Source organism: Furipterus horrens, unplaced genomic scaffold (genome assembly GCF_987537825.1).
Source record: "Furipterus horrens unplaced genomic scaffold, mFurHor1.1.pri manual_scaffold_13, whole genome shotgun sequence".
Taxonomy (NCBI): Eukaryota; Metazoa; Chordata; class Mammalia; order Chiroptera; family Furipteridae; genus Furipterus; species Furipterus horrens.
In genome coordinates, this window is record NW_028327183.1 from 58,327,171 (window position 1) to 58,398,855 (window position 71,685).

The 71,685-nt window shown below is 46.1% G+C and overlaps 2 protein-coding genes and 1 long non-coding RNA gene across 3 annotated transcripts in view; all 3 read left to right on the forward strand.

The window, feature by feature from the left end:
• The first annotated feature begins 15,061 nt into the window (after positions 1–15,061).
• Positions 15,062–27,568, forward strand: LOC149995631 (uncharacterized). Its single transcript, XM_090259275.1, is given in 5 exon segments — positions 15,062–15,160; positions 20,741–20,867; positions 25,063–27,268; positions 27,270–27,452; positions 27,454–27,568. Coding segments are annotated over 5 exon segments (2,730 nt in total).
• Positions 27,569–38,583: 11,015 nt separating this feature from the next.
• LOC149995632 (uncharacterized) lies at positions 38,584–49,786 on the forward strand. Its single transcript, XM_090260006.1, has 3 exons — positions 38,584–38,682; positions 43,268–43,394; positions 47,961–49,786. The coding sequence occupies exons 1-3, from the start codon at positions 38,584–38,586 to the stop codon at positions 49,781–49,783; spliced, it is 2,049 nt and encodes a 682-aa protein (XP_090116132.1). The 3' UTR covers positions 49,784–49,786.
• Positions 49,787–69,470: 19,684 nt separating this feature from the next.
• The window catches only part of LOC149995633 (uncharacterized), a 5,220-nt gene continuing 3,005 nt past the window's right edge, over positions 69,471–71,685 (forward strand). Inside the window, exon 1 of the long non-coding RNA XR_016507678.1 lies at positions 69,471–69,783. This is a non-coding gene — a long non-coding RNA (uncharacterized LOC149995633). The remainder of the gene's footprint in view (positions 69,784–71,685) is intronic.

Below are 71,685 nucleotides of genomic sequence, written 5' to 3' on the forward strand. Positions count from 1 at the left end.
AAACCACTGGGCCAACAACTCCTTTACAGAAGTAGGGAGGAGCCAGAGTTGATGGGGTGTAGAGGTTCGGAAGATCAGATGAGACAGAAACCTTTGGGACCCTTAGAGAGGAGTGAAAATTATTCTCCTAGGGGAAGTGAACCTGCCTCAAGTGTCTCTTGCAATATTCAGCACGAAGCGGGTGTTTTATGACGTCTGTGAAGCAGTGCGAGAGGGGGCCTTAGCGGACACACCTGGCACTCTCCGGAGGTCGTCGCCTGTTGAGTCCTGCGGAGGTCCAGCGGCGGCCAATGGGCGTGAGGAGTCCGGAGGGGGTGCAGGTCTGATTGGGGTCCTGCGGGTGAGTGTGCTGCCTGTGGCCCTATGTGTGTGCGTGTGTGTGCGCACATGTGTGCATTAGCGCGGGGCTCAGACCGCGCGGGCCGCCGCTGTGAGTGTATCTCCGTGTTTGTCTCCTCGTGTGTCCCGGTGGCCTCCTGGGTCTCCCTTTGCTCCTGTGTGTGTCCGCTCCTGTCTGGTCTCCCCGGGTCCCTCTGTGCCCGCGTCTGTGAGCGCGTCCGCCGTCGTGTCCGTCCGCGGGGACTGAGCCTGACGCCCCATCCAGGCGTCCACCGTGTCTGGTCTCCTCCTTGGCGCCTGTCTGCGCGTCTAGGGGTGAGTGTGTCTGTACGTGCGGGTGCGTCTCTCCTGTTCGAGGCTTCCCGTGCGTGTGCACCTGCGCCTCTGTCTGCGGGCATGGCTGCCGTGTGTGCGGTGAGTGTGGGGGACCCTCCCGAGAGCGTGGGGAAGGCTGCCCTCCTGCACAGGGGGCCTGGCGGAGCTGCCCGCCTGCCGGCCCGAGCCCACCTGCTTCCTGTCCTCGGAGCCTCACCTGGCCCTGGGGGGGCGGGGCTAAGAAAGAAGTCAGAGACCCCTTCCCCATGCTAACTGGGGTGGATTGTTCAGGGAGTGTGTGCTTGGTGTTCAGGTTTTGGTTCTGGGCATTTGATAGCACTCCCAGTAACTGTTAGGTAGGGACCATCACTATCCCCAATTTGTAGATGGATAAACTGAGAAACAGACTAAGTGAATCCTGCAACTCTACACCCAGCTATCTGGTTTCCTGGGCCCCCTGCATTATCCACCCCACAATTGGCAAATCCTTGTTTCCCTATAGAAACGAAAGAGGGAAGGAAATGTCAGAGAGCTTGGACAGAGGAGGAGCAGGAGCAGCTGCCACCCCAGGCTCTGAAACCACGTACTTGAGGCCACACTGGGTTCAGCCGTCATCAGACCTGTGCACATGTGACTTTCAGGGCCACTGTGCCTTCATGTCCTCCTTTTTATTTATAAAGTAAAACTTAGTTTGTGGTTATACTGCTGTAAGGACAAGTGTAGTCCTGGCTGGACTAGATTTCACTTTTTATCTTAAAATATGAAAACAAACGATGACATTTTGAAGGATGCCTACAAATGTCATGGTCCTGGGCCGACTGTGCCTCCTGGGTAAGTCGGCTCTGGTGGCTTCCTTGTCCTCCCCCAAGTGCCATGTTGTTGACCTCCTGGTGCAGGGATAGGAGTCAGAGACCACAAGTTCAGAAAGACGACATTTGTAAAAATCAAATTCTGTTTTAAGCCTTGGCTGGTGTGGCTTCATGGATTGGGCACCAACCTGTGAACCAGAAGGTCACTGGTTCAGTTCCCTGTTGGAACTTGTGCCTGAGGCATGGGCAGGGTCCAGGTTGGGGTTGTACAGGAGGCAACGGGTAGATGTGTCTCTACTTCATCAATGGTTCTCTGCCTCTCTTTCTCTGTTTCTTCCCCGATCATTAAAAATAAATACGTAAATTAAAAAATTTTTTTTCTATTTAAAAACTCGTGAAATCACTGCACCCGGGGACATAACATAACGCTTCTGGGAGGCGACCTGAAATTTCAGACTGGATGCCCACCTTGTATCTGTATATCCAGGATTGTTTGGTTGGTGTTTTTTCTAGCAACAGTGCTAAAATAAACATCATTTATATATTTCAGTGTTTATATGTATATTGATTTTAAAGAGAGAGGAAGAAACGGTGAAACATTGATCTGTTGCTTCCCACTGACACCCCGACCTCTGATCAATGGTGAAACGCATAACCTAAGCCTGAGCCACCACCAGGGACTGAACCAGATCCTTTGTGTTTGGGACGATGCTCCAACCAATGCAGTCAGAGCTCCAGACTTCCTACATGTATCTGATCATTGAGCCCCACAGTAACACCAGGGGAGCTACGGGTGATTCAGTGGGTAGGGGTGGTGCTGGTTGTGTATTCTGGTTCCTGGAGCCAGCAGTCACTCCCAGGGTGGAGGTACAGAGTCTTGATCCTCCCTCCAAAGTGTGGGACTGGCTGAGTGTGGATGCGTGTGTTTGGGGAGTGTCAGTATGTTTCTGAGAGATGAATACCAAGCACATGGACCTGGATGTTCAGCCCAATTCTAATCTCAGCTTTGTCTTTGGATACATGGCTTATCTTTTTGTCCTCAGTACTTCATCTGTTACAAGGGGTGAGTGGAAATAGCCCCCACCTTGTAGGGTGTCAGTTGGATTAAATCAGGGATTTTTGTTTAGTGCCTTGGATGCTATGGGCCCCCCGCACGTGTTCACTGTTAACGTGTGCGCCTGTCCGTGTCTCCATTTGGCTCGTGGCTGAATATGGTCTCTCACGGTGCCTTTCTCTTCCCCCCACTGCACACGCTTGCCCGTCCCCCAATCACCATGGACACTGGAAAGATGACCACCCAGCCACTGACCCAGAAGGCACTGGTGAATCATGTCAGTCTCTTGCACCGCCTTCCATAGGATCAGTTTCTGGGCAGGGATGATCATCTGAGACTTTTATTTTTTATAGTTTATTTTTTATTTTCACCCGGGATTTTTAAAAAAGAAATTATTGTCCTTCAGGTGTGTCACAGGTGGCTCGAGTATCATCCTGTGGGTTCATCCCTGGCTCACAATGTAAGATGAAATCTTATTATGTTTTAATTTGCAGCTCTTATGATTACTGATGTACATTATTTCATATGTCTCTTGGCCATGTTTATGTCCTGTTCGGAGAAGTGTCTGTTCAGACCCTTGGCCCATAGTTTAATTGGGTTTTTGTCTTCCTGGTGAACAGCCCCATAGTTTATTTTTCAGTCCGAGTCCATCCAGTGCACTTAGGTACCAAGGACATGGAATGGTCAGGCACTTCAGAGCTCTGCACTTCACAGACACCATGTCACATGCATCCTGTTTGTCTCCTTGATCCTCTCGTCCGTTCTGGCCCCGTCTCCTGACCCCTGTGAGGAGCTCATGCGAAGAGTCGTGTGCGCTTCCTCTCGCAGGGCTCAGTGGCGTTCAGTGATGTGACAGTGGACTTCACCCAGGACAAGTGGCAGCAGCTGAAGCCCGCGCAGTAGGACTGGTACAAAGACATGATGATGGAGACCTACTGGAACCTGGTCTCGCTGGGTAAGGGGCAGCTTGGCCACGTTACCACAAGCCAGTGATTCAGGATGACACAGAAATAGAAAAGATGGACAGATCTTACTAGGTAGAGTGTTAAAATTACTTGAAACTAAAGATAAACTTGAGCCCTGTCTAGTGTACTCAGTGGTGTGAGCACCAGGCTCCCAACCCACAGTTCATCAGTTCAATTCCAGATCAAGGCCCATGCCTGTGTTGCAGGTAGGTTCTCCAGTTAGGGGTGTGTGAGAGGCAACCAATAACACATCGATGTTTCCTTCCTCTTTCTTACTGCCTTCCCCTCTCTCTAAATATAAATTAATAAAATCTTTTTAAAAAGAAAATAAATATAAAAATAATGTTGCTGGGTGATGAAGTGGGGAAGAGTATTTACCACATGTATAACAGTCAGAGGATTATAAATATATAAAGAGCTGTTGGGGAAAAACGAGAGAAAAACCAAGTGAATGATAGAGAGATGGACCAACTGATCAGCATGCAGTACACACATGTTGAAATACATGGAGTTAAATTTACAAAAAGATTAGTAAACCATACTGATAGTCAAAAGAGTAGCAATTGAATCACAGAAATACAACTCTTGCCCATGAGGTACACACAGATGAAAAGGAATACCAGGCCTGGCTGGGTGTGACTGCACTGTATGGAGCGTCCTCCCTTACACCAAAAGTTTGCAAGTCCGATTTTCTGTCAGGCTACAAATCTACATAGCGAGTTTGATCCCTAATCAGTACCCATTACTGAGGCAACTGATTGATATTTCCTTCTCATCAATATTTCTATAATTTCTCACCCACCTCTAACTCCCCACCCACTTTCTCCCTCTCTTAAGCATATCTTGGCATGAGGTATAAAAACAGAGTAATAGCAGCATGTACTATTGTTGCAGCTACGTAGGCGAGATTGAACACTCTGAAGCAGTGTATAAAGTAAGCAAAGGATTTTAATAATTCCGACAGTTGGGCAGAGACCCTTAGCTGGTCTCTAACAAAGCTCTGACGTGGAATGGGGTTATAAGGCTGGGTTTATGTACAGGTTTTATTCCTTTTTTTCTTCTTTGGCAGGAAACAGCCTTAGGAAGTGGGTGTTGGGCAGGACTGCAGGAATGTCTTGGTTATCTTTAGCTTGCAGCTGCAGCCTTTTAGTTAGGTTGAATTGTTAACCAATTAATTTTGCAAAAGGCTAGACACTTTGTAAGACATAACTTTATGTGTTATAAAACGTTACAAGAAATGGGAGGAAATAAGGGCTAAGCAGGGATCTTTTAGCTTGTAAATCACCGAGTGGCTGTAACATTCTTCTTTTAAGGCTTATTAGCAGGCTTTTGCTAATTCTTACGAAGAACCTCTGAAGCCCCTACATATTTATATATTTAGCAGACCTCTGCAACTTTTTACAGGGAATATTTGGTGCCCCTACACTACGAAGTTGTAGAGAAAAGGCCTCTTCATTTTAGGAGCATGAGGTTGTGACAACTCTTTTGGAAGACAGTTTGGTGTTATCAACCAAATATCAAACAATTCCATTTCTAGAATAGGGCCTTTAAGTTTTGTTCTCTAAGGGAGCAGAGTTATTCAGGGGAAGAAAAATCAGCAGGAATGCCTAGATGTTCACCTACCAGACTGTCTTAACATGTCAAAGTGTGTCAACATAAAGGAAATCACAACGTTCTTCAAAGACGCGCACTGTTTTTAGTGACTGACACAGATATTTCTGGACAATATTGTTCTGGAAAAACTAACTTTCAGAATTAGTGTACGGTCCAATTTCATTAACAGCTTTTGTGGACCTTTAACTGCCCTATGATTAACTGCAAATAGTTAAAGCGAATGATTTGATGCACTTTGACACCATATTGGTACATCATTCATTGTGACGTAGACTACACACAGGCCAAAAGCCTGGGCCTAGACCTTCAGAAGCAGAGATTAGGGAAGGACCGCCTCCCAGCAGGGCTGTTTCAGTTACAGGAGGAAAATAATCTCTCACTTCACAGACTGTCCCCTGTCACCACACACCCCGTAAGGCCTGGAATTCCTGTGAAAATAAAGTGCCTTTGGTCAGGTGGACGCATTATCCATCTATGCCTCACCCAAAGTCTTAGTCATGTTATACTTAATATTGCATTATTGATGATGACAGCAGTCTAGTACCAAAAGTAAACAGCAAACAACATCAGAATGCTGCTCTATTAATAAATTTATAAAACATTTATTAATAAATGGGTAGTTACCACTTTGTGCAAGTTGTTCTTTTAAAGATTCTATTTATTTATTTTTAAAAAGAGAGGAAGGGAAGGAGAAACTTGAGTACGTGGTTGCCTCTAGCACACCTCTATCCTGAGACCTGGCTCACCATGCAGGCTTGTGCCCTGACTGGGAATCAAATGGGCAACTCTTTCGTTTGAAGGCCAGTACTCAATCCAGTGAGCTACACCAGGCACAGTAGTTGTTAATTCTTTGAGATGCTTCTGTGAACATTGTTAAGTGGCTGCTGAGGAAGGCCCCTGAATCCTCTGCCTTCGGCCCTGCTACCTTGCCCCCTCCTTGTACCACCAAATGGGAGTGAGCTGGAGGCCATTAATACCACTCTGGCTCCTGTGTCTGTACAGCTTCTACTTTCCTAATGTGCTCCAATGGGACAGATAAAGCATAGTGTACAGCTGGTGGTTCAGTTGGGTAACATTTCATGCATATGCCAAGGTTTTAGGGCGATCTATGATCAGGGCACAAACAAGTAAACCAACAAATCCTCAAGAGTATTTTAAATAATCAATGTCTCCCTCTCAAATGAGTAAGTCAATATTTTAAATAGTGAAGTAAATCTTCTCTTTTTGATGTCATTCTTGCTAGGAGTCTTCACTTGGTGTCACCTGGAGATCAGATGGACTTGATTCATATCACAAAATTTATTTATATTTGAGTTCTTCAATTTAAGTAATTGAAATACTTTACATTTACACCCGTCACACTTTACCCATTTAACCCTTCAGGAAAATAATTATAGAATATTTGGATATCCTGGGTGGTCTGTTCAGTGGATTGAGCGTCGGCCTGCAAACTGAAAGGTTGCGGGTTTGATTCCTGGTCGGGACACATACTTGGGTTGTGGGCCAGATCCACTCTTGCAGGTGTGTAAAAGAGAACCAACTGACGTTTCTCTCACAAGTCATTGTTTATCTCCTCTTTTTCTCTTACCCTCTGATTAAAACAAATAAAAAGTTGAAATCAAAAAAAGAATATCTGTTACGTGCCAAGAATATTTTTAAGGAGTGGAGGTTCAGGGTTGTATTATGGGGACTTCTGACCATGATGGAGGCATCGGTAAACCTGCCTCTCCCCCACCACAAAAGTAAGAGGAAATATAACTATCTCAAAAGTAAAAACAATCAGATCTACCAGAGAATTGAACTGAACCGAAGTTCAGGAAACGAAGATATAAAGAAGCAATTCTCATCCAGACTGGTAGGAAGGGCAGTTCAAGGGCAGAGAGGATGCCATGTGGCTCTGGTGGTGGTGCTGATGGTGTCGGAGGTGGTAGCGGCTGCTGGAAGGCCAGTGGAAAGCATTGTCACACATTATAAAAGTTGGGACAGACACCTGGGAAACAGCCCCAGGACCAGACCAGATGGCCGCGCTCACAGTTCCATCACTGGAGAAAACAAAGCCTTGTTGTTTCTGACTATGAAAACCAGTGGGTTTTGTAGCAGCCAAAGAAACTGCAGGTCTCACAGCAGAGTCTTTGTTTAGAGACTCCCACTGTCCTAAAACCCACCAATTCTGAAAACCACAAGCAGGGCTACAGCTAGAGGCCAGTCTCATACTGGAAGAGTGAGAAATGCCTGGAAAAGGGGCGAGTACTGAACACGCGATTTTACTTCTCAGACCATTCACCCCACATAAAGTGCCACAACATGTTGAAATGGGTTGCCCTGCAATGACAAATATGTAAGGCTCCTTCCCTTATGACATCACAGGTGCTATAGCTCTACCTAAGACACAGAGCCCAACACAGGAGTCAAGTTGAGGAGACAAAGATGTACACCCCAAAAGAGGGAGCAGATCAAGGTTCCAGTGGGAGAACTAGGCTACAAGGAGATAACCAACATAACAGAAGAGGAAATAACCCAAAAGACAGAGTTCAAAACACTTGGGATAACGATGCTCACAGACTAGACACAGATGGTTGAGTATGGCAAATGCATAAGAGAAGAAATGAAGACTATGCTAAGTGAAATGAAAGAACATCCACATGAAACCAATGGTGAAGGGAATGAAGCTGTTGTTCGTAACAAGGATTTGGAACATAAAGAAAAATAAACAGTCAACTAGTAGAGAATGAAATAACAAGAATTGAAGAATATTAAGAGAGGCTTAACAACCTCTGGGGCAACTTTAAACATGCAAAAATCCGCATAATAGAGGTTCTGGAAGGAGAAAAGAAGAACAAGAAATTTAAACTTATGGGAAAAGAGAATGAAGGAAAATTTCCTTAATTTGGCAAAAGAAATAGATAGACAAGTCCAGGAAGCACAGAGTCCCAAACAAGCTAGACCTAAAGGGGACCACCATCATTTTTTTCTTTTTTTAAGCAGAGAATTTTAAAAGCACCGAGAGAAGAGAGTTACCTACAAAGGGGTTCCTATAAGACTATCAGCTGATATCTCAAAAGAATCTTTGCAGGCAAGACAGGACTGGCAAGAAGAATTGAAGGGGATAAAAAGCAAGGACCTAGCACAAAGTCTACTCTATCCTGAAAATCTATCATATAGTTTGGAAGGGCAGATAAAGTGCTTCCTAGACAACGTAAATCATCACCAATCCCTTATTATATGAAATGTTTAAGGGACTTATTGAAGAAAAAGATCAAAACTATGAACACTAAAATAACAAACTGGCAACTATGAACAACATAGGCTCAAAAACAAAAACAAATGAAACAAACAACCAGAACAGGAACAAAATCATAGGTATGGGGATCATTTGGAGGGTTATCAGCCGGGTTGGAGAATGGGGAGAAATGGGGAAATGGTGCAGGGATTAATAAGCATAATTGTTAGGTTCAAAATAGACAAGGGGATGTTAAGAATAATACAGGAAAGGGTTAAGTCCAAGAACATACAAGCACAATTCATGGACATGAACAAAGGGGTGTGGGACATTTGGAGGGAAAAGGATTACTGGGTGGATAGGAACAAAAGGAAAAAATTGGGACAACTGTAAAAGTATAATCAATAAAATATAATTAAAAACAAAAGTACAGTCCTCATTTCCCATGGACATGAACAACAGTGTGGGGCTGACTGTGGGGAAGGACAATGGGGAAACATTAGGAGAAGTGTAATAGCATAAAGTTTTTTACTTAAATATTCATTAAAAAACAAAAAAGAAACATACATGTCCCTACCATTGTGGACACCAAATTACAGAAAGCAAGGGAGACACTATTAAAGAAAAAAATACCTTTTAAAGGTGATTTTTTATTTTTAGAGGGGATAGGAAAGAGATAGGGAGAGAAACAATAACGTGTGGTTGGCTCTCACACGCCCCCTAATGGGATCGGGCCCCCAAACCAGGCCTGAGCTGTGACTGGGAATCAAAGCAGTGACCCTGTGGTTCACAAGCTGGCACTCAATCCACTGGGCCACACCAGCCAGGAAAAGAAAGATTTTTATTATAATTTCAAGTTTCTTCAGAGAGTTTTGGAAAGTCAAAATCCACTGGGCTAACACCACCTTTAAAAAAGTAGGGAAGAGCCAGAGTTCCGTGGGTCTAGGTGATCGAAAGCTCAAATCAGCGACTCAGAGCTTCCTGTCCCTATGACAGGTGTGGAAATTATCTTAGGGGAAATGGACACACTTCTCGTGTATCTTGCAATATTCAGCACATAGTGGATGTTTATGTTGTCTGCATCTTGAGTGATGGGGGCAGCTGTGGCTTCCCTGGTGACCAGATATTTGGGAAGAACAAACATATCCATCTCTTCAGTAATTAGTTCTAGGGTTGCTGGAATTTAAAACAAGGGGCTCATTCAAAACCTGCACAATTCATGGCCAAATCTGATGACATGATTGGCATGTGTCCTTAACCACTAAAGTGATACCAAAATAGCACACACGGTGTACAATGTACACAATTGACCATATTAGAAAGTAAGAATTTTTAAGAAATTTTAAGCTGAAAGGCTTTTCATCATTAAAAAAAAAAAAAGTCACTCACATATCGTGATTTCCAGTATTTATCCTCCATTTTACCATAAAATATATCCATGCTCTATTCTTACGAACATACAATATCCTTCTTTGACTCCACCTCTCAACGTAAAAACGAGAATCTAGCCAATAACTTACATGTAACTATATAGCACTTGTGCAGTTTGCCTAAGGAAACCATCTCCAGAATCCTTGCATATATGTCTTTACATTTTGGGGGGTACAATTTTTGCCACAGAAATGGTTTTGAAACTGAGTTAACAATCTCCCTGAGGTTGTAGCCAGATCCTGCCACCCTAAAAGACAACGATGCCTCTTAAAAATGACTGTGCAGTTTTCCCCCTCATCTGCTTTCATCCCATGCTCCCCACAGCATAGAGAGCTATGTTTGCAGACACAGCAGGGCTCATTCCCAATGGATGGGTTCTTTGAGGAAGAGGTAGAAAGCTGTACATTCTACCTAGAGGTTTCGACAGGGATAGCTTGAATGGTCCGACTCAGCACCACGGAGAGGTGTCCTGATAACATTCCGTAAGATCATCTTCTCGAGGTGGAAAGGGTTCAGTAAGAGACAGCTCACCAAGCCTGGCTGGACAGTTTGAACAGATGTATCTGAAAGTGGATTCAGCCATGGCAGGGCTTAGATGAAGCAATGTCCGGGGACCAGAGGGTTGTGGGTCGCAAGAGACTGATGTTTCTCTCTCACATCGATTTCTCTCGCTTTCTTTTTCGTAAAATCAGTGAGTGTATCTTCCGGTGAGGATTAAAGAGAAAGAAGTCATTCTCACCACCGAAAGCGGCTGCAGTAGTATTTCTGTGGTCACTGAGACATTCAGAGTATGTTTTTTGCACTTGGCTTTGTGGGTCATTGTGTAAGAGGGCCGCAGCCTGGAGGCCTCTTTCCACCCCAACTCGCCCACTTTTCTCTCTCATGACCGCCCTTGTCTATATCACTGTGTTCATGTGGAAAGTAGCTTGTTTGTCAGGACTAAATCCGCTTGTACATTTTAAGGACACAGAGAGCGAGGCCGGACCACTGGGAGAAGGAAAGGGCAGGATCAGGAGAGTCCACCCGAGCAAATCTTCATCTGCCCTGAGCAATGGCCAAGGGGAGGGGGGGGCGGAGCTGAGTGCGTTGCCTTAGTAACCAAGGAGCGCCTCGATTTGCAGCTTCCTTTCCTGGAGGCCGATTCTGTGGATTCTGTGCGCCAGACAATGGGGTAGCAGGAGGAAGTACTTCAGTGAGTGGGAGCAGTGAAAGTAAAACGAATGGAGAAGGGAAAAGCCCCTTTCTGATCCTGATTGGGGCTGGGATCGGAGGAAGGAAAGGACTTGCACCAAAGACGTCAGAACGGGGACAACCAGAGGTGGTGGAAGGAAGACGAGCCAGTCAGTCTATCCTGAGGAAAATAAGCGATTGGTCGTGGGTTAACCGTCCCCCTATTCAGCAGGCGGAAATTTGGAAGGTAACTGGACGCTCAGGCCGTCCCACACCTGCAACTAATATAAACCCAGGTGAATGAAGGGCCATTTCTGGCCCACCTGGCTAACGTCCTGTTTGCGGAGTTGGCGGGACCCTGTGGCTCTGTGAGCGGCCTCGCGGACCTGGGCGACTGTGGGTTCCGGGAGGGAGCCTGAAACTGGACAGCGGCCGGTGCGAGCTGAGCGGTGAGTGCTCAGCAGCACCTGCGCCTCCAAATCACGGTGCTTTGAAGGGGAGCAGCAGCTCCGGAAACGGCCTCCTGCTGCGGTCCGGCTGCGGACGGCTGGGTTTTCCGGAGCGGGTGGGCTTTCAGACAAGAGCCTGCCGCTGTCTCGGACCCTACAGTTTACGTATGAAAAACCTATTTCCTTCCCACCAGCCTCTTCCTAATGGAGGCGGTGTTAGCGTAACCCTCACTTTGGTTCTGTAACAACGTGCACTGAAGAGGAGCCGGCACCTAACGGGACGGGATGTTACTTGATTTCTTGCGTCTCTCACGCTTTACAAGCTTTTTGCCTGTCAGCATGGCGATTAGGGTCGGTTCTGGACGCAGGACGTCTGCTGAGGGGATGTCGCGTCTTTTCCCGCCTCCACCGAGGCTCCGTCCGCCCTGGAATCCCCTCTCCTCCTCCCCCTCGCTCTGCTCGGGGCCGCCTTCGCTTCTCCCTGCACCGCCGTCTTCTTCTCCCCTTCCGTGGCCGCCACCCCCTCCGCCCTCCCCGCTGCTCTGTCGTCCTCCTCCCGCTCCGCTCCACTGCGCGACCTTCCCCCGATGCCGCTGAGCTCCCCACAACCGCGCCTCCCTCCCACGCTGACGTCGTTAGAGTTGCTCGCTCTGAGGGGAGGCTGGAATGAGGGTGATGGCGGCGCTGAGGCCTCTGGGAAGTGTAGTCGCCCGATTCGCGCAGGCGCATCTGCCAAAGGGTGGGGGCGTGACCTAGAGGACGCCGGGCAGTTTCGTAAGGGAGCCTCGTGGGGAGTCCGGCTGCGCTCACCGAGTGCGTGAAGAGAACTGGTGGGGCCCTGGGAGGGGGCGTGTGGATGCGGGTCGGAGCGCGGTGGTGCGAGTGACGGTGCTGGGTGTGTTTGTTCGCGTGTTTGTCCCTGCGCGTGTCCCGATGCCTCCTGGAACTCCCATTGCTCGTGTGTGTGTCCGCTCCTGTCTGGTCTCCCCGGTCCCTCTGTGCCCGCGTCTGTGAGCGCGTCCGCCGTCGTTTCCGTCCGCGGGGACTGAGCCTGAGGCCCTATCCAGGCGTCCGCAGTGTCTGGTCTCCTCCTCGGGGTCTGTCTGCGCGTCTGGGGGTGAGTGTGTCTGCGCGTGCGGGTGCGTCTGTCCTGTCCGAGGCGCCCCCCGCGTGTGCCCCGCGCCTCTGTCTGCGGGCGTGGCTGCCGTGTGTGCGGTGCGTGTGGGGGGCCCTCCCGAGAGCGTGGGGAAGGCTGCCCTCCTGCACAGAGGGCCTGGCGCAGCTGCCCGCCTGCCGGCCCGAGCCCACCTGCTTCCTGCCCTCGGAGCCTCACCGGGCCCTGGGGGGGCGGGGCGTGGGTGGTCGCAAGGGGCGGGGCTGAGGAAGAGGTCAGAGACCCCGCCCCATGCTGACCGGGTGGGTTGTTGAGGGCGTCTGTGGGGTGCTCAGGGCATGGCTCTGGGCATGTTATAGGCCTTCCAGTAACTGTGAGGTGGGGACCCTCACCGGCCTCAATATGCAGGTGGGGAAACTGAGGAACAGACTAAGTGAATCCCCCAACTCCTTGCACAGGCATCCAGGTTCCTGAGTCCCGCCCGACACCAACAACCGCACAAGTGGCAAATATTTGTTTCCCCTTAGAAACAAAGGAAGGAAGGGAATGTCAGAAAGCTTGGACAGAGGAGGAGGAGCATCAGCCACCCCAGGATCTTCACCACCTGGGGTCAGAGGTCACCGGCCCGATGCACATGTCTGTTCCAGGGCCACTGTGCCTTCATGGCCTCCTTTGTATTAATAAAGTAAAAATTAGAGTTGTTATTGACTGTTATAAGGATAAGTGTAGTCCAGGCTAGATTCAATTAATTCTTACTCTTATTAAAAAAAACGATATTTAAAGGGCGCCTGCAGGTATCAGGATCCTTTGCCCACTGTGCTTCCTGGGTAAGTTGGCTCTTTGTGGCTTTTTTATCCTGCACTGAGCAGCCATGTTTTTGACCTCGTGGTGCAGGAATAGGAGTCAAGAAGTAAAACTGCAGAAAGAGTACATCTGTAATAATTAAATTCTGTGCAAGCCCTTCCTCATGTGATTTTGTGGATTGGCTGCTGACCTGTGAATCACAAGGTCACTGGTTTGATTCCTGGCCAGTGCCTGGTTCCTGGGCTGTGAGGAGGATCCGTGGTTAATATGGTGCAAGAGGCAAGCGGTCGGTTTGTGTCTTGTGCATCAGTGTTTATGTCCCTCTCTTTTGCTCTCCCTTCCCTTCCCTCTAAAAATAAATAAGTCTTTTAAAAATCTTTCTAAAAACACATTAAGTCATTCCACCTGGGGATATGACATAACTCGTGTTTCTGGGAGAGTTCCTGGAATTTCAGATTTGACACTCAGAACTTAACACATATATCCAGAATTAGTTGTTTCTTTTGTTGGTTGGTGTTTGTTTCTAGCAACAGTGCTATAATACACATTGTTCAGATGTTTAGATGTTTATTGTTTATAGAGAGAGAGGACGAGAGAGAGAAACATGGATCAGTTGCTTCCCGCTGGCACCCCAACCTGGGATCAGTGCTGTAAGGGTCAGAGAAACTGGTGACTCTCAAGCCAGTAGAAAATAATTAGCAGCAAAGGACAAATGTAATCTTGAATCAGGGGGTCTCGGAGTCCGAGTCAACAGTATTAGCACAGTTACAATTCAGGAAATGACATTCCTCAGCTCATCACAAATGTCTCTGATATCAAAGGCTGGAAGATAATCATCACCAAACACAGGGAAATGGCAAACTCAACAAACAAGTTAGGGAATCTTCAAGGGAGAGCTGGAGACAGACCTATAACGATCACCCTTAAGTTAATTATCACCCTTAGTTAATTTCATTGATCATGTTAGATTGTAACACTGGAGAATCCAGCATGGAGAAACAGAGGAGAAGGAAGGGGAAGGGTGAAGGGCGGGCGGAGTACAGGAGTTAGGATAAAAAGCAGCCTGCTCCAGTTGTTGGAGCACACCTTTGATTTGGCTGTGACCGGACCTGCAGATCTGTGAATAAACAACTGCCTCGTCTACTGCTTAAGTCCTGTGCTCCTGTGTTTTTGTTGTCAGTATTTCTGACAGTGCTGAAACCCACATTCTAGATTTGGGTCAAGACCAGGGATCGAACTAGACCTTTTGTTTCAGGACAAAGCTTTAACTAGTGAAGTCACATGGCTCTAGTCTCCCTACGTGTATCTGATCAATGAGCCTCAACAGTAGCCCAGGAGATCTGGAGGAGACCCATTGGGTGGGGTCGTTCCTGGAGTGTCTTCTGGTGCTTTAGCCTTCAGTCAGTCTCTAGCTGGGGGCAGAGGGCCCTGTTACTCCCTCCAGTCTGTGGGACTGGTTGTGTGTGCATGTGTGTGTTGCATGTTGCCGGAGTGTCAGTGTGTGGCTGTGACTTGTGCACCAACCACATGGACCCGGATGTACTCAGCCAGTTCTAGTCCCAGCCTTGTGTTCTTGGGCTCATGGCTTATCTAATTACCTCATCTGTAACATGGGGTGAGTGGAAATAGCCCCCACCTTATAGGGGTGTGAGGAGAATTAAATCAGGGACATTTGTTGAATGCCTTAGATGCTATCGGACCCCTGCACATATTCATTGTTAACATGTGAGCGTGTCCCTGTCTGCATTTGGCTCTGTATTTGACATGGTCTCTCACGATGCTTTTATCTTTCTCCCCCTGTGCCCAACCTGCCTGTCCCCCAGTCACCATGGGCACTGGAAGGATGGACACGCAGCCGCGGACCAAGAAGGCCCTGGTGAGTCATGTCAGCCTCTCGCACCTTCTTCCTTAGGATCAGGCTTCTGAGCAGTGATGACCTACTGCCCCCTGCCCCGAAGTCCCTCAGGGCCAGGCCCCAGGTCCAGTCTCCTGGGGTTGTATTCCCCCAGATTGCTAGAGTACTGTCTTGACACTGACATTTTTCTACTACAGGGGACAGGATAGGTCAGCAGTGAGCTGCCATACCCTGGGGCTTTCAGAAAACACCGCTGTGCACTTGGGAAGTGGCGGCTTAAACATTTTTGATGAAGTATGACAGAGGCCCTGGGCAGGATGTGCTGGTTGAGGGCCTTCACAAGTAGGCAGACAGCACTAAATACCCAGAGGACTGATGGGGGATGGAAGGAGGCCGCTTGTCCAGACGGCCGTGTGGATGTCCCTGGCTGTGGCCTTGATGTTTTATGATGTGTTCGTAGGTGGCTATTTGTGGTATTTTTCTCCAAGTTTCCTTCTATGGATGAAATATTTTATAATAAAAAATATACAGGTGTATGTTGCGTGAAGTTGTGGAACAGGGATGCTGAGGCAATACAAGCAGGCAGAATGAGTGATCAACAACGAACGAAGGGCTGCAGCTCACTCAGGCTATCAGCAAATTCTAGCAGTCCAACCGTTCCTTTTATTGGGTTACAAAAGTTACTAGAAATAGAATCAATAGGATATATAGGTTTGGCTACAATGCTAAACTACATTTTATCTAAAAACTACAAAGCAAGGTAATAAGTGACAAGGGTCTGTTCCACCTCAGATGTTATCACTATGGGAAAGGAGACACTGTCCCTTAGAACTCCTTTGTTCCTAGGAGCCTGTGACCTGGCCGCCAGATACTGAAGGCAGCTGCTGGCCTCCGCAAGACTCGTTTGCAAGTCATTGCAGGCTGAGTTACCACCTGGGAGGTAGGGCTCATATGCAAGCCCCCTGCGGATGCCATTTGACTTTTCTCTTCAAGTGTAGCTCAGTTGTTTGGAGGACCATCTTGATATGCCAAAGTTGTGGGTTCGATCCCTGGTCAGGTCACATATGGGAACCAATCAGTGAATTCCTCAGTGAGTGGAACAGCCTCTCTTTCTCTGTCTCCTGAAACAATAAATTATACATACATATATATATATATATATATATATATATACACACATATATATATATAAACATATACATATAAATATCTGGGGGTAAATTTTCTTTTTATCATCATTAGAGGATGTTTTTTGAATTTTAGGGAAAGAAGAAAAAGAGAAATACAAATGTGAGAGAAACATCGATTTTTTGCCTCTCACCCATGCCCCTAACCGGAATCAAACCCGCAGCCTTTTAGTGTATGGGACATCGCTCCAACCAATTGAAGCACCCAGTCATGGCTGGGAAAAAATCTTTGTCATGCGTTTTGGTTTTTTTTGTTTTTTTTTTAATATTCCAAATGAGGAGCTACTGTGTAAAGATTTTATTCATTTTTTTAGAAGGAGGCGAACTGAGGGAGGAGATGGAGAGAAACATATTTGTGGGAGACAATGAGTTGCCTCCCGCATGCCCCCTACTGGAAACCTGGCTGACAACCTAGGCATGTGCCCTGACTGGGAATCAAATAGGGGACCTTTTGGTTCAAAGGCCAATGCTCAGAGCACTCAGCCACACCAGGCAGGGCTTTGTGTTGTCTTCACAGGCAATTCCTTGTAGAGGAAGCTTGGGGTGGGTATCTTAAGGCCTTTTTGAAATCTTCATAGTTACGAGTTGCGAAAGTTTATTCTCACCCCACAGTGCAGCGTGGGCTGCCATTGGTTCGCATTAGCGGTTGTTGGGTGCGTATTCTACTCATTGAATATAAATAACGGGTGGTATAAACTATCCTTGTGGGAAGTGATAACTGATATCACATGATTTCTTCCTCAGTTGCATAGTTTATGGTCTTAGTGAGGCCTGTTGTTTAGAAAATGTTTTTTCGCCACTTATGTAGGCAAGCAAATTATTTATCCTATGCTCTGCTGGTCCTTAGGAATCTCAGTATTCTTGAAGCATTATATTTTTATAAGATTGTATTTATTTATTTTTAAGGAGAAGGGAATGGAGGGAGAAAGAGAGGCAAGGAAAACCTCAATCAGCTGCTGCCTGTATCAGCCCCGTTGAGAGACCACACCTTCATCCTTCAGTTGGACAGATGATGCTCCAGCCAATTGAGTCACCCTACCAGGGTTGAACATTTCTTATCAATGTTATCACACAAGCTACGGTGTTTTAAATCTGGCTGCTTTGCCTGAGCATCACGTGTTTGATGTTCATCTGTGTGGTAGCAGGTGTTCTTCCTCACAGCTGTATACTATTTCATTATACAGTAGGCCCTATGTTTGTACATTTATCAGGTGGTGTACATTTGGGTTGTTTTTACTTTTTGGTGGTTATTAGTAATGCTGCTGTGAACATTCATGTACAGGTTTTTTTAGGTTCTCGTTTCTCTTGGGTGCAGAAGCGGCAATTAACGGGTCCTTTGATGGCAGTATATTCAACCATTTAAGAAACAATCCGAGTCTTCTCCAACACAGCTCCATCATGATGTCTCCACCTTTATCTTCTCTGTGATGGCTGCCTTGGTTTCTTTTTCTACCAACATTCTTTAGGATTTCCAACGGTTGTCATTTTTGTGTGGTTGAGATTGAGGGTTCAATTTATTTATAATAATTTCTTTTAGTGTAATTAATTACATTCTTTTAAAAAAAATTTTTTTTTAGGATGTGGTTGTCTCTTGTGCGCCCCCAACTGGGGACGTGGCCCGAAACACAGACTTTTGTGCTGACCAGGTATCGAACCAGAAACTCCTTATTTGTAGTCAGGCGCTCAATTCACTGAGCCACACGAGCCAGCGCCATTCTTATATTTTTTTAAATAGCAGAGCGTGACCTGGCTGGGTGCTCAGTTGGTTATAGCATCATCTTGTACACCAAATGGTGTGATTTTGATCCATGGTCTGCGTATGTGTATGAGCAAAATTGATGTTTCTCTCTCTCTGGCCCTGCATTCCTGTCCCTCTAAAGTCAATAAATATATCCTTGACTGAAGATTTTAAAAAATAGAGCCTCATTTCACTCTTGGAGCTGGGGGAGGTTTTTCCTGGGGTGAAGTTGTTTCTGCCATTAGCTACGCATCCAAACAGAAGATACCCTGGAATGAGTGGCTTCAGACACAATTGAACAGAGCACTCAGAGGGTTTCGGCATGTTTTTTAGGAAGCCCTTTGTCTAGGGGACTCTACAGACCCTTCTGAGGTGGGGGGCTGGGAGTCTCACTTCCACATAGTTCCTGTACAGTGTCGACTCCCAGATGCCCAGGACCTTCTCTGGTGTTCAGTACATCCCAGCCCAGGCTCGGTGAATGGAGCCTGCTCAGTACAAATTGCATTAAGTGAGTTCAATCAGGTGGGCAGACTCAGGAAAAATTTTTGGCAAGTGTTATGTTAAAAAGATTAAAATGAAATAAGCACAATAAAGGACACAAGAGGAAACCTGGTGAGGTGATAAGGGAAAAGACCCATTTTGCATTTTTACCAGTATATTTATTGATTAGGATATTTGGAGTATGTTGGCTGTTTCCGGCTAGTGGTTTCTACGGGGTAGAGACCAGGGGTGCTGCCTAACATCCTCTAATGCATACGACATGCCACAGTAAAGAATGATTTGGCCTAAATGTCAATAGTACGTAGAAACTTCGCAAACCACTTTTGATGTGCTCGATCAGTCAGAGCACCTTCCTCATACACTGCATGATTCTTCTTTTGCATTTCACTTGTGCATTTACCTCTCTTGAAATGGTAAAGCATAATAAACTGTAAATGTTCCATATTTTCTAATATCTTCATTATTAAAATTGAAGCACAAAATTTCACCAGGTTTGATAAGGTTTTTATAAAATTCATGCTGATATGACAGCTGTCACAATACCGTCTAACAAACTTGTTTCAAATGAAGATAAAGACAACTATGCGCTATTAGAGCCACGCTATGGAAAAAATGTAAGAGACATTTTGGCCAATGCAATACTTCCCAATTTATCAAATTGTATACCTGTAATATGTACAGTTTTTAGTATAGCAATCATACCTTAGTAAACCAGGGCTTTTTTTAGTTATAAGGTTTTAAAAATTATTTTTAAATGTAATTTTTTAATTAAGCTGTTACAGGTGTCCCAATTTTTTTCCTCTTCGCTCCCTTCCATCCTGTATCCCCCTTCTCTCCAGCAATCCCACCTCCCTTCCTTCATGTCCATGGGTCATGTTTGTTTGTAAGTTCTTTGGCTTCACCCTTTCCTATATTATTTTTACTCCCCCTTGTCTGTTTTGTACCAACCAATTGGCCTTCTTAATCTCTGCACCATTTCCCCATTTCTCCTTCTTTCCCCTCCCAGCTGTTCACCCTCCAAATGGTCCCCATACCTATGATTCTGTTCCTGTTGTTTGGTTAGGTTGTTTTTGTCTTTTTACTCAGTTGTTGATAGTGGTGAATTTGCTGTCCTTTTAATGTTTGTAGTTTTGATTTTCTTTTTCTTAAATAAGTCCCTCTATCATTTCATTTAAGTGTTTTTGTGATGATGAACTACATTCGCGTTGCCTTGTCTGGGAAGCACCGTATCGGCCCTTCCATTCTAAATGATAGCTTTGCTGGATAGAGTAATCTTGTTATAGGTCCTTGGTTTTTATCACTTTGCATATTTCTTGCCAGTCCCTTCTTGACTGCATAGTTTCCATTGAGGAATCAGATGATAGTCTTATGGGAACTCCTTTTTAGGTAACTACTTTTCTCCTGCTGCTTTTAGATTCTTTCTTTATCTTTAACCTTTGGCATTTTCATTATGATGTGTCTTGGTGTTGTCATCTTTGGATCTAGCTTGTTTGGGACTCTATGCTTCCTGGACTTGTATGTCTTACTTCCTTTGCCAAATGTGGTAAGTTTTCCTTCATTATATTTTCACACAAGTTTTCAATTTCTTGTTCTTCCTCTTCTTTTTGTGGCACCCATATGATTCAGATGTTCATATGTGAGTCATATCAGCATCTCATACCTCCTTCCTTAGGATCGAACTTCTGGGCATGGATGACCACCTGTTTTTTTTAAAGAAGAGCTTATTGCCCTGGGGTATGTAACCGGAGGCTGGAGTATTGTCTTATGCACCAAAAGTTTGCGGGTTCATCACGGGCTCATGATGTAAGATGATATCTCATTGTGGTTTAATTTGCAGCTTTCTCATAATTAGTGATTAAAATTTTTCATATGTCTGTTGGACGTGAGTATGTGCTCTTTGGAGAAGTGTCTATTCAGGCCCTTTGCCCATTGTTTATTGGATTGTTTGTTTTCCTGGTGAACAGCCCCATAGTGTTTTTTGTCAGTTGGAGGACCATACAATGCACTTAGGCACCGAGGACACAGCATGATCAGGCCCTTCAGAGCTCTGCACCCTGTTGACACCATGTCACATGCATCCTGTGCGCTTTCCTGATCCTCTCGATCCTTCTGTCTGCGTCTCCTGACCCCTGTGAGGAAGGCCTGGCAGTGAGTGGTGTGCACTTCCTTTCACAGGGCTCGGTCGCGTTCGGGGACGTGATGGTGGACTTCACCCGGGAGGAGTGGCAGCAGCTGAAGCCTGCGCAGAAGGAACTGTACCGAGAAGTGATGATGGAGACCTACTGGAACCTGGTCTCGCTGGGTAAGGGGCAGCTTCACTGCATTATTCACCACCTGCCTGTCACTTTAGGATGACATAGAAATACAAAAGATGGACAGATCTGACTAAGTAAAGTGTTAAAGTTATTTGAATCTAAAGATAAACATTAACCCTGGCTAGTGTACTCATGGTTTGAGCACCAGACTGCCAAACCATACATCAGCCGTTCAATTCTCGGTCAAGGCCCATGCCTCTGTTGCAGGTAAGTTCCCCATTTTGGGGTGCTCAAGAGGCAACCAATAGCACATCGATGTTTATCTTCTACACTTTGTTACTGCCTTTCCCTATCTCTACATGTAAATAAATGAAATATTTTAAAGAAAAGAAAATAAATATAAAAATAATGTTGATGGGTGATGAAGTGGGGAAGAGTATTTACTGCATGTAGAACAGAGGATTATAAATACATAAACAGCTGTTAGGGAAAAATGAGAAAAAGACCAAGCAAATGATAGAGAGATGGACCTGCTCATCAGCATACAATTCACAGATGTAGAAATACATGGAGTTAAAATTTACAAAGGATTTATAAACCATACTGATAGTCAACAGAGTAGCAACTGAGTCACTACTTTTCAAAATTAGTGTACGGTCCCATTTCATTAACGGCTTTTGTGGACCTTTTACCGTCCTACGGTTAACTGCAAATAGCTAAAGCGAATGATTTGATGCACTTTGACACCATATTACTTGGTACGTCATTCATTATGATGTAGACTGCACGCGTCCATTAGCACAAAATGTTTTTCTGTTTTTTCCCACCACCTTCCACCCTCCAGTGACCACTGTAGGTTACTGTGTCTTTTCTAAAATTTTATGTGTTTGGACTCATATGACATGTACTCCTTTTCTTTGATTATCTGACTTTTTAAAGTTTTTATTATAACTTTGTAGTTCATCCATGATGTCTAAACGATTCAGTGGTTCTCTTCTCTTACTCTTTCTTCTTCTTTTTTTTAACTTTAAAGAAGGATGTGCTTCCCAAGGATATGTTTATTAATTTGAAAGAGAAATAAAATGAGAAACCTCAATCTGTTGCTTCCTACAGAGGCCCCTAACCTGGGATCTGACCCGCTATCTTCTGATACTCACGACCATGTTCCCATCACTGGTGCTTCCTGGCTGGGCTGTAACTCACTTCTCATTGCAGAGTGATACTCTGCTTCATGAATTGACCACCATGTGCTTATCCCCTCACTTCATGATGAGCAGATGGGTTGTGTCCAATTCTGGATATTTTTTGTAGACACATGATGTACTTTCTCTTGTGCTTGGATTGGTGATACAATGGTGTGTATTTAACTTTTTCAGAAATGCCACCCTTTTTCCCAAAGCAGTTGCCTCATTTTTGCTTCCACCAGCAGGCACTCGGCATTGCATTGCTCCGTGTGCTTGTCAGAACTGATTACGCTCAGCCTTTCTCACTGCAGCCAAAACTTTGGTTGGTGAGTGGTCATATCACGGCCCAGCTGGCCGCTGGTGCTGAGGACCTTTCCAGGAGCTCATTTGCCATCGGTCTGTTCTCTCTGGTGAAGTGTATGGTTCAAGTCTGTTGCCTGTTATTTTCGTTATTTTCTTTGCTTCATTATCATTCACTTTTGAATGTTTTTAACATTTTCTTATGTTTTTAATTTTTGATTGAAGTCCTTTATGAGAAAGATGCTGTGTAACTATTTGTTTCATTCTGTGAGTCGTCTATTCTCTTTCTTGATGGCATCATTTCCAACACACACGTTTTTAGTGGTGATTGGGTCCAGATTATTTATTTTGTTTTTACCTGTGCTCTTGGTGACATATCACAAGAACAATCAGCTATTTAAAGGCCATGAAGATATTTACTCCTTTTTTGTCTACAAGTTTTAGAATTTTAGGTCTTTGTTCCATTTTGAGTTAATTGTTGTGAGTGATTTAAAAGGGCTGACATCACTTTTTTTAAGTGAAAATTATTGCTGGTACATTGGGTAATAGGAACCTATAGCTTTATGTGTACATTTGTATGGTAAATGATCTGTGTATCACATTCTTTGCCCTCCACCCAAAGTCACATCTCTTTGCATCACCATGTATCATCCCTCCTTTGAATGTGCATATCTGGATGCCAAGCCCCATTTCATGATGAGCAGAGATTTGTAATTTGAGGAAGTCCAGTTTTTCTATTACTTTCTTTGGGGATTGCACTTCAGACAATATTCACACCCACACTGTTCTCTGTCCCATCTTTGCAGCCATAGTCCAGTTACATCCCAGCATGTCTCACACCCGTGAGCTCGAAACACACCCACCTCACACTTCTCCTTTCTCTCCTCTGGAAAGTTACCCTCAGCCTCCATGTCACAGGCCTCCACCTGCTCTGACATTTGTCATCACTTCCAGACCTCAGGGTCACGAAACATTTTTCTACTTTATGTATTTGTCATACTTTTCCTCCTGGATAGAATAGTCACAGGAAGCCAGATACTGACTCAGGGATTGGATCACATGATGAAAGGTGCTAAATGATTGATGTGTGTTTCTCTGGAAACTTGATGTTTCTTTCCTTCTCTTTTTCCCTTTCCCTCTCTCTAAAAATAATAAAATTAAAATTTTTTATAAATTTATATTATTTCTTTTTCTGAATATTATTTATTTTTAGAGAGGGTAGTGTGAGAAAGAGGAAGGAAACATTGAGGTGCAAGAAAAACATCAGTAAGTTGCCTCTTACACAGCTCAGCACTGGGAACTTGATCTGCAACCCAGGCATGTGCTCTGACTGGAATTCGCACCTGCAATCTCTCCATGTACAGTCTGGCCCTCAATCTGCTGAGCCACACCAGCCAGTCCAAAATTTCTCCTCATGGTTGGAAAACATACATAACATAACATCAATGCTTAAACTCTTTTTTGATTGTTTAACTGTTTTTACGTGCACAGTTCTGTGGTATGAATGACAGTCACTTTATTGTTCAGCCATCACCACTATCCACCTCAGATTTCTTAATTGCCCCTAACTGACCATCTGTCACCCCTAGAGAAGTGCTCCCATCTCCCTCTCCTGCCCTGGCATTCAGGTTCTACTTTCTGTCTCTCATTGATGATTCTAGTTGCCTCATAGGAATGGAATTATATGCTATTCGTCATTGTGTGTGTGACTTAGTTTCCTAAGTCTCTTTGGTGGGTCTCTTCTTCCTCATATCCTTTGGGATGGGAGTTTCTTGATATCATAGTTACCACATCCAATGTGCTAGGTTGCATATTGGTCAGGGGTGCACAAAAGGCCTTCGATTATTCCTCAGCAGAGCTCAGGATGTGTGGGCGGGGATTCCATTTAGGAGGTATCAGCATAGAGAGGAAATTGAAATCCGGGCTCTCAGGACTCAGGGGAGGGGTCTCAAATTCAGATGTTGTGGGGCCAGTGGGAGATAAAATGCAGATGGAGACAGCTGTTTACCACTTCTACTTTCTTTGTCGCCTAGTAGGAAGGAGTGCTCTGTGGGGCTCGATCATTACTTTTGAAATGAGATTTTGGTGTGAGATTTCAGTATTTAAATGTTGGTAACAATCCTGATGTCCATGTACAGAGTCCAGAACTAAGGACAGCCCCCTAAGCTGGAAACAGATTCAGGAACCCAAGGGACACACACAGGCAGGGACTGGAGTGGCTGTAGTCAGTGGGGAGGGATAACTGTGCAAGAGGAGGGTGAGGAGCCAGCACCCAGGGCCAGGCCGCTCCTGAGCAGCATAGGAAGGTGGTAGCTTGGCTGGGCAGAAGGGAGACAGGGGACAACCAGCACAGCCACACGTGAGTCGGCTCTACTTCTTCATTACTGACTAGAGTAAATCCTTTGAGAAGCACAGCAGGCTGGGCATGTGTACAACATGGCCTGGAAGTGAGCAGCTTGGTGTCCTGAACACTCACTGGGTTTGTGGGAGCCTCGGGTCTACCGTCCTCGTTCTCTCCAGGGATCGTCCCCCAGCTCTGAGCTTCCCTGGCCGCCTTTACACCCACTGCCAAGGGGCCCTTTCTTGCTCTCTGCTCACCTCCCTGTACCTCACCATCTCAGCTCACTGCTTCCCTTCTCCCTGTGTCGCCAGAACAGGCTGTCCTCTGCTCTCAGGCTGTGTCGTGTGTCCTGGGAAAGTCTTCCCTCCCCATGTTGTTAATTACATGTATGTCGTCATCTATTCCCGCTTCCCTCAGACTTGGAGACTAGACCTGACCTGAAGGAATCGAATCCACAGAAAGAGTTTTGGGAAGACAGACCCTCTGTTGCGGTGGTGGTGGAAGGATCTACGACACATGGTTCCTGGTGTTGTGCCTATGAAGGTTCGGAGACACAGGCTGACCAGTCTGGATGGCAACAGGGGAGCCCAGGGACATATCTGTGGCATTTGGACACATCCGAAGTATTAGCCCCTGAACGTTGTGAATTTAAGGCATTTGCCCAGCAAAGTTCCATGTCAGACCCACCCAGCGTGGAAGGACGGAGAGGACCAGGGATACACCTGTTCACCATGTGTGGGAAGAAAGGTGTTTCAGGCCTTGGCACGCCCAGCAAACCCATTGCAGAGAAGAAGCCCTATAAGTGTGGGGATTGTGGCAAGCCGAGCCTCATTGTGCTTCAGAGGTCACACACTGGGGAGAAGCTTTATGTGTGCAGTGAGTGTGGCAAGGCCTCTACCCAGAAAGGGAACGTCAAACTGCACCAGTGGATACACACCGGGGAGAAAGCATACACGTGCATGGACTGCGGCAAGTCTTTCACCCAGAAAGGGAAGCTCAAAAGGCACCAGAGGACGCACACCGGGGAGAGGCCGTATGTGTGTGGGGAGTGTGGCAAGGCCTTCACCCAGAAAGGGCACCTCAAAGTGCACCAGAGGACGCACACCGGGGAGAGGCCGTACCCCTGCCAGGAATGTGGCAAGGCCTTCACCCAGAAAGGGTACCTCAAAGTGCATCAGAGGATGCACACCGGGGAGAGGCCGTATGCCTGTCAGGAATGTGGCATGACCTTCAGCCACAAGACGAGGCTCATTAAGCATCAGAGGTCACACACCGAGAAGCCGTATGTGTGTGGGGAGTGTGGCAAGGCTTACCACCAGAAGAAGAGCCTCATTTTTCATAGGAGGTCACACACTGGGGAAAAGCCATATGTGTGTGGTGACTGGGGTAAGGTCTTTACCCAGAAAGGGAACGTCAAACTGCACCAGTGGACACACACCAGGGAGAAAGCATACACGTGCAGGGACTGCGGCAAGTCTTTCAAGCAGAAAGGGAAGCTCAAAAGGCACCAGAGGACTCACACTATGGAGAGGCCGTATGTGTGTGGGGAGTGTGGCAAGGCCTTCACCCAGAAAGAGTACCTCAAAGTGCACCAGAGGATGCACACCGGGGAGAGGCCGTACACCTGTCAGGAATGTGGCAAGGCCTTCCTTAACAGAAGTGGTTTCATAGTGCATCAAAGGACACACACCGGGGAAAAGCCATATGTGTGTGTGGAGTGTGGCAAGGCCTTCAACCAAAAGATGAGGTTCATTGAGCATCAGAGGTCACACACTGGAGAAAAGCCGTATGTGTGTGGGGAGTGTGGCAAAGCCTTCACCCGGAAAGGGTACCTCAAAGTGCACCAGAGAATGCACACCGGGGAGAGGCCGTACCGCTGTCATGAATGTGGCAAGGCCTTCCTTTACAACAGTGGGCTCATAGTGCATAAAAGGACACACACCGGGGAAAAGCCATATGTGTGTGTGGAGTGTGGCAAGGCCTTCAGCCGCAAGACGAGGCTCAATGAGCATCAGAGGTCACACACCGGGGAAAAGCCATATGTGTGTGAGGAGTGTGGCAAGGCCTTCAGCCGCAAGATGAGGCTCCTTGGGCATCAGAGGTCACACACCGGGGAGAAGCCGTATGTGTGTGGGGAGTGTGGTAAGGCTTACCACCAGAAGAAGAGCCTCATTTTTCATAGGAGGTCACACACTGGGGAGAAGCCATATGTGTGTGGTGACTGTGGCAAAGCCTTTAGCCAGGAAGGGACCCTCAAAATTCACCAGAGGGCGAACACCGGGGAGAAGACTTATGTGTGCGGTGAGTGTAGCAAGTGTTTTACCCAGAAAGGGAAGCTCAACGCACAAAAGAGGACACATACCGGGGAGAATCCTTATGTGTGTGGCGAGTGTGGCAAGACTTTCAGCCACAAGACAGACCTCATTGTGCATCAGAGGTCACACACCACAGAGAAGCCGTGTGTGTGTAGGGAATGTGGCAAGCCCTACCACGAGAAGAGGGGCCTCATTTTTCATGAGGTTTCACACACTAGGGAGAAACCATATATTTGCAGTGACTGTGGGAAGACCTTCATCTGCAAATGGAACCTCAAAGTGCACCAGAGGATGCACATAGGGGAGTCTGTACATTTGCCATAAATGTGGCAAGGCCTGCCTTCGGAACAGTGATCTCATACTGCATCAAAGGACACACACTGGGGAAAAGCCGTATGTGTGTGGGGAATGTGGCAAGGCCTTCAGCCAGAAACGAAACCTCAAAATGCGCCAGAAGTCGCACACTGGGGAGAAGCCGTGTGTGTGCAGTGACTGGCAAGACCTTCAGCCAGAAAGGGGCCCTCAAAATGCACCAGAGGAGGAACACCAGGGAGAAGGCTATGAGTGCAGGGACTGTGGGAAGGTCTTTACCCAAAACAAGTGTCTGATCATACACTGGAGGAACAAACGGGAGAAGCTGTTTGGTTGTGGAAACGCCTTCAATCAGAAGTCACACCTCACGTATAGCTTATCCACAGGATGCACACTGGGGATAAGCTGTACGTGTGCCAGGACCGGCAAGGCCTTCACCCATAATGAGTACCTCATCACATATCAGAGGACGTACACTGGTGAAAAGTGTGCGTGTGTGGCCAGTGTAGGACAGCCTTCAGGAAAAATTACATGCTCAGGAAGCACAGGCATGTGCACAGTGGGGAGCGGCTGTACCAGTTCTCCATCTTTCAGAGGAGCTTCATGGCACACTTGTCACAGTTGTAGCACCTGACTGACCACATCGAGGAGAAGCCATGTAAGTGTAGCCAGTAGGGCAAAGTGTGCATCTGGAACTACTTCCCTGCTGTCCTCCGGAGGATACAAATGGGAGACTAGCCCTATGAGTGTGACAAGTGCACAGAAACCTTCAGCAGGATCTTCAACCTTATGTGACACCAGTGGAGGAGGCACACTTGGCACAGGGGCATGATTCTCATAATCCACACCTGACAAATGAGTTCTGAGCCATGCATCAGTGCCAGACTTGACCTGACAGCTCAACAGTAGGATGCTGCTGAACTCCTGCCAACACAGGTCTTAGGAATGTTAGTGATGGGGACAGGCCATGCAGTGTTCAGCATTAGCTTTTGCTGAATCTGCAGGGCTCTGTGGAAAGCAAGAACCCCGACAGATCTAGCATATGTGAACGTGTTACAGTAAAGTGGAGGAAAGGAAGTGAAAGGAAATGGGGAGGGGCGCTCCATGGGGACATTGTTACTTTGTGACACCAAATGGATGTAGTCCAGATGTCGTGTTGTCGCTATCTGTGGGTGTCCTTTTTTTCCCCATCTTTGGGTGTCCTTGTTTTCTCCATACCCAGCCCCCAGGTTCCCTGAAACAGTACAATTTGTTGAATCGTTAATGATGGAAAAACCTCTTATTTCAAGTATTAAACAGTAACAGTAATTGCATCTGTTGTCAGAGTTTCTCATAGTGATCTTTTTTTTTTATATATATATATATAAATTGTTTTTAAGGGAGACCAATGTCCTTTTAAACACTCCTCAGGTGCAAAAGACACATATACAGGTTTTCCTGTCAAAACAAGTGTCAATGCTTGGCTTGAAGGAGTACGAATCACCGACAGGAACCTAACAGGCCTGAAGAAGATTTGAGACTGCTTGCCCCTCCCAGCCCTGCATTCCGGACTTGGGAATGGTCAGGCCAAAAGGCTGGGCCTAGACTTTCAGCAGCAGAGATCAGGGAACAACAGCCTCCCAGCAGGGCTGTTTCAGTTACAGGAGGAAAATAACCTCTCACTTCACACACTGTCCCATGTCCCCATGCACCCTGTAAGGCATTGAATTCCTCTGATGATAAAACGTCTTCAATCACGTGGACGCATATTCCATCTATGGATCACCCAAAGCCTTAGTCATGTTTTACTTAATATTTCATTATTGATGAAGATAGAGATCTATTACCAATAATAAACAGCAAACAACATCAGAATATTGCTCTGTAACAAAAATTCATAAAACATTAATAAATGGGTAGTACCCACTTTGTACAAGTTCTTTTAAATATTTTATTTATTAATTTTTTTAAAGGAGAGAAGAAGAAACACAGGGAGCGAAACATTAATATGTGGTTGCCTCTAGCACACCCCTATCCTAGGACTTGGCTCACCACGCAGGCATGTGCCCTGACTGGGAATCAAACAGGACAGTGTTTCGTTTGCAAGCCGGTACTCAATCCAGTGAGCTACACCGGGCACACAGTTGTTAATTCTTTGAGATGCTTTGTGAACGTCGGTAAATGGCTGCTGACAGAGACCCATGAATCCTGTGCCTTCAGCCCGCCTGCCTTGCCCCCTCCTTGCACCACCAAGTGGGAGTGAGCTGGTGGCTATTATTACGACATTGGTTCCCACTTCTGTACAGCTGCTAATTTACCAGTGTCCTCCAATGGGACATAAAGCATAGTGTACAGCTGGTGCCTCAGTTGGGAAACACTTCTTCCATATGCCAAGGTTTCTGGTCAATCTCTGATCAGGGCACATACAAGGAAACCAACGAATCCTCAAGTGTGTTATAAAATAATCAATGTTCCCCTATCAGTAAGTAAATATCTTAAAAATTGAAATAGATCTCCTTTTGACGCCATCCTTTCTAAGAGTCTTCACTTGGAGCCACCTACAGAATAGATGGAATTCATTCACATAACAAATTTTATTTATATTTGAGTTCAATTTAAGTAATTGAAAAATACATTTAGAAGCATCACACTTTACTCATTTAACTCTTCAGGAAAGTAATTATAGAATATTTGGATATCCTGGGTGGTCTGTTCAGTGACTGAGCATCGGCCTGCAAACGGAAGGGTTGCTGGTTCAATTCCTGGTCAGGACACATACTTGGGTTGTAGGCCAGATCCACTATTGCAGGTGTGTAAAAGGCAAGCAATTGATGTTTCTCACAACTCATTGTTTCTCTCCTCTTTCTCTCTTACCCTCTTGATAAAAATAAAATGTTGAAATCAAAAAAAGAATATCTGTTTGTGCCAAGAATACTTTTAAGAGGTGGAGGTTCAGGGGTGTATTATAGGGACCTCCAGCCAGAATGGAGGGATAGGAAAACTCTCTCCACCCGCCACAACAGTGAGAGGAAATATAAATATCTCAAAAGTAAAAAAAACAGAACTGCCAGAGGATTAAACTGAATGGAAGTCCAGGAAACAAAGATATAAAAAAGCAATTCTTATCCAGACTGGAAGGAAGGGTAGTTAAGGCATGGAGAGGATGCCATGTGGCTGTGGTGGTGGTGGTGGTGGTGATGGTGTTGGCAGTGGCAGCGGTAGTAGGAAGGCCATGGCTGTGTTCAGCCAGCAGAAAACATAGTCACATTATAAAAGTCGTAAAGACCACGTTTGCAAACCTCGAGGCCAAGACCAGATGGCTCTGCTCACGGTTCCATCATTAGGGAAAACAAAGCCTTATTGTTCTGACTGGAAAACCAGTGGGGTTTGGAGAAGTGGAGGAAACTAACTGTCTCTCAGCAGAGTCTTTTTAGAGGCTCCAATGGTGCTAAAACCCACCCACTTTGAGAACCACAACCAGGGCAACAGCTAGAGGTTGGCCAGGAAGAGGGAGAAATGCCTGGAAAAGGGGTGAGTGCTGAGCAAGTTTTGTTACTCCTCAGACCATTTGCCCCACATACAGTGCCACAATGTGTTGAAACGGGTCACCCCACAATGACAAGTATGTAAGGCTCTGCCCCTTATGACATTACAGGTGCAACAACTCTCCCTAAGACACAGAGGGAAACACAGGAGTCAGTCAAGTTGAGGAGCCAAAGATGTATGGCCCAAAAGAGGGAGCGGATCAAGATACAAGTGGGAGAACTAAGCAACAAGGACATAGCCAATCTAACAGACGCAGAAATCAAAACATGAGTTAACGATGCTCACAGACTTGACACACATGGTTGAGTATGTCAGATGCATAAGGGAAGAAATGAAGGCTACGCTAACTGAAAGGAAAGAAAATGCACATGAAATCAATAGTGAAAGGAATAAAGCCGGTGTTCAGCCAAGGATTTGGAACATCAAGAAAAATAAACAGTGAACCAGTAGAGAATGAAGAAAGAAGAACTGAATAAAGTAGAGGCTTAACAACCTCTGGGACAGCTTTAAACATGCCAGTATCCTAATAGGGGTTTTAGAAGAAGAGGAAGAACAAGAAACTGAAACTTACAAGAAGAAAGAATGAAGGAAAACTTACTTCATTTGGCAAAAGAAATAGACATACAAGTACAGGAAGCACAGAGAATGCCAAACAAGTGAGACCCAAAAAAGACAACCCCAAAGCACATCATAATTAAAATGCTGAAGGTTAAAATAAGCACAGAATTTTAAAAGCACCAAGAGAAGAGAGTTAGCTACAAAGGGTTCCTATAAGAATATCAGCTGATTTCTCCAAAGAAACTATGCAGGCAAAATGGGACTGGCAAGAAGTATTTAAGGGGATGAAAAGCAAGGACCTACAACCAAGACTATCCTGCAAACTATCATTTAGAATGGAAGGGCAGATAAAGTGCTTCCTAGACAACGTAAAGCTAAAGGAGCTCATCATCACCAAGCCCTTATTATATGAAATGTTAAAGGGACTTATTGAAAAAAAAAAAGGTCAAAAGTATGAACATTAAAATAACTGGCAACTATCAAAAACAGAAGCTCAAAAACAAAAACCAAGCAAACAACCAGAACAGGAACATAATCATAGGTATGGGGATCATTTGGAGGGCTATCAGCTGGGAGGGAAAATGGGGTGAAATGGGGACATGGTGAAGAGATTAAGAAGCATAATTGTTAGGTACAAAATAGGGGAATGTTAAGAATAATATAGGAAAAGGTGAAGTCAAAGAACATACAAGAACGATCCTTGGATATGAACGAAGGGCTGCGTGTCTTTTGGAGAGAAAAGGGTTACTGGGTGGAGGGGAACAAAGGGAAAAAATTGGGACAACTGTAAAAGCATAATAAAATATCATTTAAAAAGAGTAAAAGAGTACAGTCCCCATTTCCCATGGACATGAACAAAAGTGTGGGGTTGACTGTGGGGAAGGGCGATGGGGAAATATAGGACAACTGTAATAGTATAAAATTTTTCTTAAATATACGTTAAAAAACAAAGAAGGAACATTGTGTTGCTACCATCATGGAGACCAAATTCCAGAAAGCAAGGGAGACACTATTAAAGAAAAAAAATTTTTAGAGGGGAAAGGAGAGGGAAAGGTTTTATTTATTGGGGGGGGGGTAGGAGGGAGAAAGAAAGGAGGGAAACATTAATGTGTGGTTGGCTCTCACACACCCCCAACTGGGACCTGGCCCACAACCCAGGCCTGAGCTCTGACGGGGAATCAAAGCAGTGATCCTGTGGCCCAAAGGCTAGCACTCAATCCACTGAGCCACACCAGCCAGGGAAAGAAAGATTTTCATTATAATTTCAAGTTTCTTCGGAGAGTTTAGAATATAAAAACCCACTGGGCCAACAAGAGTTTGGAATATAAAAACCCACTGGGCCAACACTAGAAATGTTGGGAATAGCCAGAGTTCCCATGGTTCTAGCTCATCAAAAGCTCAAATCAGCCACTGAGAGCTTCCTGCCCCTTAAACAGGTATGGAAATTATCTTAGGGGTAATTGACACACCACAAGTGTATCTTGCAATATTCAGCACATAGTGGGTGTTTATGATGTCTGCGTCTTGAGTAATGGGGGCAGCTGTGGCTTCCCTGGTTACAAGATCTTTGGGAGAACGAACATATCCATCTCTTCAGTCATCAGTTCTAGAGTGGCTGGATTTTTATACCAGGTGCTCATTTAAAACTTGAACAATGCATGGCCAAATCTGATGACATGATTGGCATGTGTCCTTAACCACTAAAGAGATACCAAAATAGCACAGTGTACAATATACACAATTGAAGTAAGAACTTTTAAGAAATTTTAAGCTGCAAGGCTCTTCATTCAAAAAAAAAAAAGGAAAAACTCCACTCGCATATCGTGATTGCCAGTGTTTATCATTCATGTTATCATAAAATATATCCATGCTCTATTTTTATGAATACACAATATCCTTCTTTGAGTACACCTTTCAATGTAAAAGCTATAACCTAGGGAATGACTCACATGTAACTATACAGCACTTCCCCAATTTGCCCAAGGAAACCATCTCCATAATCCTTGCACGTCTGTCTGCTTTTTCATTTTGGGGGGTACATTTTTTTTGCCACAGAAATGGTTTTGAATCTGAGTTAACAGTCTCCCTGAGGTCGTAGCCAGATCTTTCCACCATAAAAGAATGATGCCTCTTAACAATGTGCAGTTTTCCCCCTCATCTGCTTTCATCCCATGCACCCCACAGCACAGAGAGCTCTGTTTGGAGACAACAGTAGGGCTCACTTCCAGCTGGATGAGTTCTTTGAAGAAGAGGTAGAACTGTATATTGCATGTAGAGGTTTTGTCGGGGACAGCTCCTCTGGTCTGACTCAGCACCACGGAGAAGTGTCCTGATGACATTCAGTGAGATCGTCTTCACGAGGAGGATAGGGTTCAGTAAGACGGACAGCTCACCAGGCCTGGCTCAACAGTTTGAACAGATAGATGTTCTGAAAGTGGATTCAGCTGTGGCAGAGCTTAGATGAAGCTATGTCCTGGCACCAAAGTGTTGTAGGTCGCAAGAGATCGATGTTTCTCTCTCACATTGATTTCTCTCTCTGCCTTTCTCTGCCTATCTTCTGGTGAGGATTAAAGAAAAGAGAAGTCATTCTCACCACCTAAGGCAGCTACAGTAGCATTTCTGTGGCCACTGAGACATTCAGAGAATGCTTTTACACTTGGCTTTGTGGTTCATGGTGTAAGGTGGTCGCAACCTGGACGCCTCTTTCCACCCCAACTCGCCCACTTTTCTCTCGTGACCGCCCTCATCTGTATCACTGTGTTCCATCTGAAAAGTAGCTTGGTTGCCAGGACTAAATCCGTTTGTATTTCTTAGGGACACAGATAGCGAGGCTCGACCACTGGGAGAAGGAAAGGGCAGGATCAGGAGAGGCCACCTGAGCAGATCTCCATTTGCCCGAGCAATGGCTAAGTGTGTGTGTGTGTGTGGGGGGGTGTTGCCTTGGTAACCAAGTTGGTGCCTAGAACGTGAACCATCCGTTCCTGGAGGCAGATACTGTGACCCAGACAGGAGTGAAGGAGGAGGAAGCACTTCACAGAGTGGGCGCAGTGCAAGCCACAGGAATGGAGAAGGGAAGAGCCCTTCAACCCCTTCCTGATTCTGATTGGGGCAGGAACCAGGAAGGGAGGGACTTGCACCAAATACGTCAGAACGGGGGAGGGGGAGGTGCTCGAAGGAAGACGAGTCTGTCAGTCTAGCCTGAGAAAAGAACCGATTGGTCGTGGGTTAACCGTCCCCCTATTCAGCAGGCGGAAATTTAGAAGGTAATTGGACGTTCAGGCCGTCCCACACGTGTAACTAATATAAACCCAGGTGAAGGAAGAGCTATTTTTTGGCCAGCCTGGCAAACGTCCTGTTTGCGGAGTTGGCCGGACCTTGTGGCTCTGTAAGCGGCCTCACCGACCTGGGCGCCTGTGGGTCCCGGGTGGAAGCCAGAAACCGGACAGCGGCGGGTGCGAGCTGAGCTGCCCCGGTGAGTGCTCATCGGCACCCGAGCCTCCACATTACGGTGCTTTGAAGGGGAGCAGCAGCTCCGGAAACTGCCTCCTGCTGCGGTCCGGCTGGGTTTTTCCCTGGTTTTCCGGAGCGGGTGGGCTTTCCGACAAGAGGCTCCGTTGTCGCGGACCCTCAGCGTCGGAATGAAAAACCGATTTCCTTCCCACCGGCCTCTGCCTCTAAAGCTTCCTAATGCGGGCGGTGGGAGAGTAACTTTCTTTTAGGTTCTGTAACAATAACGTGCACTGAACAGGAGCCGGCACCTAACGGGAAGGACTGATAATACTTGTTTTCGTTCGTCTCTCACACTTAACAAGTTTTTTGCCTGTCAGCATGGCGACTACGGTCGGTGCTGGACGTAGGACGTCCGCTGAGGGGCTACCGGGTCTTTTCCAGCCCCCACCGAGGCCCCACCTCCTCTCCGATTCCCCTCCCTCCCCTCCCCCTCGCTGTGCTCCGGGCCGCCTTCGCTTCACCCTGCAGCGCCGTCTCCCTATCCCATTCCGTGACCGCCACCCCCTTCGCCCTCCCTGCTGCTCTGTCGACGTCCTCCCACTCCGCGACCTTCCCCCGATGTCGCTGAGCTCCCCAGAACCACGGCTTCTGGACGTGAGGGCCGCGCCCCCCTCTCACGCTCACGTCAGTTTACCGTCGCTCTGAGGGGAGGCTGGGAGGAGGGTGATGACCGCGCAGAGGCTTCTGGGAAGTGTAGTCGCTCGGTCTGCGCAGGCGCAACTGCGACAGGGTGGGGGCGTGGCCTAGAGGACGCCGGGCAGTTTCTTGAGGTAACCTCGTGGGGAGTCCGGCTGCGTCGGCCGAAGGCCTGAGGAGACCTGGTGGGGCCCTGGGAGGGGGCGTGTGGATGCCGGAGGGGTGCGGATGGTGCTGCGTGTATGCCCTCGTGGAGCTGAGACCCCGGCGGTCGCTGTGAGTGTGTCTCCGTGTTTGTCCCTGCGCGTGTCCGGGGGCCGCCTGGGTCTCCCTTTGCTCGTGTGTGTGTCCGCTCCTGTCTGGTCTCCCCGGTCCCTCTGTGCCCGCGTCTGTGAGCGCGTCCGCCGTCGTGTCCGTCCGCGGGGACTGAGCCTGAGGCCCCATCCAGGCGTCCGCAGTGTCTGGTCTCCTCCTCGGCGCCTGTCTGCGCGTCTGGGGGTGAGTGTGTCTGCGCGTGCGGGTGCGTCTGTCCTGTCCGAGGCTCCCCCGCGTGTGCCCCGCGCCTCTGTCTGCGGGGGTGGCTGCCGTGTGTGCGGTGCGTGTGGGGGGCCCCCCCGAGAGCGTGGGGAAGGCTGCCCTCCTGCACAGGGGGCCTGGCGGGGCTGCCCGCCTGCCGGCCCGAGCCCACCTGCTTCCTGCCCTCGGAGCCTCACCTGGCCCGGGGGGGGGGTGGGCGTGGGTGGTCGCAAGGGGCGGGGCTGAGGTCAGAGACCCCGCCCCATGCTGACGGGGTGGATTGTTCAGGGTGTGTGTGGGGTGCTCGGGGTGTGGCTCTGGGCACTTTATAGGCCTCCCAGTAACTGAGGTAGGGACCCTCACCAGCCTCAATATGCAGACAGGGAAACTGAGGAGGAGAGTAAGTGAATCCCCCAACTCCTCACCCAGGGATCCAGGTTCTTGAGCCCCCACACCAACCACCTCACAGGTGGCAAATACTTGTTTCTCCTTAGAAACCACGGAAGGAAGGAAATGTCAGAGAGCTTGGACAGAGGTGGAGGAGCAGGAGCAACTGCCACACCAGGCTCTCCAGCCACAACTCTGAGGCCACACTGAGTCAGAGTTCACAGACCCCATGCACATGTCAGTTACAGGGCCACTGTGCCTTCATGGCCTCCTTTGTATTAATAAAGTAAAGATAGAGTTGTGATTGACTGCTATAAGGACAAGTGTAGTCCTGGCTGGATTTGATTAATTCTTTCTCTTATAACATTAAAAGAAATGATGTTATTTTAAAGGGCGCCTGCAGGTATCAGGAGCCTTTGCCCAGTGTGCTTCCTGGGTAAGTCGTCTCTTTGTGACTTTTTTATCCTGCAGTGAGCAGCCATGTTTTTGACCTCGATGTGCAAGGACAGGAATCAGGAACTACAATTGCAGATAGAGTACATCTTTAAAAATTAAATTCTGGTTAAGCCTTCCCTCATTTGAATTTGTGGATTGGCTGCCTACCGGTGAATCAGGAGGTCACTGTTTTGATTCCTGGCCAGTGCCTGGTGCCTGGGTTGTGAGCAGGGTCCTTGGTTAACATGGTCCAATTGCAACCGGTCGGTGTGCGTCTTGCTCATCAATGTTTCTGTCCCTCTCTTTTTCCCTCCCATCCTTTCCTCTCCAAAAATAAATAAGTCTTTAAAAAAATCTATTTAAAAACACATGAAGTCACTGCACCCGGGGAAATGGCATAACTCGTGTTTCTGAATGGCATCCTGAAATTTCAGATTTCACACTCAGAACTTAACCCGTATAGCCAATGTTGGTTTTCTTTAGGTGGTTGGTTGATTGGTGTTTGTTTCTAGCAACAGTTTTATAATACACATTGTTTAGATGTTTATTGATTTCAGAGATAGAGGACGAGAGAGAGAAACATGGATCAGTTGCTTCCCGCTGGCACCCTAACCTGGGATCAGTGCTGTAAGGGGCAGAGAAACTGGTGACTCAACCCAGTAGAAAATAATTAGCAGAAAAGGACAAATGTAATTTTGAATTAGGGGATCTTCGAGTCCAAGTCAACAGTATTATTAGCACAGTTAAAAGTCAGGAAGTGACATTCCTCAGGTCATTACAAATGTGTCAGAGATAAAGGCTGGAAGGTATTCATCACCAAACACATGGAAATGAGAAACTCAGCAAACAAATTAGGGAATCTTCATGGGGGAGCTGGAGATAGACATATAACCAGATCACTCTTAGTTAATTTAGCTCATCACGTTAGATTGTAACACTGGAGTATCCAGCGTGGAGAAACAGAGGAGAAGAAAGGGGAAGGGTGAAGGGCGGGCAGAGTACAGGACTTAGGATAAAAAGCAGCCTTTCTGATTGTCAGCACACACATTTGATTTGGCTCTGACCAGACCTGCAGATCTTTGGGTAAACAACTGCCTCATCTACTGCTTAAGTCCTCTGTCCTGGTGTTTTTATTCTGAGTGTTTCTCACAGTGGTGAAACCCACATCGTAGGTTTGGGCCATGACCAGGGATTGAACCAGACCTTTTGTTTCAGGATGATGCTTTAACCAATGAAGTCACACGGCTCCAGTCTCCCTATGTGTTTCTGATCATTGAGCCTCAACAGTATCCCAGTAGATCTGGAGGAGACCAGTGGATGGGGCGGTGCTGGGGTATCATCTGGTGCTGTAGCCAGCGGTTAGTTTCTAGCTGGGGTCAGTGGGCCCTGTTACTCCCTCCAGGTTGTGGGACTGGCTGTGCGTGCATGCATGTGTTTCATGTTGCAGGAGTATAGGTGTGTAGCTGTGACTTGTGCACAACCACATGGACCCGGATGTACTCAGCTCATTTCTAATCCCAGCCTTGTGTTCTTGGGCTCATGGCTTATCTTTTGGTTCTCAATTACTACATCTGTGACATGGGGTGAGTGGAAGTAGCCCCCACCTTGTAGGGTGTGAGGAGGATTAAATCAGGGATGTTTGTTGAGTGCCTTAGATGCTATCGGACTCCTGCACGTATTCATTGTTAACGTGTGAGCGTGTCCCTGCCTGCATTTGGGTCTGTATTTGACATGGTCTCTCATGATGCTTTTCTCTTTCTCCCCCTGTGCCCAGCCTGCCTGTCCCCCAGTCACCATGGGCACTGGAAGGATGGACACCCAGCTGCTGACCAAGAAGGCTCTGGTGAGTCATGTCATCCTCTGGCACCTCCTTCCTTAGGATCAAGCTTCTGGGCAGGGATGACCTTCTGCCCACTGCCCCAAACTCCCTCAGGGCCAGGCCCCAGGTCTAGGCTCCTGGAGTTTTATCCCATTCACATAGGTAGAGTACTGTTTGGACACTGGCATTTTTCTACCACAGGGGACAGGATAGGTCAGCAGTGAGCTACCATACCCTGGGGCTTTCAGGAAACACCGCTGTGCACCTGGGAAGTGGCGGCCTAAACATGTTCGATGAAGTGTGACAGAGGCCCTGAGCAGGATGTGCTGGTCGAGGGCCTTCAGAAGTAGGCAGACGTCACTAAATTTCCAGGGGACTGATGGGGGATGGAAGGAGGCTGCTTGTCCGGATGGCCATGTGAATGTCCCCGACTTTGACCTTGATGTTTTACGATGTAGGTGGCTATTTGTGGTATTTTTCTCCAAGTTTCCTTCTATGGATGAAATGTTTACAATAAAAAATATACAAGTGTAGCTCAGTTGTTTAGAGGACCATCTTGATATTCCAAGGTTATGGGTTCCATTCCTGGTCAAGGCACATATGGAAAGCAATCACTGAATTCCTCAGTGAGTAGAACAGCCTCTCTTTCTCTGTCTCTCAAATCAATAAAATATACATATCTATATAGATATGAACATATAAATATAAATATCTGGAGGTAAGTTTTTTTATCATCACTAGTGCATGTTTAATGAGTTTTAGAAAAAGAAGAGAAAGAGAAATACAAATGTGAGAGAAACATCGATTTGTTGCCTCACACTCATGCCCCAAACTGGAATCAAACCCGCAGCCTTTCGGTGTTCGGCACATCGCTCCAACCAGTTGACTCACCCAGTCATGGCTAGAAGAAAATCTTTGCCTTGAGTTTTGATTCTTTTTTCCTTTCTTTTTTTTTTTTTTTTTTTTATTTTGGTTTTTCAATTACAGTTATCCCCTTTTCCCCCAATTTCTCTCCCCCACCCAGCCCACCCCCTTTCCTTTCTTTTTTTTTCTTTTTTTTTTTCTAATTCCGAACAGGGAGCTACTGTGAAAAGATATTACTCATTTTTTTTAGAAAGAGGCGAACTGAGGGAGGAGACGGAAAGAAACATGTTTGTGGAAGACAAACAATGAGTAGCCTCCCGCTCGCCCCCTACTGGGGACCTGGCTTGTAAGCCAGGCGTGTGCCCTGACTGGGAATCAAACAGGAGACCTTTTGGTTCACAGGCCAATGCTCAGACCACTGAGCCACACCAGGCAGGGCTTTATTCACAGGCGATTCCTTGTAGAGGAAGGTTCAGGTGGGTATCTTAAGGCCTATCCGAAGCCTTCATACTTACTAGTTGGGACAGTTTATTCTCACCCCACGGTGCAGCGTGGGCTGCCATTGATTGACATTAGTGGTTGTTGGGTACCTATTCTGCTCATTGAGTATAAATAACAGGTGGTATAAACTATCCTTGTGGGAAGTGACAACTGATATCACATGATTTCCTCCTAAGCAGCATCGTTTATGGTCTTAGTGAGGCTTGTTGTTTACAAAATGTTTTTTTGCCACTTATGTAGGCAAGCAAATTATTTATCCTATGCTCTGCTGGTCCTCAGGAATCTTAGAGTTCTTGAAGGATTATATTTTATAAGATTTTATTTATTTATTTATTTTTAAGGGTAAAAAGAGGAAAGGAAAACATCAATCATCTGCTGCCTGTATCAGCCCCATTTAGAGACCGCACCCTCACACTTTGGTTGGACAGATGATGCTCCAGCCAATTGAGTCATCCCACCAGGGCTGGACTTTTCTTATCAATGGGATCACTCAAGCTACAGTGTTTTAAATCTGGCTGCTTTCCCTGAGCATCACGTGTTTGATGTTCATCTGTGTGGTACCAGGTATTCTTCCTCGAGGCTGTATACTGTTTCATTATACAGTAGACCCTGTGTTTGTACATTTATCAGCTGGTGTATGTTGGGATTGTGTCCTCCAGCCAGGGCCATTCTTAATTTTTTTTAAATAGCAGAGCATGACTTGGCTGGGTGCTAAGTTGGTTATAGCATCATCTCGTACACCAAACGGTGTGTTTTTGATCCATGGTTTTGGTATTTCCATGAGGCAATCAGACTGATGATTCTCTCTTTGGGTCTGCATTTCTGTCCCTATAAAATCAGTAAATATATCCTTGACTGATGATTTTAAAATTAGAGACTCATTTCATTCTTGGAACTGGGGGAGGTTTTTCCTGGGGTGAAGTAGTTTCTGCCATTAGCCACGAATCGAAACAGAAGATACCCTGGAATGAGTGCCTCAGACAAGAATGCACAGAGCACTCAAAGGGTTTCAGCATATTTGGTGGGGAGCCCCATCTGTAGAAGAATCTCCAGACCCTTCTGAGGCAGGGGGCGTGGAGTCTCACTTCCACACCATTCCTGTACAGTGTCAACTTCCAGATGCCCAGGATTTTCTTTGGTGTTCAGTACGTCCCAGCCCAGGCTCGTGCATGGAGCCTGCTAAGTAAAAATTTCATTGAGTTCAATCAGGTAGGCAGACTTAGGAAACATTTTTGGCAAGTGTTATATTTAAAAAATTAAAATGAAATAAGTAGAATAAGGGGTGCAAAAGGAAATTTGATGAGGTAATAAAGGAAAAGACCCATTTTTCACTATCACCAGTACAGTTATTGATTTAGATAATTTGAGTCTGTCGGCTATTTCCTGGATTGTCTTCTAGGGGGTAGAGGTAGAGGCCAGTGGTGCTGTCTAACATCCTCCAATGCATAAGACACCCCACAGCAAAGAATGATTTGGCCAAAATGTCAATAGTTCGTAGAAACTTCACAAACCGCTTTTGATGTCTTAGATCAGTCAGAGCACCTTCCTCATACACTGCACGATTCTTCTTTTGCATTTCAGTTGTGCTTTTACGTCTTTTGAAATAAAATTCATGCCGATATAACAGCTGTCACAATACATGTTTCAAAAAAGGTAAAGACAACTATGCGCTATTAGAGCCACCCTAAGGATAAAATGTAAGGGACATTTTAGCCAACCCAATACTTCCTAATTTATCAAATTGTATACCTATAATATCTGGAGCTTTTAGTATACCAATCATACCTCAATAAAGTGGCCTTTTTTTTCAAATATAAATTTTGTTTATTATTTTTAACTATAATTTATTGATTAGAGTTGTCCCAAATTTTTTTCCTTTGCTCTCTTCCGTCCTGTACCCCACTTCTCTCCAGCAATCCCACTTTCCTTCCTTCATGTCCATGGGTCATCTTTGTAAGTTCTTTGGCTTCACCCTTTCCTATATTATTTTTACTCCCCTTGTCTGTTTTGTACCAACCAATTGGCCTTCTTAATCCCTGCACCATTTCCCCATTTCTCCTTCTTTCCCCTCCCAGCTATTCACCCTCCAGATGGACCCCATACCTATGATTCTGTTCCTGTTGTTTGGTTAGTTTGTTTTTGACTTTTTAATCAGTTGTTGATAGTGATGAGTTTGTTGTTCTTTTAATGTTTGTAGTTTTGATCATCTTTTTCTTAAATAAGTCCCTTTGTCATTTCATTTGATAGTGGTTTGGTGATGATGAACTACATTTGGATACCTTGTCTGGGAAGCTCTCTATCTGCCCTTCCATTCTAAATGATAGCTTTGCTGGATAGAGTAATCTTGTTTATAGGTCCTTAGTTTTTATCACTTTGCATCCTTCTTGCCAGTGGCTTTTTGCCTGCAAAGTTTCCAATGAGGAATCAGATGATAGTCTTATGGGAACTCCTTTTTAGGTAACTGCTTTTCTCCTGCTGCTTTTAGATTCTCTCTTTATCTTCAGCCTTTGGCATTTTCATTATGATGTGTCTTGGTGTGGTCCTCTTTGGTTCTAGCTTGTTTGGAACCCTCTGTGCTCCAGGACTTGTATGTCTTGCTTCCTTCACCAAATTTGGGAAGTTCTCCTTCATTTTTTTCTCATAAGTTTTCAATTTCTTGTTCTTCTTGTTCTCTTTGCGTCACCCCTATGATTCAGATGTTCGTATCTGAGTCATGTGACCATTCCATACCGCCTTCCTTAGGATCGAACTTCTGGGCAGGGATGACCCTTTCATTTTTTTAAAGGAGAGATTATTGTCCTAGGGTATGTCAACAGAGGCTGGAGTATTGTCTTATGCACCAAAACTTTGTGGGTTCATCCCCTACTCATGATGTAAGATGATATCTCATTATGGTTTAATTTGCAGCTCTATCATAATTAGTGATTAAAATTTTTATATGTTTATTGACCATGTGTATGTGTTCTTTGGAGAAGTGTCTATTCAGGCCTTTTACCCATTGTTTAATTGGGTTGTTTGTTTTCCTTGTGAACATCCCCATAGTTTTATTTGTCAGTCCGAGGACCATCCATTGCACTTAGGCACCAAGGACACAGCATGGTCAGGCCCTTCAGAGCTCTGCACCTTGTTGACACCACGTCACATGCATCCTGTGTGCCTTCCTGATCCTCTTGGCCCTTCTGTCCGCATCTCCTGACCCCTGTGAGGAGGCCCTGCGGTGAGTGGTGTGCGCATTCTCTCACAGGACTCAGTGGCGTTCAGCGATGTGATGGTAGACTTCACCCAGGAGGAGTGGCAGCAGCTGAAACCTGCGCAGAAGGACCTGTACCGAGACGTGATGATGGAGATATATTGGAACCTGGTCTCACTGGGTAAGGGGCAGCTTTGCTGCATTATTCAACACCTGCTTGTCACTTTAGGATGACATACAAGTACAAAAGATGGACATTTCTGACTAAGTAAAGTGTTAGTTATTTGAAACTAAAGATAAACGTGAGCCCTGGCTACTGTACTCATTGTTCGAGCACCAGGCTGCCAAACCTCACATCAGCCGTTCAATTCCTGGTCTAGGCCCATGCCTCTGTTGCAGGTAAGTTCTCAGTTTGGGGCGTGCAAGAGGTGACCAATAGCACATGGATGTTTGTCTCCTACACTTTGTTACTGCCTTTCCCTGTCTATACATGTAAATAAATAAAATAGTTTAAAGGAAATTAATTTAAAAATAATGTTGATGAATGATGAAGTGGGGAAGAGTATTTACTGCATGTAGAACATAGGATTATAAATACATAAAGAGCTGTTATGGAAAATAGAGAAAAAGACCAAGCAAATGATAGAGAGATGGACCCAGCTCATCAGCATGCACTTCACAGATGTAGAAATACGTCAAGTTAAACTTCACAAAGGACTTATAAACCATACTGATAGTCAAAAGAGTAGCATTTGAGTTACAGAAATATAAGTCTTGCCGTGAGGTACACAGAGATGAAAAGGAATTCCAGGCCCGGTCAGGTGTGTCTCAGTTGATTGGAGTGTCCTTCCTTACACGAAAGGGCTATGAGTCCAATTTCCTGTCAGGCCACATATCTAGGCAGCAACCTTGGTCCTCAGTCAGGGCACATTACGAAGACAACTGATTGATGTTTCTTTCTCATGAATGTTTCTCTCTTTTCTCTTTCCCTTTCTTAATCCCCACCCACTTTCTCCCTCTCTTAAGCATTTCTTGGCATGAGGTATAAAAAAATACTGTAACAGCAACATGTAGTATGAAGTTGTACAGAAAGAGCCTCTTCATTTTAGGAACATGAAGTTGTGACAGCTCTTTTGCAAGACAGTTTGGTGTTATCAACCAAATTTTAAACGATTCCATTTTAGAATAGATCATCCAATATTTTTCCTTTAAGTGAGGGAGCGGAGTTTTTATAGGAAGAAAACTCAGGAGAAATGCCCTATGCTCACCTACCAGACTGTCTTAACTTGTCACAGTGTGTCAACATGAGGGAAACACACAACGATATTTCTGGACAATATTGTTCTGGAAAAACTAACTTTCAGAATTAGTGTACAGTCCCATTTCATTAATGGCTTTTGTGGACCTTTAACTGCCCTACGATTAACGACAAATAGTGAAAGTGAGTGATTTGATTCACTTTGACATCATATTATTCGGTACATCATTTGTTGTGACGTAGACCACACGCGTCCATTTGCACAAACCGTTCTTTCTTTTCCTACCACCCTCCACGCTCCAGTGACCACTGTGGATTACTGTGTCTTTTCTAGAATTTTACATGTTTGGACTCATATGACATGTACTCCTTTTTTTGTTTATCTGATTTTTTACATTTGGCATCATAACTTTGAGGTTTACCCATCATGTCTAAAGGATTCAGTGGTTCCCTTCTTTTTTTTCTTTCTTCTTCTTCTTTTTTTTTTTTTAACTTTAAAAAAGGATGTGCTCCCCAAGGATATGTTTATTAATTTGAAAGAGAGAGGAAATGAGAAACAGCAATGTGTTGCATCCCATACAGGCCCCTACCTGGGATCTGACCTTCAGACCTTTGATACATATGACGATGTTCCCATCAATTGTGCTTCCTGGCTGGGCTGTAACTCACTTCTTCTCATTGTAGAGTGATCTTCAGCTTCATGGATAGACCACCATGTGTTTATCACTGCACTTTGATGATGAGCAAATGAGTTATGTCCAGCTCCAGATATTTTTCTGTAGACACAAGATGTCCTTTCTCTTGAGCATGGGTTGGTCTTACAATGGTGCATATTTAACTTTTTCAGAAATGCCAACTTTTTTTCCAAAGCACTTGTCTCATTTTTACTTCCACCAGCAGGCGCTGGGCATTGCACTGCTCCATGTGCTTGTCAGAACTGAATACACTCAGCCTTTCTCACTGCAGCCACTCTGGTTGGTGAGCGGTCTTACCACGGCCCAGCTGGGATCTGGTGCTGAGGGCTTTCCAGGTGTTCATTTGTCAGCCGTCTGTTCTCTCTGGTGAAGTGTCTGGTTCAAGTCTGATGCCTGTTTCATTTGTTGTGATGTTTGCTTCCCTATCATTTACTTTGGAATGTTCTTAACATTTTCTTTTTTGTTAATTTTTTATGTCAGTCTTTCATCAGAAATGTGCTCTGTAACTAAATTTTTCATTCAGTGGGTTGTCTTTTCCTAGATGGCATTATTTTCATCAAACACTTTTAATGCTGATCGGGTCCAGATTATTTGTTTTGATTTTGCTTGTGCTCTCGGTGGCAAATCACAGGGACAATTGCTATGTAAGAACATGAAGATTTTTACTCCTTTTTTGTCTACAAGTTCTAGAATTTTATGTTTTTGTTTAGGTCTTTTTTGCATTTTGAGTTCATTGTTGTGAATGATTTAAAAGGGGCTGACATCACTCTTTAAAGTGAAAATTATTGCCAGTACATTGGGTAATAGGAACCTATAGCTTTAAGTGTACATTTGTATGGTAAATGATCTGTGTATCACATTGTGTGCCCGCCATCCAGTCACATCTCTTTGCAAAACCACGTATCATCCCTCCTTTTAACATTTTTTGATGAGCAGAGTTTTGTAATTTGAGGAAGTCCAGTTTTTTACTTTCTTTGGAGATTATACCTAAGACCATACTCACAACCCACACTGTTCTATGTTTCATCTTTACAGCCATAGGCCAGTTATGTCCCCAGCGTCTCACACCCATGGTCCTGAAACACACCCATGTCACTCTTCTTCTTTTCTGTCCTCTGGTAAGTTTCCCTCAGCCTCTATGTGCCATGCCACCACCTGCTCTGACATCTGGCATCACTCCCAGACCTCAGTGTCATGAAACATTCTTCTAGTTTATATACTTGTCATACTTTTCCTCCTGCATAGAATATTCACAGGAGGCCAGATAGTGACTCAGGGATGGATCACGTGGTGAAAGGTGCTGAGTGATGTGTGTTTCTCTCACAACTTGATGTTTCTCTCCTACTCTTTCTCCCTTTCTCTCTCAAAAATAATAAAATAAAAATTTTAATAAATTTATATTATTTCTTTTTCTTATATTTGTTTATTTTTAGATAGGGTGGTGGGAGAAAGAGAGGAGAGAACCATTGAGGTGCAAGAGAAACATCAATAAGTTGCCTCTCGCACAGCTCAGCACTGGGGACTTGCCCTGCAACCCAGGCAAGTGCTCTGACTGGGAATACAACCTGCCATCTCTCCATGTACAGTCTGGCCCTCAGTCTGCTGAGCCACACCAGCCAGGTCAAAGTTTCTTCTTCATGGTTGCAAAACATTCATAACATAACATTAACGCTTAAACTATTTTTTTGACTGTTTAACTATTTTTACATGCACAGTTCTGTGGTATGAAGGACAATTACATTATTGTTCAATTATCACTACCATTGACCTCAGGTTTCTTAATCGTCCCCAACTGACAATATGTCACCACTAGAGAAGAGCTTCTATCCTGCTTCCCTGCCCTGGCATTCAGGTCCTACTTTCATTCTCTATCAATTTGAGGATTCTAGTTGCCTCAGAGAAGTGGTCTGCGCAGGGGCAACCATTTAGGTGGTGTCAGCATGGCGAGAAAACTGAAATGTCAGCCCTTAGGACTCAGGGGAGGGGTCCCAAACTCAGATGTTGTGGGGCCAGTGGGAGATTAAATGCGGGATGGAGACAGCTGCTTACCACTCCCGCTTTGTCGCCTCATAGGAAGGAGCGTACTGTGGGGCTGGATCATTAATTTTTTAATGCGATTTTGGTGTCAGATTTCAGTGCTTAAATGTTGAGAAGAACCCTGATGTCCATGTACAGAGTCTGGAACTCAGGACAGCCCCCTGGGCTGGAAACAGAGATTGAGGGACCCACGGGACACACACAGGAGGGGACTGAAGTGGCTGTGGTCAGAGGGGAGGGACGAGTGTGCAAAGGAGGGTGAGGAGTCAGCCAGGGCCAGGCCGCTCCTGAGCAGCGTAGGAAGGTGGGAGCTTGGCTGGGCGGTGGGGAGACAGGACGACTGGCATAATCACATGAGAGTTGGCTCTACGTCATCATTTCTGATTAGAGCTAATACTTTGAGAAGCACAGCCAGCGGGGGGGCATGCATGACGAGGCCTGGGAGCGAGGCGCCTGGTGCCCTGAACCGCCACTCAGTTTGTGGGAGCCTTGGGTCTACCTTACTCCTGTTTCTCTCCAGGGATCGTCCCCCAGCTCTGAACTCCCCTGCCCACCTTTGCACCCACTCCCAAAAGGCCCTTTCTTGCTCTCTGCTCACCTCCCTCAACCTCACCGTCTCAGCTCACTGCTTCCCTTCTCCCTGTGTCCCCACGACAAGGCTGTCCTCTGCTCTCAGGCTGTGCTTTTTGTCCTGGGAAGGTCCTCCCTCCCCCCGTTGTTAACTACATGTGTTGTCATTTCTTCCCCCTCCCCTCAGACTTGGAGACTAGACCTGACCTGAAGGAGTCGGACCCACAGGAAGACATTTGGGAAGACAGACCCTCTGTTGCGGTAGTGGTGGAAGGATCTACAAGGAATGGTTCCTGGGGTTGTGCCTATGAAGGTTTGGGGAAACAGGCTGACTGGGCCAGATGGCACCAGGGGAGCCCAGGAACCTATCTGTGGCGTTTAGACACGTTAGGAGCATTAGCCCCTGAATGTTGTGATTTTAAGGCATTTGCCCAGCAAAGCCCCATGTCAGACTCACCCAGAGTGGAAGGAAGAAGAGGAGCAGGGATACACCCATTCACCATGTGTGGGAAGAACTTAGGTGCTTCAGGCCTCGGAATACCCACCAAACCCATTGCAGAGAAGAAGCCCTACAAGTGCAGTGAGTGTGGAAAGGTCTTCAGGTACAGGACAAGCATCATTGTGCATCAGAGGTCACACACCGGAGAGAAGCCTTATGTGTGCGGTGAGTGTGGCAAGTGTTTTACCCAGAAAGGGAAGCTCAACGCACACAAGAGGACCCATACTGGGGAGAATCCTTATGTGTGTGGTGAGTGTGGCAAGGCTTTCAGCCACAAGACGAACCTCATTGTGCATCAGAGGTCACACACCAGGGAGAAGCCGTATGTGTGTGGTGACTGTGGCAAGGCTTTCAGCTACAAGACGAGCCTCATTGTGCATCAGAGGTCACACACCGGGGAGAAGCCATATGTGTGTGTGGAGTGTGGCAAGGCCTTCAGCCATAAGACAGGCCTCACAGTTCATCAGAGGTCACACACTGGGGAGAGGCCGTATGTGTGTGGGGAGTGTGGCAAGGCCTACCACCAGAAGAAGAGCCTCATTTTTCATCAGATGTCACACACCGGGGAGAAGCCATATGTTTGCAGTGACTGTGGGAAAGCCTTCACCCAGAAATGGAACCTCAAAGTGCACCAGAGGATGCACACAGGGGAGAGGCCATACACCTGCCAGGACTGTGGCAGGGCCTTCCTTGAGAACAGATTTCTCATATTGCATCAAAGGACACACACTGGGGAAAAGCCGTACGTGTGTGGGGCGTGTGGCAAGGCCTTCAGCCACAAGACAAGTCTCAATGCGCATCAGAGGTCACACACTGGGGAAAAGTCATATTTGTGCGGTGACTGTGGAAAGGTCTTCACAAAAAAGCCGAGCCTCATTGTGCATCAGAGGTCACACACCGGGGAGAAGCCATATGTGTGTGGTGACTGTGGCAAGGCCTTCAGCCAGAAAGGGACCCTCAAAACACACCAGAAGTTGCATACTCGGGAGAAGCCATATGTGTGTGGTGACTGTGGCAAGGCCTTTAGCCAGAAGGGAACCCTCAAAATGCACCAGAAGATGAACACTGGGGAGAAGCCCTATGTGTGTGGGGAGTGTGGCAAGGCTTTTATCCACAAGACCAGGCTCATTGTGCATCAGAGGTCACACACTGGGGAGAGGCCGTATGTGTGTGGGGAGTGTGGCAAGGCCTACCATCAGAAGAAGAATCTCATTTTTCATCAGATGTCACACACCGGGGAGAAGCCATATGTTTGCAGTGACTGCGGGAAGGCCTTCACCCAGAAAGGGAACCTCAAAGTTCACCAGAGGATGCACACCGGGGAGAGGCCGTATGTGTGTGGGGAATGTGGCAAGGCCTTCAGCCACAAGACAAGCCTCATAGTGCATCAGAGGACACACACTGGGGTAAAGCCGTACGTGTGCGGGGAGTGTGGCAAGGCCTTCAGTCGCAAGACGAGCCTCAATGCGCATCAGGTCACACACCGGGGAAAAGTGATATTTGTGCGATGACTGTGTAAAGGTCTTACCGTACAAGGCAAGCCTTATTGTGCATCAGAGGTCACACTGGGGAGAAGGCGTATGTGTGTGGTGACTGTGGTAAGGCCTTCAGCCAGAAAGGGGGCCCTCACAATACACCAGAAGTCACACACTGGGGAGAAGCCGTACGTGTTCCTGGACTGTGGCAAGGCCTTCACCCGGAATGAGTACCTCATCACACACCAGAGGACATACACCGGGGACAAGTGTGTATGTGAGGCTAGTGTAGCAAAGCCTTCAGGACAAACTACATGCTCAGGAAGCACAGGCAGGTGCACAGTGGGGCGTAGCCCTAGCAGTGCTCCATCTGCCAAAGGAGCTTCATGGCACACTCGTCACTGTAGGATCACCTGACTGACCACACCGTGGAGAAGCCATGTAAATGTGGGCAGTGCAACAAAGGGTTCATTAGGAACTTCTTCCCCCTTTCCACCAGAGGATCCACATGGGAGTCAAGCCCTATGAGTGAAAAGTGCAGGGAAACCTTCAGCAGGACCTTCAACATTACATGACACGAGGGGAGGAGACACACTTGGCAGAGTGGCATGATTCTCAACACCCAAGAGGTGATTCCTGACCCACACACCAGTGCCAGACTTAATATGGGACCTGACCAGTAGGACACTACCAAAGTCCTGCCCACACAGGTCTTAGGAATTTGGGTTCAGGGATCAGGCCACACAGTGTTCATCATTTGGTGCTGCTATATCTGCAGGGTCCTGTGGAAAGGAAGACCTCCTACAGGTGTAGTATCTGGGAGCGTGTACAGAGGGACCGTGGATGCAGACCAGTAAACTGTCTCATGAGCTTGGACACTGCATTTAGTATCTCTGGGTCTCCATCTCTGTGATAGTAAATTGAGGAGGGGGAGGTGAAAGGAAGCAGGGGAGGTGGGCTCCATGGGCACCTTGTCACTTTGTCATACCACCTCAATCTAGTCCAGATGTCAGGTTGTCACCATCTGTGGGTGTCCTTGTTTTCCTTATACCCAACCCCCATGTATTTGCAATAGTAGAGTTTATTGAGTGGTTCATGATGGGAAGAAATTATTTTTTCAGCATTAAACAGTAACAGTAATTGGAGCCGATGTCATAGTTTCTCATAGTGGTATGTTAATGTCTTTGAAATAAAAGTTGTAATTAAGGGCGACCAATGTCCTTTAAACACTCATCATGTCCCAATTGTACGTTGTATACATATTGTGTCAAAATAGTGTCAACACTTGATCGATGGGGCTATGACACCCCACAGGAACCTAGTAAGCCTGCCCAAGCTATGAGGCCACCTGCCCTTCCCAGCCCTTCATTCTGGACTTGGGAACGGTCCTGCCAGAAGGCTGGGACTAGACTGTCAGCAGGAGAGATTAGGGAAGGACCGCCCTCCCGGCAGGACTGTTTCAGTTACAGGGAAAAAAAATCTCTCTCCCTGTGGGCCTTGATCAGGCAGGCACATTATCCAATCTATACTTTGCACAAAGCCTTAGTTCATGTTTTACTTAATATTTCATTATTGATGATAGTGATATATTACTAATTAATGGAAAATCATATGTCTATTAATAAAAATACATAAAGTAGTTATTGGTGAATTCATAATTACTACTTTTATACAAGTTGTTAATTTTTTTTAAAGATTTTATTTTTAGGAGTGAAAGAGACAACAAGAAACATGAAAGTGTGGTTACCTGTTGTGCACACTGAATGGGGCATGACCTGGCTCACCACGCAGGCTTGTGCCCTGACTGGGAATCAAACAGGTGACCCTTTGGTTCGTAGGCCAGTATTCAATCCAGTGAGCCACATGCACCACAACAATTGTTAATTATGTGAGATGCTTCTGGGAACATCGGTAAATGGCTGCTGACTGAGCCCATTGAAGCCCTTGTCTTGGCCCCAGCAGCTTTGGCTGCTCCTTGCATCACCAAAATGGTAGTGAGCTGGTTCTGATTTATACTAGATTGGCTCCCACTTCTGTGCACTTGGTAATTTACTGATGTGCTCCAGTGGGGCAGACGGAGTGCGGTGTACTTACCACCCTACATGCAACTGGAACCCTCCCGGTGGCTCAGTTCGTAAAGCACTGCCTTGATATGCCCAGGTTTCGGATTTGATCCCTGGTCACAGCACATAGAGAAAAAACCAATGAATCATTCAATGAGTAGAACAAAAAAAATCAATGTCTCCCTCTCAAATAAATAAAAATTTTTTAAAGTGAAGTAAATCTTTCCTTTTCAAGGTGATCCTTACTTAGGCCTCTTAACCTTGTGCCATCCAGAAAAGGTGAACTTGATTCACCTCACAAATTTTATTTTAAATTTAATGAGTCATCCAATATAAGTCATTGGAATATTTTACATTTATAAGCATCACACTTAATTCATGTAACCCTTCAGGAAAACTGTCATAGAATATCGGATGCCCTGGCTGGTGTGGGTCAGTGGATTGAGCATCGGCCTCCATGCTAAAAGGTTGCTGTGTCAATTCCCAGTCATAGCGAATACTTGTGTTGTGGCTCAGGTCCACTATCAAAGGTGTGCAAAAGGCAACCAAATGATGTTTCTCTCATATGTGATTGTTCCCCTTCTCTTTCTCTGTTAAATAAATAAAATGAAAAAATATATATGTTTTATGTTCCAAGAAAGCTTGTAAGAGGTAGAGATCCAGCAGTGTATTATAAAAATACAGTCCCCATAACCCATGGACATGAAGAACAGTGTGGAGTTGGCTGTTGGATATGGGGATAATTTGGGACAACTGTGATAGCATAAAAAAACAAACCAGTAACAGGTGCAACAGCTGTACCTAAGACACAAAGGCAAACAAAGTCAGGAGCCTGTCAAGATGAGACAGAGTAGTAGGGCCCAAAAGGGGGAACAGATCAAGATTCCAGTGGGAGAAGTAAGTGACGATAGGATAGCCAACCTAATGGGCGTAAAGTTCAAAACACTGGTAATAAAGATGCTCACAGGGTTGACATATGCTGAAACACAGCAGACACATAAGGGAAAAAGTGAAGGCTATGCTAAATGAAACAAAGGAAAAGCCACATAAAACCAATGGTGAAGGGAAGGAAAAAAGGGTTCAAATCAATTTGGAACAAAATGAATATAAAAACAGTCATCCAATACAGAATGAGGAAACAAGAATTGGCAAAAACTGAGGAGAGGCTTAGGAACCTCTGGGACAACTTTAAACGTGCCAACATCCGAACCATAGGGATGCCAGAAGGAGAAGAGGAAGAGCAAGAAATTGAAAGCTTATGTGAGAAAATAATGAAGGGAAACTTCCCAAATTTGGTGAAGGAAATAGACATACAAGGCCAGGAAGTACAGTGAGTTTCAAACAAGCTAGACCAAAGAGGACCACACCAAGACACATCATCATTAAAATACGAAAGGTTAAAGATAAAGTGAAACTCTTAAAAACAGTAAAAGAAAAGGGGAGAGCTAACTACAAAGGGGTACCTATAAAACTATCAGCTGATTTCTCAAAAGAAACTTTGCAGGCAAGAAGGGACTGGCAAGAAGTATTCAAGGTGATAAAAAGCAAGGACTTAACAACCATGTTCACTGTATCCAGCAAAGCTGTCATTCAGAATGCAAGAGCAGATAGTGCTTCCCAGACAAGGTAAAGCTAAAGGAGTTCATCATCACCAAGCCATTATTATATGAAATGTCAAATGGACTTACCGAACAGTAAGGTCACAATTATGAACATTAAAATGACACCAATATATCTATCAACAACTGAATCTAACAAAAACAAAATGTGTGCGCAGGTGGGTACTGGGTTCACGTTATGTTTTTGTGAGGTGAACACCAAGTATATGGATCTGAATGTTCAGCCAAATTCTGATCTCAGCTGTCTTCTTGGATGCATGGCTTATCTTTTTTGTCCTCGATTACTTCATCTGTGTCATGGGGTGAATAGAAATAGCCCCCACTTTGTAGGGTGTCAGGAGGATTAAATCAGGGACGTTTCTTGATTTCCTTGCATGCTATGGGCTCCCTGCACATGTTCACTGTTAATGTGTTGCGTGTCCCTGTCTGCATTTGGATCAGGGCTTGACATGGTCTCTCACGGTGCCTTTCTCTTCCCCCTCCTGCACACGCTTGCCAATCCCCCAGTCACCATGGGCAGTGTCAGGATGGCCACCCAGCCACTGACCCAGAAGACCCTGGTGAGTCATACAGCCTCTCGCACCGCCTTCCGTAGGATCAATTTCTGGACAGGGATGATTGTCTGAGATTTTTATTTTTTATTCTTTAATTTTTATTTTCATCTGGGGTTTTTAAAACAGAAAATATTGTCTGGCAGGTGTGTCACAGCTGGCTGGAGTATCATCCTGTGGGTTCATCCCTGGCTTACGATGTAAGATAAAATCTCATTATGGTTTAATTATCAGCTGTGTCATGATTAGCGATGTACATAATTTCAAATGTCTGTTGGCCATCTGTTTGTCCTCTTTGGAGAAGTGTCTATTCACACTCTTTGCCCATTGCTTAATGGGGTTGTTTGTCTTCCTGGTGAACAGCCCCATAGTTTGTCAGTCCGAGTCCAGCCAGTGCACTTAGGCAGCAAGGACACAGAATAGTGAGGCGCTTCAGAGCTCTGCACTTCGCAGACACCACGTCACATGCATCGGGTGTGCCTTTCTGATCTTCTCGGACTTTCTGGCCCAGTCTCCTGATTCCTGTGAAGAGGGCCTTGCGGTGAGTGCTGTTTGCTTCCTCTCGCAGGGCACAGTGGCATTTAGGGATGTGATGGTGGACTTCACCCAGGATGAGTGGCAGCAGCTGAAACCTGGCAGTAGCATCTGTACAGAGATGTGATGATGGAGACCTACCGGAACCTGGTCTCTCTGGGTAAGGGGCAGCTTTGCTGCATTACTCACTGCCTGCCTCTCACTCAGAATGACACAGAAATAGAAAAGATAGATGTGACTGTGTAGAGTGTTGTAATTACTTGGAACTGAAGATGAATGTGAACCCTAGCTAGTGTACTGAAGGTTTGTGCACCAGGCTGACAACCCACAGGTCATCGGTTGAATTCCCAATCAAGGGCCTTACCTGTGTTGCAGGTAGGTTCCCCGGTTAGGGGCGTGCAAGAGGCAACCAATAGGACATCGATGTTTCTCCCCTCAATCTTATTCCCTTCCCCTCTCTCTAAATATAAATAAATAAAATCTTTAAAAATATATATATATAAAAATAATGTTGATGGGTGATGAAGTGGGGAAGAGTTATTTACCACATGTATAACAGAGGATTATAAATATATAAGAGCTGTTAGGGAAAAATGAGAAAAAGACCTAGCGAATGATAGAGAGATGGACCCAGCTTATCAGCATACAATTCACAGATGGAGAAATACATGGAGTTAAACTTTACAAAGGATTTATAAACCATATTGATAGTAAAAGGAGTAGCAATTAAGTCACAGATGTACGGCTCTTGCCCATGAGGTACACAGAGAGGAAAAGGAATACCAGGCCTGGCTGGGTGTGGCTCCATTGTTTGGAGCATCCTCCCTTACACCTAAAGGTTGTGAGTCCGATTTCCTGTCAGGCCACATATCTAGGTAGCAAGTTTGATCCCCAGTTCGGGCACATTACGGAGGCAACTGATTGATGTTTCCTTCTCATCAATGTTTCTCTCTTTTTTCTGCCCCCCACCCCACTGCCCACCCACGTTTTCCCTCTTAAGCATATCTTGGCGTGAGGTATAAAAGCATAGAGTAAGAGCAGCATGTAGTATGAAGTTGTAGAGAAAGGGCCTCTTCATTTTAGGGGCATGAAGTTGTGACAACTCTTTTGGAAGACATTTTGCTCATATCAACCAAATTTCAAACGATTCCATTTCTAGAATAGGGCCTTTAAATTTTTTTCTATAAGGGAGCAGAGTTATTCATGGCAAGAAAAATCAGGAGGAATGCCTAGATGTTCACCTATTAGACTGTCTTAACATGTCAACGTGTGTCAACATGAAGGAAATCACGACGTTCTTCAAAAATGAGCACCCTTTGTAGTGATTGACACAGATTTTTCTGGACAATATGTTCTGGAAAAACTAACTTTCAGAATTAGTGTATGGTCCCATTTCATAACAGCTTTTGTGGACCTTTAACTGCCCTACAATTAATTGCAAAAAGTTAAAGCAAATGATTTGATGCGCTTTCACACCATATTACCTGGTCCGTCATTCATTGTGACGTAGACTATGCATGTACATTAGCACATATCGTTTTTCTTTTCGCACCACCGTCCACCCTCTGGTGATCACTGTTGATTACTGTGTCTTTTGTAGAGTTTTATATATATGGACTGAAATGACAAGTACTTCTTTTTGTTTATCTGACTTTTTTTACAGTTCCAATCATAACTTTGAAGTTTACCTATGATGTCTAAACGATTCAGTGGTTCCCTTCTCTTTTTCTTTCTTCCTCTTTTTTTTTTTAACTTTAAAAAAGGATGTGCTCCCCAAGAGTATGTTTATTAATTTGAAAGAGAGAGAAAATGAGAAACATCAATCTCTCTTGCCTCCGACACAGGCCCCAACCTGGGATCTGACCCACAATCTTCTGGTGCTCGCGATGATACTCCCATCAACGGCGCTTCCTGGCCGGGGCCATAACTCACTTCTTACTGCAGAGTGATATTCTGCTTCATGGATAGACCACCGTGTGTTTATCCATTCACTTGATGGTGAACACATGGATTGTGTACAGTTCTCAATATTTTTTCCGTAGACAGATGTCCTTTCTGTAGAGCATGGTTGGGTCATACCTAGGTCCTTATTTAACTTTTTCAGAAATGCCACCCGTTTTCCCAAAGCACTTGTCCCATTCTTACTTCCACCAGTAGGCACTGGACATTGCATTGCTCCGTATGCTTGTCAGAACTGAATACGCTCAGCCTTTCTCACTGCAGCCACTCTGGTTGGTGAGCGGTCTTGCCACGGCCCAGCTGGCCGCTGGTGCTGAGGACCTTCCAGGTGCTCATTTGTCAGCCGTCTGTTCTCTTTGTAATTGTCTGGTTCAAGTCTTTTAGTTGCTTTTTTTTTCACTGTGTTCTTTGCTTCCTTATCGTTCACTTTTGAATGCTCTTTATATTTTCTTTTGTTGTTCATTTTTGCTTTAAGTCCTTTATGAGAGATGTGCTGTGTAACTATTTCTCCCATTCTGTGGGTCATCTTTTCTCTTCCATGATGACATCATTTCCAACGCATACGTTTTTAATGTTTATGGGGTTGAACTTATTTATTTTGTTGTTGCTAATGCTTTCAGTGACATATCAGAGGGTCAATTGCCTATTTGAAGGCCATGAAGATTTTTATTCCTGTTTTTTCTACAAGTTTTATTTTTTTATTTTTTTCAGATTTAATGTGTTTTATTGATTAAAATATTACATTTGTGCCAATTTCCCTCCCTCTGCTCCCCTCCACCCGGTGGCCCCCCTCCCTCCAGTTGTCCCCCCCTTTTAGATTATGTCCATTAGTTGTGCATACAGTTCCTCCCAACCTCTCTTCGTCTATTCCATTCCCTCCTACCTTGATCCCCAATTCCTATATCATCTCCCTCCCTTTCCCCATTCCCCCTCCCTGTTGACCTCCCCGCAATATGCTTCCCGTACCCACAGTTCCTTTTCCACTCTCGTTGCCTATTTAGTTTGCCTTTGTTTCATCTCCCTAGCTTCTGTTTTTTTAAACCAGTCCCTTTAACATCTCATATAACAGTGGTTTGGATCTAATGAACTCTTTCAGTTTTATTTTGTCCTGGAAACACTTTCTCTGTCCTTCTATTCTGAATGACAATTTCGCTGGATAGAGTATTCGTGGTTGTAGGTTTTGGATTTTCATTACTTTGAATATTTCTTGCCAGTCCCTTCTTGCCTGTAGGGTTTCCCTTGAGAAGTCAGCTGATAGTCTAATTGGGACCCCTTTGTACATAATTCTTTTCTTCTCTCTTGCTGCTTTTAAGATTCTCTCTTTATCTTTAATTTTTGACATTTTGATTATAATGTGTCTTGGAGTGGTTCTCCCTGGGTCCAGTCTCTTGGGAACTCTCCTTGCTTCCTGGACCTGCAAGTCTATTCCCTTCCCCAAGTCTGAGAAGTTCTCCTTTATTATATTTTCACTCAATTTTTCAAGTTCTAGTTCATCTTCCTCATTCTCTGGCAAACCAATGATTCTTATGTTGGGCCTTTTATAGCTGTCCCAGAGGTTTCTGATCCTCTCATTGTTGCTTCCCATTTCCTCTCGCTGCATTGGTTGACTGCTTGTTCCTTCTCCATATTCCAGTTTGTTGAAATGAACTCTGGATTTTTTTTTCTCACCATCTTTCTCGTATGCGGTTTTGTTCCTTTCGTTATGAAAGTTTTTTGCTTCTTATCTTTTTCCAGCTCTTTTGTGAATTCTGTAAGCCACCTGATAACAATGGCCCAGAACTGAGCCTCTGACAGGTTTCTTATCTGTTCATCTGTCAGGTTCTCTATCTGCTGTCTGGTGAGTTGTGTCACCGGGATTTCTATAGTCGTCTGCCTCATTTTGACAGATGCGTTTTGTTTTCTTGGGCCGGCTGTCCGGGGCAGTGCCTGTGTACACGTCACAAATCAGCGACCGGCGCCTGCCTGTCCGCGACCTATTTCGTAGCCCTGTGGTGCTTTCTTTGGGGGCGGGGGTCCAAGATGGATTCACACAGTTATTCAGCTAGGAGACCGGGATCCGTCCTCCCGCCCCCCTGGGCCTCACTGTTCAAGGCGATGCGGCGGCCGCTCTCCCCAGCACAGGAGTCGCACACCGCCAGGGGCTTGATGGCCGGGATTCCTCGCCGCCCGCCGCTCCAGGTGGGACCGCAAACAGCACTGCCCTCTTTAACTCTTACCTGCCCAAATGGCACCGCTGGTTTATAACTTCATATGTTGGGCTTCCGTGTAGTTTCATTTTCTGGAATTTCTAGTTATCCTTTGTTTTGAAGTAGTTGTATTCCTCTCTAGTTGTAGAGGGAGACCTAGCGTGTCCGTCTAAGCCTCCATCTACAAGTTTTAGAACTTTAGCTCTTTAGGTCTGTGTTCCAGTTTGAGTTAATTGCTGTGAATGATTGAAAAGGGGTTGACAACACTGTCTTTTTTGTTTAAGTGAAAATTATTGCAGGACCTACATTGGGTAATAGGATCTTATAGGTTTACATGTACATTTGTATGATAAACAATCTGTGTATCACATTGTGTGCCCAGCACCCAAAGTCACATCTCCTTGGATCACACTTATCGTTGCTCCTTTAAGTGTGCGTATCTAGGTGCCCAGCACCATTTCTTGATGGGCAGAAGTTTGTAATTTGAGGAAGTTCAGTTTTCCTGTTACTTCCTTTGGGGATTAAACATGAGACCATTGTCACAACCCAGGCTCTTCTCTGTCCCGTCTCTGCAACCACAGGCCAGTTATGTCCCCAGCATGTCTCACACCCATGGCCCCAGACACTCCCACCTCACTCTCCTGCTTTCTTCCCTCTGGAAAGTTACCCTCAGCTTCTGTGGAAACCAGTACCATTCTCCTGGGTCTGCTGCATGGGCAACAACAGACCCTCCATATCACCCTGCCCAGGCTCTGTAGCTTCAGCTTCACTGGAGAGGACACTCCAGCGTCATCGCAAGATGTCGATTCAACACGGGAGGAGACAGATACTGTGTCACTCCCGAGTCGGACTGCACAACCATTCTCGGCGGTGCAGATAGACTCTTAAGAAGCTACACCATTGTCTCTTGAGACGGACGGCTGCCGACGAGTACCATTCTCCTACTTTATGTACTTGTCATACTTTTCCTCCTGGATACAATAGTCACAGGAGGCCAGATAGTGACTCGGGGATTGGATCACGTGATGGGATGTGCTGCATGACCTTTTGGGGGACTCTATTCTCAAGCTTCGGTTTCCCCATCTGTGAAAGGGGTGTAACCTCACCAGAACTTCATACCATGGCAGCATGTCGCTGACACTCAGTGAAGGTTATTAGGTCCCTTCTGTGACCTGGATACTGTGCAAGATTGAATGGCCAGTACCTTCCCTTGACAGAGCTCACCTGCTGCTTAAGTTGGCGGTGTGCAGATGGCGGATCAGTGTAATGAGCTAAATCTGTTTTTAAATATAATTTAATTTTTTCTTTTATTTTTTAAAAAATTTTGCTTATATTTAGAGAGAGAGCAACTGTGAAAGAAAGATGGAGAGAAATGTTACTGTTGGTTGCCTCTCACATGCTGCCAACCGGGGACCCAGCCCCACTCCCAGGAATGTGCTCTGATTCGGATTCAAACAGGCAATACTTAAGTCGCAGGCCGGCGCTCATTCCGCTGAGTCTCACCTGCCAAGTCAAAGTTTCTTCTTCATGGTTGCAAAACATACATAACATAACATTAATTGTTTAACTATTTTTGACCGTTTCAAGTATTTTTACACGCACAGTTCCGTGGCATGAAGTACAATCACATTACTGTTCAGCCATCACCACCATCCACCTCCAGATTTCTTAATCGCCCCTAGTGAAGAGCTCCCATCCCTTTTCCTGAGCCCCAGCACTCAGTTCTGACTTTCTGTATCTATCAATCTGAAGATTCCAGTTGCCTCATGTGAGTGGAATTATATGCTGTCAGTCATTGTATGTGTGACTCAGTTTCCTAAGTCTGTTAGTGGGTCTTTTTTTTCATCATATCATTTGGAACCGGAGGTTCCAAAATCACAATTTTCCCATCCAGTGCGTTAGTCTGCAGTTCCAGAGAGGGGCGCTCAGTAGTCCTTGGATTATTTCTCAGCGGAGTTCTGAGTCGGGGGTCTGGGCACGGCATCCATTTCAGAGGTGTGAGCACAGAGAGACTGAAATGTGGGTTCTCAGGACTCAGGGGAGGGGTCTCAAACTCAGATGTTGTGTGGCCATGGGGGCTTAAATGCAGGATGAGGACAGCTGCTTACCACTCCCCCTTTCTTTGTTGCCTTCTAGGAAGGAGGGCTCCCTGTGCCCAGATACTCACTTTTTTTCTTCTTTAACCTTATTTTTATTGTTTTCCTATTACAGTTGTCACACTTTTTCCCTCATTGCTCCCCCCAACCCACCTAGCCCACCTCTTCTCCCACAGTCAATCGCCACCCCGTTGTTTATGTCCATGGGTTATTTATGCTAGTTCCTTTACTCAACCCATTCCCTACTTAACCCTCTTCTCTCTCCTCCCCTCTGATTACTGTTCCTTGTTCAGTTTTGCTCATTTGTTTGTGTTGTTCATTAGTCTCCTGTATCAGGTGATATCATACGGTATTTTTCTTTCCTTGCCTGGCTTATTTCACTAAGCATGGTTCTCTCTAGTTCCATCCTTGTTGTCTGAAATGGCAGGAGTTCCTTCTTTCTTTCTCCTACATAGTATTTCATTGTGTAAATGTACCACGGTTTTTTAATCCACTCATCTCCAGATGGGCACTTAGGCTGTTCCCAGCACTTGGCTGTTCTAAACAGCGCTGCTATAAACATAGGGGTGCATAGGTTGTTTTGAATTAGTGTTTCAGGATTCTTTGGGTATAATCCTAGCAGTGGAACTGCTGGGTCAAAAGGCAGTTCCATTTTCAGTTTTTTGAGGGAATTCCATATTTTTTTCCATAGCGGCGGCACCAGTCTGCATTCCCACCAGCAGTGCACTAGGGTTCACTTTTCTCCACATCCTCGCCAGCACTTGTTGTTTGTTGATTTGCTGATGATGCTTTTCTGACTGGTGTGAGGTGGTATTCCATTGTGGTTTTTATTTGCATCTCTCTGATGGCTAGTGATGTTGAGCATCCTTTCATATGCCTGTGAACCCTCTGTATATCTTTCTCGAGGAGTGTTTGTTCAGGTCCTTTGCCCATTTTTTAATTGGGAAGGTTCACTTTTTAAATGAGATTTAAGTGTAAGGTTTCAGTGTTTAAATGTTGGGAGGAATCCTGATGTCCATGCACAGAGTCCAGAAACCTGACAGCCCCCGGCTGGAAAAGAGAGATTGAGGAACCCACAGGACACAAATGGGGGAAATGGAGCAGCTGTGGTCAGCAGGGAGGGAGTGTCCAAGAGGAGGGTGAGGAGTCAGCAACCAGGGCTAGGCTGCTCCTGAGCAGCATAGGAAGGCAGGAGCTTCGCTGGGTGATGGAGAGACAGGGGACCACCAGCACAACCACACATGAGTCGGCTGTACTTCATCATTTCTAGCTACAGTTGATCCTTTGAAAAATATATGTGGCTGGGTGTGTGCATGATAAGGCCTGGAAGCGAGGAGCTGGATGCCGTGAACACTCACTGGGTTTGTGAGAACCGTGGATCTACCTCCTCCTTCTCTCCAGGGATCCTCCCCCAGCTTTGAGGTCTCTTGGCCGCCTTTACACCCACTCCCAAGGGGACCTTTTTTGCTCTCTGCTCACCTCTCTCAACCTCACCGTCTCCGCTCACTGCTTCGCTTCTCCCTGTGCCCCCACGACAGGCTGTCCCCTGCTCTCAGGCTGTGCCGTGTCTTGGGAAGGTCTTCCTTCCCCGCATTGTTAACTACACGTGTTTCATCCTTCCTTTCCTCCTCCTCAGACATCGGGACTAGACCTGACCTGAAGGAATCAGACCCACAGAAACACATTTGGGAAGACAGACCTCTGTTGTGGTTGTGGCGAAAGGATACACGAGGGATGTTTACTGGGGATGTGCCCATGAAGGAGTGGGGTCACAGAGTGACTGAGCGGGATGGTGACACAGGACCCCAGGGACCTGTCAGTGGCGTTTGGCCACATCCCAAGCACTAGCCTCTGAATGTCGTGAATTTAAGGCACTTGTCCAGCAAATCCTCTTGTCAGACTCACCAAGACTGGAAGGACAGAGAGGAGCAGGGATACACCCATTCACCGTGTGTGGGAAGAACTTGGGTGCTTCAGGCCTGGGCACACCCTCCACACTCGTTGCAGAGAAGAAAGCCTACAAGTGCAAGGATTGTCGTAAGCCTTTCAGCTATAACTTCTCCCGTAAGAAGCAGGATTGAATCCACACTGGGGATAAATCTTTCTCCTTCATGATGTGTTGGGCAGCATTTGAGTTGTCAATCATATGTCACCACTTACCAGCACATGCACACCAGGGAGAAGCCATATATGTGGGGAGTGTGGCAAGGCCTTACCCCAAGTAATAGTTTCATTGTATACCAGAGGATGCGCACCGAGGAGCAGCCATACACATGTGACCAGTGTGGCAAGGCATTCAGGCAAAACTACTCAGGAAGCACAGTTCCTTGCACACCAGGGTGTAGCCCCAGTACCGCTCCATCTCTCAGAGGAGCTTCAGGCCACACTTAGCCTTGTGGGATCAGCTGGCCGACAACCCCATGGAGAAGCCCTGTAACTGTGGCCCGTTGGGCATAGCATTCATCAGGAACTTCTTCCTCCCTGTCCTCCAGAGGATCCACATGTGAGATGAGCCCTATGATTGTGTCAAGTCCTAGAAACCAGCAGCATCTTCAACTGTATGTGACACCAGGGGAGGAGGCACACTTGGCAGAGTAGCATGGTTTTCCAAATCCACACCTGACAAGTGAGTCCTCAGCCATGCACCAGTGCCAGACTTGATTTGAGAGCTCAACGGTAGGATGCTACAGAAGTCCTGCCCACATGGGTCTTAGGAACATGGGTGCCGGGGACATGCAATGCAGTGTTCGGCATTAGCTTCTGCTGAATCCGCAGGGCTCTGTGGAAAGCAAGACCCCCGACAGATCTGGTACCTGTGAGCGTGTGCAGAGGGACCATGAATGCAGCCGGTAAATTGTCTCATGAGGTTGGACACGCATTGAGTGTCTGCGGGTCCCCATCTCTTTGATAATAAAGTGGAGGAGAGGAAATGAAAGGAAGTGGGGAGGGGGGCTCCATGCGGACATTGTTACTTTGTGACACCAACTGCATCTAGTCCAGATATCATGTTGTCACTATCTGTGGCTGTCCTTGTTTTCCCATACCCAGCCCCTAGGTTCCCTGGAACAGTAGAATTTGTTGAATCGTTCATGATGGAAAATATTCTTTTTTTCAAGCATGAAACAGTAACAGTAATTGCATCTAATGTCAGAGTTTCTCATAGTGATCTGTTTTTTTGTTTTTTGTTTTTTTGAATATAAGTTGTTATTAAAGGAGACCAATGTCCTTTTAAACACTCTTCAGGTACAAAAAATACATATACATGTTGTCCTGTCAGAACAAGTGTCAACTCTTGGCTGGAGGGAGTACGAATCACCCACACGAACCTAACAAGCCTGCCCAACATTTGAAACTGCTTGCCCCTCCCCGCCCTGCATTCTGGAGTTGGGAATGGTCAGGCCAGAAGGCTGGGCCTAGACTTTCAGCAGCAGAGATCAGGGAACGACCACCTCCCAACAGGGCTGTTTCAGTTACAGGAGGAAAATAATCTCTCACTTCACAAACTGTCCCGTGTCCCCATGCACCCTGTAAGGCCTGGAATTCCTGTGAAAATAAAGTGTCTTTGGTCAGGTGGACGCATTACCCATCTGTGCATCACCCAAAGACTTAGTCATGTTTTACTTAATATTGCATTGTTTATGATGATAGCGATCTAGTACCAATAATAAACAGCAAACAACATCAGAATATTGCTCTATTAACAATAAAATAATTCATGAAACATTTATTAATAAGTGGGTAGTTACCGCTTTGTACAAGTTCTTTTAAATATTTATTTTTGAAGAGAGGAAGGGAAAGAGAAACAGAGGGAGAGAAACATGAATATGTGGTTGCCTCTAGTACTCCCCTATCCTGGGACCTGGTTCACGCCGCAGGCATGTGCCCTGACTGGGAATCAAGTGGGCATGTCTTTTGTTCGCAGGCCAGTACTCATTCCAGGGAACCATACCAGGCACAGCGGTTGTTAATTCTTTGAGATGCCTCTGTGAAATCTGGTAAATGTCTGCTGATGGAGGCCCCTGAATCCTCTGCCTTCGGCCCTGCTGTCTTGCCCCCTCTTTGGACCATGAAATGGGAGCGAGCTGGTGGCCATTAATACTACACTGGCTCCCGTGTCTGTATAGCTGTTACTTTACTAATGTGCTCCAATGGGACAGATAAAGCATAGTGTACAGCTGGTGCCTCAGTTGGGAAATACTTCCTGCATATGCCAAGGTTTCTGGGTGATCTCTGATCAGGGCACATACAAGTAAACCAATGAATCCTCAAGAGTGTTGTAAAATAATGAATGTCTCCCTCTCAAATAAATATTTTTAAAGTGAAATAGATCTCCTTTTGATGTCATATTTGTTAGGAGTCTTCACTTGGAGTCACCTACAGAATAGATGGACTTGATTCATATCACAAATTTGATTTATATTTGAGTTTTCCCCGTTAAGTAATTGAAAAACTTTACATTTACAAGCATTACATTTTACTCATTTAACCCTTCAGGAAAATAATTTTAGAATATTTGGATATCCTGGGTGGTCTGTTCAGTGTTTTGAGCGTCGGCCTGCAAACTCAAAGGTTGCGGGTTTGATTCCTACTCACGACACATACTTGGCTTGTGGGCCAGATACACTATTGCAGGTGTGTAAAAGGCAACCAATTGACATTTCTCTCACAAGTCATTGTTTCTCTCCTCTTTCTGTCTTACCTTCGGAATAAAATAAATAAAATGTTTTAAACAAAAAAATAATATCTTTTATGTACCAAGAATACTTTTAAGAGATGTAAATTCAAGGGTGAATTATAGGGACTTCCGGCCTGGATGGAGGTATAAGTAAACCCACCTCTCCACCCGCCACAACAGTAAGAGTAAATATAACTATCTCAAAAGTAAAAACAACCAGAACTGCCAGAGGATTGAACTGAATGGAAGTCCAGGAAACAAAGATATAAAAAAGTAACTCTCATCCAGACTGGTAGGAAGGGCAGTTAAGGGGCAGAGAGGATGCCATGTGATGGTGGTGGTGGTGGTGGTGGTGGTGATGGTGTTGACAGTTGCAGTGGCAGCAGGAAGGCCGTGGATGTGATCAGCCAGCAGAAAGCATACTCACACATTATAAAAGTCGTGAAGACCACCTGAGCAACAACTCGAGGCCCAGACCAGATGGCTCCGCTCACGGTTCCATCATGAGGGAAAACAAAGCCTTATTGTTTTTGACTGTGAAAACCAGTGGTGTTTGGAGCAGTGGAAGAAACTAACAGTCTCTCAGCAGAGTCTTTGTTTAGAGGCTCCCACAGTCCTAAAATGCACCTGCTTTGAGAACCACAACCAGGGCAATAGCTAGAGGCTTGCCAGTCTAATAGGGGAAGAGGGAGAAATGCCTTGAAAAGGGGCGAGTGCTGAGAAAATTGTTTTGTTACTTCTCAGACCACTCACCCCACATACAGTGCCACAACGTGATGAAGCGGGTCGCCCCGCAATGACAAATATGTAAGGCTTTGCCCTTTATGACATTACAGGTGTAACAGCTCTCCCTAAGACACAGAGGCAAACACAGGAGTCAGTCAAGTAGTGGAGACAAAGATGTATGGCCCAAAAGAGGAGCAGATCAAGATTCCAGTGGGGGAACTAAGGAACAAGGAGATAGCCAACCTAACAGACGCAGAGTTCAAAACACTTGGCATAACGATGCTTACAGACTTGACACACATGGTTGAGTACGGCAAATGCATAAGGGAAGAAATGAATGCTAAGCTAAGTTAAATGAAAGAAAATGCACATGAAATCAATGGTGAACGGAATGAAGCCGGTGTTCATGACAAGTGAAGTGTTGAATATGATCAGGGACGCTGAAATAATTCCAGCAAGCAGGACGAATGTCCAGTACGCTTGGAAGACTGTGGCTAGCTCAGACCATCAGCAGAGAGCAGGAAGCCTCATCCTCCTTTTATTAGGATTTCAAAAGTTACTAAAAATAAAACGGGGTGTGAGCTTTACAGCCAACAATAAAAGAATTTTTACAAGTGAAAGAATTCTTACAAAGTATCATTAGCATGTAAAATACAGCCAGGGTAACTTCTGGTTTTGATAACATCTATCAGGGAAACAAAGCAGATCCACTAATCATCAAGGTCAACCCCAATTTAAGACTTTATCTTGAAGGAGGAAGATGGGAGTACTCAACAGATCTCTTTGTCCTCAGGATTCCATGACCCAGTGGCCTGAACAGCCTAAAGGTGCAGGCGGAGACGAGATTAGCTCATCACCTCCTGAGTCACAGGACACCTGGGCGGAAGGACATTGGAATGCCCCTACCCAGAGATCTGTGTTCCTGCAACAACAAGTATTTGGAACATCAAGAAAAAGGAACAGTCAACCAGTAGGGAATGAAGAAACAAGAATTGAAGAATAAAAGCAGGGGCTTAACAACCTCTGGGACAACTTTAAACATGCCAATATCTGAATAATAGGGGTTCTGGAAAGAGAACAAGAAGAACAAGAAATTGAAACTTACATGATAAAAGAATGAAGGAAAACACCTTAATTTGGCAAAAGAAATAGATATACAAGTCCAGGAAGCACAGAGAGTCCCAAACAAGATAGACCCAAAGAGGACCACCCCAAAGCACATCATAATTAAAATGCTGAAGGTTAAAAATAAGCAGAGAATCTTAAAAGCACCAAGAGAAAAGAATTATCTACAATGGGGTTCCAATAAGAATATCAGGTGATATCTCCAAAGAAACTTTGCATGCAATATGGGACTGGCAAGAAGTATTTAAGGGGATGAAAAGCAAGGACCTACCACCAAGACTACTGTATCCTGCAAAGCTATCATTTAGAACGGAAGGGCAGATAAAGTGCTTCCTAGAAAATGTAAAGCGAAAGCAGCTCATCATCACCAAGCCCTTATTATATGAAATGTTAAAGGGATTAACTGAAGAAAAGGAAGATCAAAACTATGAACATTAAAATAACTGGCAACTATCAAAAACAGAAGCTCAAAAACAAAAACAAATGAAGCAAACAACCAGAACAGAATCATTTGGACGGTTATCAGCTGGGAGGGAGAATGGGGATAAATGGGGACATGGTGCAGAGATTAAGAAGCATAATTGGTAGGTACAAAATAGATGAGGGGATGTTAACAATAATATAGGAGAGGGTAAAGTGAAGGAACATACAAGCACGATCCTTGGATATGAACAAAGGGGTAGGGTCTTTTGGAGAGAAAAGGGTTACTGGGTGTAGGGGAACAAAGAGAAAAAATTCAGACAACTGTAAAAGCATAATCAATAAATATTATTTAAAAACAACAAAAAAGTACAGTGTCCATTTCCCATGGACATGAACAACAGTCTGGGGTTGACTGTGGGGAAGGGCAATGGGGAAACATAGGAAAACTATAATAACAAATTTTTTTCTTAAATATGTTAGAAAACAAAAAACATACATGTCGCTACCATCATGGAGACCAAATTCCAGAAAGCAAGGGAGACACTATTAAAGAAAAAATATTTTTTAAGGTTTTTCTATATTTGTAGAGGGGAAAGGAGGAAGAAAGGTTTTATTTATTTTTAGAGGGGGTAGGAGGGACAAAGAAAGGAGAGAAACATTAATGTGTGGTTGGCTCTCACACGCCCCTCACTGGGACCTGGCCCGCAAACTAGGCCTGAGCTCTGACCGGTAATCAAAGCAGTGACCCTGTAGCCCGTACGATGCCACTCAATCCACTGAGCCACACCAGCCAGGGAAAGAAAGATTTTTATTATAATCTCAAGTTTCTTCAAAGAGTTTGGAATATCAAAACCGACTGGTCCAACACCACTTTAGAAAAGTAGGAAGAGCCAGAGTTCTGTGGGTCTAGCTCATCAAAATCTCAAATCAGCCACTGAGAGCGTCCTGCCCCTTAGGCAGGTGCGGAAATTAGGGAAAAAGGACACACCACAAGTGTATCTTGCAATATTCAGCACATAGTGGGTGTTTATGATGTCTGCATCTTGAGTAATGGGGGCAGCTGTGACTTTCCTAGTGACCAGATCTTTGGGAAGGACAAACATATCCATCTTTTCAGGCATCAGTTCTAGAGTGGCTGGATTTTTATACCAGGGGCTCACTCAAAACCTGCACAATTCATGGCCAAATCTGATGACATGATTGGTGTGTATCCTTAACCACTAAAGTGATACCAAAATAGCACATACGGTGTACAATGTACACAATTGATCATCTTAGAAAGTAAGCATTTTTAAGAAATCTTAAGCTGCAAGTCTTTTCATCATTCAAAAAAAAAATTCCACTCACATATCGTGATTTAAAGTGTTTATCATTCATGTTACCATAAAATCTATGCATGGTCTATTCTTATAAATACATAATATCCTTCTTTGACTACACCTCTCAATGTAAAAGCTAGAACCTACGCTATAGCTCAAATGTAACTATATAGTATTTCCCCAATTTTCCCAAGGAAACTATCTCCAGAATCCTGGGGGGAGGTGTTGCCTTGGTAACCAACTTTGTGCCTGGAATGTGTACCATCCTTTCCTGGAAGCAGACACTGATGCAGACAGGAGTGAAGGAGGAGGTGGAACTTCACTGAGTGCGCACAGAGCAAGCAAGAGGAACGGAGAAGGGAAAAGCCCTCCTACCTCTTTCTGATCCTGATTGGGGCTGGGATTAGAGGAAGGGAGGGACTTGCACCAAAGACGTCAGAACGGGGGACGGGGAGGTGCTCGAAGGAAGACGAGTCTGTTAGTCTAGCCTGAGAAAAGAACCGATTGGTCCTGGGTTAGCCGTCCTCCTATTCAGCAGGCGGAAATTTGGAAGGTAATTGGACGATCAGGCCGTCCCACACCTGCAACTAATATAAACCCAGATGAAGGAAGTGCCATTTTCTGGCCCACCTGGCAAACGTCTTCCTGCAGATTTGGCGGGACCTTGTAGCTCCGGAATCGGCCGTGCGCTCGTAGGAGCCTGTGGGTCCCGAAGGGAGCCTGAAACGGGACAGCGGCCGGTGCGAGCTGAGCTGCCCCGGTGAGTGCTAAGCGCAACCTGCGGCTCCACATTACGGTGCTTTGAAGGGGAGCAGCAGCTCCGGAAACTGCCTCCTGCTGCGGTCCGGCTGCGGACGGCTGGATGTTTTCCTCGGGCTTCCTGAGGGGGTGGAATGTCAGACAAGAGCCGATTTCCTTACCTAATGGGGGCGGCTGGAGCATAACCCTCTTTTTGCTTCTGTAACAATAACATGCACTGATCAAGAGCCGGCACCTAACGGGACGGGCTGATACTTGTTTTCCTGCGTCTCTCACGCTTATCAAGTTTTTTGCCTGTCAGCATGGCGATCAGAGTCGGTGCTGGACGCCGGACGTCTGCTGAGGGGCTGTCGCGTCTCTTCCCGCCTCCACCGAGGCCCCGCCTCCTCTGGGATTCCCCTCCCCCTCGCTGTGCTCCGCAGGCGCCTTCGCTTCTCCCTGCACCGCCGTCTCCCTCTCGCCTTCCGTGGGCGCCACCCCCTCCGCCCTCCCCGCTGCTCTGTCGTCCTCCTCCCGCTCCGCTCCACTGCGCGACCTTCCCCTGATGCCGCTGAGCTCCCAACAACCGCGGCTTCTGGACGTGAGGGCCGCGCCCGCCTCGCAGACTCACGTCAGGTTAGCTGGACGCTGAGGACAGGCTGGGATGGGGCTGATGGCGGCGCGCGGAGTCTTCTGGGAAGTGTAGTCGCCCGTTTCGCGCAGGCGCATCTGTCAAAGGTTGGGGGCGTGTCCGAGAGGACGCCGGGCAGTTTCTTGAGGGAGCCTCGTGGGGAGCAGGGCTGCGTCTGCCGAGGGCCTGAGGAGACCTGGTGGGGCCCTGGGAGGGGGCGTGTGGATGCGGGAGGGGGTGCGGGTCGGGGCGCGGCGGCGCGGTGACGGTGCTGCGTGTGTGCGCGCGGGGCGGAGACCCCGGGCCGTCGCTGTGTCTCCGTGTTTGTCCCCGCGCGTGTCCCGGGGGCCTCCTGGGTCTCCCTTTGCTCGTTGTGTGTCCGCTCCTGTCTGGTCTCCCCGGGTCCCTCTGTGCCCGCGTCTGTGAGCGCGTCCGCCGTCGTGTCCGTCCGCGGGGACTGAGCCTGAGGCCCCATCCAGCCGTCCGCAGTGTCTGGTCTCCTCCTCGGGGTCTGTCTGCGCGTCTGGGGGTGAGTGTGTCTGCGCGTGCGGGTGCGTCTGTCCTGTCCGAGGCTCCCCCCGCGTGTGCCCCTGCGCCTCTGTCTGCGGGGGTGGCTGCCGTGTGTGCGGTGCGTGTGGGGGGCCCCCCCGAGAGCGTGGGGAAGGCTGCCCTCCTGCACAGGGGGCCTGGCGGAGCTGCCCGCCTGCCGGCCCGAGCCCACCTGCTTCCTGCCCTCAGAGCCTCACCTGGCCCTGGGGGGGCGGGGCGTGGGTGGTCACAAGGGGCGGGGCTGAGAAAGAGGTCAGAGACCCCGCCCCATGCTGACCTGGGTGGGTTGTTGAGGGCGTATGTGGGGTGCTCAGGGCATGGCTCTGGCCATGTTATAGGCCTCCCAGTAACTGAGGTAGGGACCCTCACAAGCCTCAATATGCAGACGGGGAAACTGAGGAACAGACTAAGTGAATCCCCGAACTCCACACCCACAGCAACCACCTCACAGGTGGCAAATTCTTGTTTCTCTTTAGAAACAACAGAAGGAAGGAAGTGTCAGAGAGCTTGGGCACAGGAGGAGGAGCAAGAGTGCTGCCACCCCAGGCTCTCCAGGCACAGCTCTGAGGCCACACTGGGTTCAGAGGTCATCGGCCCGAAGCACATATCTGTTCCAGGGCCACTGTGCCTTCCTTCATGGCCTCTTTTTTATTGATAAAGTAAAAATTAGAGTTGTGATTGACTGCTAAAAGACCAAGTGTAGTCCTGGCTGGATTCGATTAATCCTTTCTCTTATAATATTAA

Bases quoted from the DNA above. Each gene is read 5' to 3' on its own strand.
- LOC149995632 (XM_090260006.1), top strand. From the start codon at position 38,584: ATGCTTTTCTCTTTCTCCCCCTGTGCCCAGCCTGCCTGTCCCCCAGTC. The intron at 38,683-43,267 runs GTGAGTCATGTC...ATTCTCTCACAG, and splicing joins TGCTGACCAAGAAGGCTCTG to GACTCAGTGGCGTTCAGCGA. The intron at 43,395-47,960 runs GTAAGGGGCAGC...CCCTCCCCTCAG, and splicing joins TTGGAACCTGGTCTCACTGG to ACTTGGAGACTAGACCTGAC.